This window comes from Phacochoerus africanus, chromosome 3 (genome assembly GCF_016906955.1).
Source record: "Phacochoerus africanus isolate WHEZ1 chromosome 3, ROS_Pafr_v1, whole genome shotgun sequence".
In the NCBI taxonomy this organism is placed as follows: Eukaryota; Metazoa; Chordata; class Mammalia; order Artiodactyla; family Suidae; genus Phacochoerus; species Phacochoerus africanus.
In genome coordinates, this window is record NC_062546.1 from 21,072,308 (window position 1) to 21,144,396 (window position 72,089).

The window sequence follows — 72,089 nt, forward strand, 5'->3', positions numbered from 1 at the left end:
GGTGGTGAAAAGGATCCATCAGGTCCATCGGAATCTGGTGACCAAGCTGACATTTACCTGAGCCCTGTGATCTTAGGAAACAATGAAGGTTAAGAAACAAACCCCCTCCCGGAGTTCCTATTGTGGCTCAGCGAGTTAAGAACCCAATGTCCTCTCCGTGAGGCTGCAGGTTCGATCCCTGGCCTCACTCAGTGTGTTAATCATCCAGCGTTGCCGCAAGCTGTGGCATAGACCACAGAGGCGGCTCAAATCCAGCATTGCTGTGGCTGTGGCCTAGGCCTCAGCTGCAGTTCCGATTCGACCCCTAGACCGGGAACTTCCACAGGTTGCGGGTGCAGCCAGAAAAGAAAAGAAACACCTGCCCCCATCCTTTGGTGTTCCAGGGAACAGAGTATGGCAAAGAACCACGTGTCCCCATGGGACCTAGGTAAGGGCCACGGATGCTCCCCCCTTGTTTTACCTTCGACAAGCCAGACACAAACCTTCCGCATTCCTATGTCTTGCCTCATAAATAATTGGTTGAGTAAAGTTTCTGCTTCCTGGCAAATTCAGATTTGTTTTGTATTGGATGGGGAACAACAATCCTCTGATGCCAGCTCAGCCCTCCACTCCCAGACTCATCACCTCCCCTTGGACGGCGATCCTCTCTGGTCTCACCTCCATGCCTTCATTTAGGACACCCCTCCCTTTGTCCGCTCTCAAAATCCTGCCCATTCCCCCCAGCTCATCTCTTCCCCACGTCTTCCTCAGTACACTCGGACTCAGTGGGAACTTACATTTATTGAATAAACATCACTCTACTTCTCTCCTTGGACATGACATGGGCTCAGCACATTAAGAACCTGACTAGTTTCCATGAGGATTTGGGTTCGATCCCTGGCCTGGCTCAGTGGGTTAAGGATCTGGCGTTGCCTTGAGCTGTGCTGTAGGTCACCGACATGGCTCGGATCTGGCGTCACTGTGGCTGTGGTGTAGGCCGGCAGCTACAGCTCTGATTGGACCCCTAGCCTGGGAACTTCCATATGCTATGGGTGCAGCCCTGGAAAAGACAGAAAGACAAAAAAAAAAAAAATAGAGTTGCCGTATGATCCAACAATCCCACTCCTGGGCATCTATCTGGAGAAAACTCTAATTCGAAAAGATACCTGCATCCCAGTGTTCAGAACAGCATTATTTACAATATCCAAGCCATGGAAGCAACCTACAAGTCCATCGACAGATGAATGGGTAAAGAAGATATGGTACATATTCAGCCATTAAAAAAGAATGAAATACTACCATTTGCAGCAACATGGATGGACTTAGAAATTATCATACTGAGTGACGTCAGACCGAGAAAGACAAACATCATGAGATCAGTTCTATGTGGAATCTGGGGGGGAAAAAGGAGCTTATTTACAGAACAGAAAACTCAGACTTTGAAAACAATCATATAGTTACCAAAGGGGAAGGGCGGGGGAGGAATAAATTAGGAGTTTAGGATTGACAGATACATACTACAAACAGATAAATAACAAGGGCCTGATACAGCAGGGAAAAACAACAACAACAACAACAGCAACAACAAAAAGAATAGGTCATAATAAATACCTACAAACATAAAGGAGTAATGATGAAAAGAACAATCTTTGGGGGTTTTTTGTCTTTTTGCCTTTTCTAGGGCCGCTTCCCATGGCATATGGAGGTTCCCAGGCTAGGGGTCCAATCAGAGCTGTAGCCACCAGCCTACGCCAGAGCCACAGCAACACAGGATCCGAGCCGCGTCTACAACCTACACCACAGCTCACGGCAACGCCGGATCCTTAACCCACTGAGCAAGGCCAGGGATCAAACCCACCACCTCATGGTTCCTAGTCAGATTCGTTAACCACTAAGCCATGACGGGAACTCTGAAAAGAACAGTCTTTGAAGGAAGATAAATCTATTTTCAAATCCTGGCTCTACCACCTACTGAATGTAATATATTTTGCCAAGTTACTTAATCCATCTAAGCCTTGATTTCCTCATCTATAAAGTATAATAATAACTCCTATCCCACAGAGTTACCAAGCGGATTAAAACAGATAATACAAATGAGACTTACACATAGCTGGTACTTAATAAATTGTCCCTCAATAAATTGCTATTATGATGATTCTCTCTGCTGCTACTTTAAATGTTCTGTTATGACTACTAGAGAAGAAATATGACTTCATTACCAATGATTAGGAAAATAGAAGGAAGTGGGAACTCGAAGCTGTATTAAAAAGCATGATGTCAATCTACTTGTTAATCTTTTGGAACAATCTCTAAGACACTGAGTGAGGGAAGAAAAGCCAGTTGCAGAATAGAGGATAGTAAGCTTAACATTTGTGTAAAACGGATACATGACACAATAGACACGCGTAGTTATGGATCCATCTTTCTAAGGGCATAGCGTATGACTTGAGCCATACACAAGAACCTGTTACCAGAGGCTGCCTCTGGCAAGCACGAGGAAGACAGGTGCAGCAGGTCAGGGAAGGGGGGGAGACACTCCCTGTTACGCAGTCTGAAGTTTTTACCGTGAGAGCGTGACCTGAGTGCTTATGTCACAGTTATAAGTTTTACTCTTCTTCTTAGAAGTTATAGCTGTATTTACACAGTTATAAGTTTTATAGTTTTAAGTTTTACTCTTCTTCTTCTAAATTATAACTGTATGTACACAGTTATAATTTTTATAGTTATAAGTTTTACTATTCTTCATTCTCGATAAATCAGTAGTTCCAAGTGTGGCCCCCAAACCGTCAGCCTCAACATCCCCTGGGAATTTGTTAGAAAGGCAGATTCCCAGGATCTGTCCTAGACAGTGAACCGGAAACTCTAGGATGGGGCACCGCTGTCTGTGTCTTAATCACCCCTCTAGGTGATTCCGATGCCCCTCAAGTCGAAGAACGCTACTTAAAGGACCTTGTTTTGCTAATGAGCCTCCTTTGTACTTAGTAGAAAAATCTACTCTTACTGATTCAAAACTTAGCCTCTCTGGAGCCACTACTCCATTGCCTTAAGAGTTTACTTGCTTCCCACCTCTTGCTTTCTCTCTGATTGGACCTGGGGGTGGGGGGCAGATCCGCATCCTTCTTCTGCGCTTAAGGCTATGAGGACCACTCACGTGCCTCCTCAACCTGACTCCACACTGTCTCCATAACGGTGGCCCAAACTCACCCTCTTCCATGCCCTGCAGCCCCTGCAGGGTGGTTTCCTGCCTCAGGTCAATGTGCAGAAGAGGTGATGCTGCGCCCAGGTCCTCCAGCTAGAACCCCGCGCATACACACATTGCCCCTTTCCCTCCAAGAGGTGTGTTGGCCACAGGGCTTCTTCCTGAAGTGTGTCACTTCTCAAGGTACATCCCGGAAAGCCTAAAAATGGTCTCGGCTATGTTTGGATTCTCCAAATTTCATTTGGATTATCTATGAGGAATTTGATCATTCTGGCAAGTTTTCCCAAAACCCATCCTAGGAAGTACGTTCTCAGGCATCTTCTCAGGCACCTGCCAGTATAGAAACTCCTGGTCTCACCATTAAGATCCACTCTCTCTTTGATCTCCTTTGGGTAGAAGAATGACTTTTGTGCCATTACCAGTCTCTTCCCTTCTCCTCATTTCAAAGCAAAAATTCTATGTTCCAAGTTCTTCAGATTTGGGCTCTTGGGGATTCAAAAAATTATGTTCTCTCCTGAGTTTCTGGCCTTTGCAATTGAAAGCCATGGCTAACACTATGGCCTTTGCTATAGATCTGCAAATGCATGTTAACTCAAGCAATCTTTGCCTATACTGTTCCTTTTCTCTGCTCCCCATGGTAGAGCACAATAGCCCATAAAGGAGCAGGAGAGAAAGCAGAAAACAAACTTAAAAAAAAAAAAAGGACACACTCAATGGGGAGAAAAAACATATGTCCAATAAGAGCCTAGCATCCAGAATACATAAGAATTCTCCCAACTCAATGACAAAAAAACCAACAATCCAATTTTAAAACGAGCAAAGGACTTGAATAGACACTTTTCCCGAGGAGATAAATGGCCAACAAGTGCATGAAAAGATGATCCATGTCATTAGGGAAATGCAAAACAGGTGTTCGAACAAAAACTTGTACGAAAATGTTCATAGCAGCACTACTCACAAGAGCCAAAAGGTGAAGCAACACGAATGTCCATTAGCAGATGAACAAAATGGGATATATCCTTACAATAGACTATTATTTAGCCATTAAGAAAATGAAGTGCTGACACATGCTACCATATGGATGAGTGAAAGGAGCCGGACACTAAAGGCCTGTGATTCCATTTATATGAAACATTCCAAATATTCAAATCCATGGAGACAGAAAGCAGATTAGTGGTTGTCGGACGTGAAGAAGGAAGGTGGAGTCACCGATGATGGGTAAGGGGTCTCCTTTTGGCGTAAGAGGAATGGTCTAGAACTACATGGTGGTGAGGAATATATTAAATGCCACTAGATCATATGATTTTATTTATTTTTTATTAAGTATAGATGATTTACAATGTTGCAAAGTGATTCAGTTACACATATACATTATGTACAGACCTATATTCATTTTTTCCATTCTTTTCCATTATAAGTTATTATAAGATATTGAATATAGTTGCCTGTGCTATGCAGTAAATCCCTCTTGTTTATCTAGATTGTACACTTTTTTTTTTTTTTTTTTTGTGGCATACTATAGAAGGTCCCCAGCCAGGAATTGAATCTGAGCTGCAACACCAGATCCTTAACCCACTGCACCCAGCCAGGGATTTAACCTGCTCCTCTGCAGTGACTGGAGCCACGGTAGTCAGATTCTTAAACCACTGCACCATGGTGGGAACTCCTGGACTGTACATTTTTAAAATGGCAAAAGTGGGAGTTCCCGTCGTGGCGCAGTGGTTAACGAATCCGACTAGGAACCATGAGGTTGCGGGTTCGGTCCCTGCCCTTGCTCAGTGGGTTAAGGATCCGGCGTTGCCATGAGCTGTGGTGTAGGTCGCAGACGCGGCTCGGATCCCGCGTTGCTGTGGCTCTGGCGTAGGCCGGCAGCTACAGCTCCGATTCAACCCCTAGCCTGGGAACCTCCATATGCCGTGGGAGCAGCCCGAGAAATAGCAAAAACAACAACAACAACAACAAAAGACAAAAGACAAAAAAAAAGGCAAAAGTGGTCATTTTATGTTGTGTGAATTTTACCCCAATAAAAACCCCCTAATCAAATAACTATTCTACCCTTTTATGTATTACTTTTAAAATTCTATTTAGGACACAAAACCAGTCAGTTCTAAATGAGTATCAGCAGAGGAACAGAGATAAAGCACTGTCCTCAGACAACTTCTCTCAGTGCTTGGAGTCAGAAGACTTGGCTGGAGTTCAAGCTCAGCCACTTCCTGGGGACCCTGTCTGACCGGAAGCGGTGCTATGTGTCCATCACACTTCTTCCTCTCCCTCTGAATACACAAGGACTACTTTTTCCAAACTCCCCCTTGTTCAGGATGGGGACATATGACAAAGTTCTTACCAATGGGAGTGTGAACAGAAGTGAAGTGTCACTTCCATTCCAAGGCTCTTCTTAACTCACAAGTGGGAGTTCTCCATACTCTGTCTGGTCTTTAAGGCTGGATAATGGACAAAGAAGATGTGGTACATATATACAGTAGAATATTACTCAGCCATAAAAAAGAATGAAATACTGCCATTTGCAGCAACACAGATGGACTTAGAGATTATCATATTAAGTGAAGTCCGTCAGACAAAGAAAGACAAACATCATGTAATATCATTTATATGTGGAATCTTAAAAATAAGATATAGGGAGTTCCCATTGTGGCACAGTGGAAACAAATCCAACTAGTATCCGTGAGGATACAGGTTCGATCTCTGGCCTCGCTCAGTGGGTTAAGGACCTAGCATTGCAGTGAGCTGTGGTGTAGGTTGCAGACACAGCTCAGATCCCTCGTTGCTGTGGCTGTGGTGTAGACCAGCAGCTAGAGCTCCAATTAGACCCCTTGCCTGGGAAGTTCCATATGCTGCAGGTGCAGCCCTAAAAATGAGGGGGAAAAAAGATACAAATGAACTTATTTGCAGAACAGAAACAGACCCACCCATAGACTTTGAAAACAAACTTATAGTTACCAAAGGGGATAGGTTGGGGGGATGGCTGACTGGGGGTTTGGGATTGCATAAGCACACTGTGGTGTATTGAATGACTGGCCAAAGGGGACCTGCTGTGTAGCACAGGGAACTCTGCTCAATATTCTATGATGATCTATATAGGAAAAGAATCTATAAAAGAGTAGATGTGTGTATATGTATTACTGAATCACTTTGTTGTACAGTAGAAATTATCACAACATTGTAAATTAACTAAACCTCAATAAAACTTTTTAAAATTGAAAAAAAAAAAAAAGAGCCTTGAGGAGACAGACTTACAATATAGAAACATCCAGGCGTCCCTGTCACCTTTTAAGTAGCACCACCAAGAACTATCTGAGGCACATCACACCATGACAGGAGTAAGAGGTAAAATTTTACTTGTAAGATCACTGAGATCTGGGAGTTTTGTTACCCAGCACGCTTTACCTTATACTGACTGATACATCGCTGGTATCACTTCAAGGAAACCAGGGACCACTCTCAGGAAGTTTCCTCAGGCTTATTCCCCACTGAGCACCTACCTCATAGGGTATTCATAAATTTTAGATAAGATGATCCACATAAAATGCTGAATACAATGCCAGACATGTGCTAAATGCTCAATAAAGTTTAGCTGTTTTTATTTTATTTTATTTTATTGTTTTTTTAGGGCTGCACCTGTGGCCTATGGAGGTTCCCAGGCTAGGGGTCCAATCAGAGCTGTAGCCCCTGGCCTATACCACAGCCACAGCAATGCGAGATTCAAGCCACATCTGTGACCTACACCACAGCTCACGGCAACACTGGATCCTTAACCCACTAAGCGAGGCCAGGGATCAAACCCTCGTCCTCATAGTTCATTAGCTGCTAAGCCATGACTGGAACTCCTGTTTTTATTTTTTGTCATCATGCTCATAACCATGGTCCTGCCATACTAACACAACAACCACCCACATGTTTTTGCTGGGCAGATTTTTACATAAACACAAAACATCATTTACACCTTTTCAATATTTTGCTTTGCTTTCCACTTGGTATTTAATAATAAGCATTCAGTCATATTACTGTATAGACTCCCTGACCGCCATTATCATTGATTACAAGCCTTCTATTGGGAAGCTGGAGAATGGAAGAACATTTCATGCTTTTGGGTTTCGAACGCCCAGAAACCATTTCTTAATCCTGTTAATCCTACCTTCCAGCTCCCCCCTGCACAATAAGAAATTTGGGCCTTTCCAAAAGTTACCCAGGACCCTTTGGCTGCAAGCAAATCAGATGCCATTTCATCAGTCAATTTAAATCTAATGTCAGGTTCTTTTAACAGCTAAATGCTTCTCTAGGAACTGGCCAGTCCCTGGTGAAGCGAGCATGGCATGATTCCAGAAGGTAAAATGTGCTCTAACTGCTTTGCTTGCAATATAACTTGGCTTCTGTCAAACTCCAGTTATTCTTCCAGGTTAATAAACGCCACTTGTGAGACGGCGGAAACCAAATGTCATATGCATATGTATGTATATGTATATGCAGGTACGCAACATGCATGGAATATATATATTCATTCATTCACTTATTCATTTAATAACTGTGGTAGAAATTCTCCTGTACCAAGAGCTAGAAATACACAAATATTTCATTCTCCCTAAAGAGGATGGGGAGACGGGGACCAATGACATCTCATGGATCTCAGAATAAATGCTAAAATCCTTCCATGTTTTCTAACACCCTACATGATCTGCCCCCTGCTGTCTCCTCTCAGGTTTAGCGCTGACCAGGTGATGGTTAATTTTTTTTTATTGTTTAAGTTTTTTATTGAAGTATAGTTGATTTGCAATGTTGTACGAATTCCTGCTGTATAGCACAGTGACCCAGTTGCATATATGTATATATATACCTTCCTTATATCATCTTCCAAGTGGTGGTTAATTTCAAATTGACTGTGCTCTCATATCTGGTAAAATATTATCTCTGGCTGTGTCTGTGAGGGTGTCTCCAGAAAGGATTAGCGTTTGAGGCAGTGGACTGAGTTAAGAAGACACCCCCACCAATACACGTAAAATAATATCACCATTTGCATATTTGACAGAAGCAAAAGATCTAGATGTTATAGTAGAGAGAAAAATTCCACCCCCCCCTCCGCCCCCCGGAAAAAAAAGTATCCATGCCCTAATCTTCAGAACCTGAATATGTTAAGGGTACATATCAAGGGTTGCAGATGAGATTAAGGTTGCTAACCAGCTTACTTGAAGACAAAAAAAGATTATCCTGGATTATCCAGATGGGCTCAAGGTAATCACAGGGGTCCTTAAATAGGGAAAAGGGAGGCAGAACGGTCAGAACCAAAACATAACATCAGGAGAAGTACTTGACCAGCCACTCACTGCTGGTTTTGAAGATGGAAGGGAGCCATGAGTCAAGAAACGCAAGCAGCTTCGAGAAATGGATTCTCCTTTAGAGCCTCTAGAAGGAATTCAACCTTGTCAACACCTTGCTTTTAGCCTCCTAAGACCCATTTCAGACTCTGATGTCTAGAACTATAAGGCAGTAAGTCTGTATTGTTTTCAGCAACCAAGCATGTGGTGATTTATTCCAGGAACAATGGGAAATTCATGCAGATTTTGCTACTGGAAGTTGGATGTTGCTGTAACAAATACCTAAAAGTGTAGAAGGGTCTCTTCCAAGGCAAGGATACAGAGTTTGAAGACAAGGAGATGTAGAGAGGAAGGGAGGGGAAGGAAGTACAGATTCCAGCCTGAGAGAGTGGAAGGCCACAATTAGAGCTGGTCTGGAGCAAGTTACACTCACCCCGGCTGTCATCCAGGACAAAGCTTCCCAAGAACGAGAATCCACAAAACAACCTCCCTATTCATCACAGGGGGGGTCACAGCCTCTAATTTCAGGATTTGCTGCTTCTGCACAAAGCAAGACAGTTCTGACTCTGTTTACCCCTTAAACATAACCAGGGAGGTATTTGCATAGCCTTCCTCCATGACAAGAAGAAAAGGGTTAACCTCTCTGGCTAATGCAAGAGTCCTCCTACTTCTCTGTGGGGCAGAAATCAATGAAAGCTGTTTTCATCCAAGTAAAAATAAATCTTAATCACCTTTGTAAAGAAGGAGAAGATAAATAGGCAATATTCTAAAAATGAACTCCCCTATTTAACAACTGTTAAGTGCTATTTCTTGAACGATACCAAAGATGACATCACATTCAGGTTATAGGGTGGCATCATCAGCTGCTGATTAGGGAGCAATTGAAAGGGGGAAGGAAAGTAAATGAAGATATATAAATAGATTCAAAAAAGTCTGTGCAGAGGGCTCTCTGAATGTGTAAGGCATATGGAAATGAGCCAGCCAGCAACACGTTTCTAACGTCAGGGGATAACATCAAAATGGATATCTAGGTACCCCTCCCCTTCCACTTGGTGCCTCCAGCATCATGTCCTAGGCTGAGTGGACTCTGTTACTGACCCATGAGTCCATATGAAACCATGAAAACCATCAGCCTCCATGCCTTCTCTTATCTCCCATGCTCGCATCTCCCATGCTTTCCCTCAAGATTTTATAGCAGAGCTTCCAACTTCTCTCCCTTCTTTTACTAAAGATGTCCACTTGAGGATTCTCAATGGCTCCATTTTCTGTATTGTTGGAATCATTCACTCCTTTGTGACTTGCAAAGAGAATATGCATTCTCATTGACTTTGGGCTTGACCATGTGACATGCCCTGGCAAGTGAACAGATGTGACATATGCTACATCCATGCAGAAGTTTAGGTGCCTTGCAAGTTTCTACCTGATCTCTTAATCTTCCCTTCTATCATGAGAATTCCGTGTCCTGGATTAGGATGACTCCTTGACTCCTTCTACCTGAATCCCAAAATGAAATTCATACTGAGCAGAGCTGCAGCCAAAATCACAGCTGCTAAAACGTAGCATAAGAGACCAAAAAAATTTGTGTTGTTATAAGGTGCTGATATTTGAAGAACGGTCTTACCACATCTATTAATAGCTGACTATTGCACAGGCCACCTCAACAATTTCTCCTCAATTTTTATCCTGTTCATCTCCTGCAAGAACCTTTCCCAAAGAATGGCTTCAGAGCCACAGTCATGAAAGAAGCTTAGCTGGAGTAGGGTAAAATCCTGCACAATCACTCTTGGAAATTCACAATGCCCATCAGCATACTAAAGGCTCTAAGAAGTCCTGCAGTAAAGGACAGTGGTTAAAAGAGCTCTTGGGTCATAGTGCCTCGATTTGAATCCTGGGTCTATTACTGCTTCCTGGGTGAGCAACTTTGGACATATCCCTTCACCTATCTGAGCCTCGGTATTCTCATTTGAAAAATGAAGATATGGAGTTCCCTTCACAGCTCAGTGGTAACGAACCTGACTAGTATACATGAGGACACGGGTTTGATCCCTGGCCTCTCTCAGTGGGTTAAGGATCCCGCATTGCTGTGGCTGTGGTGTAGGCTGGTGGCCACAGCTCCAATTCAACCCCTGGCCTGGGAACTTCGTATGCCATGGGTGCATCCCTAAAAAGACCAAAAAAAAAGAAAAGAAAAGAAAAAATAAAGATATAAGATTATCTTCACAAAGTTATTGTGAGGATTAACTGAAATAGTACAAGGGGACTGCCACCGTCCAGATCACAGAAAGACCTAGCCTTCTCCAAACTCATAGAAGAGGTTTTGAAGTATTAAAAATATATATGTATAATCACGCTCAGAAATAATATTCAAATCTCTTTGGACTAGGAATGCGGCAAAATTCCTCAGTGCAGTGAGGAAGGGGGAAGGGGAGGGGGAGGGTTCACCAAGCCCTGAAGTTAGAATTAGGCAGTGAGGATGAGGCACCCTCTTCCCACAGAAGAGCGGGACTGGACATCCTTCATGCCTGGCAGGGAAAAGAGACAGTTTCCCAAGTGAGGCCAGGGGCTATGACTGTGCCACCCCTGCCCTGCAAGCAGAGGTTGAAACTATCCATCAATGACCCAAGAGTTGTGACATAACTGAGATGGGAGGAGAACCTAGAACACAGGAGTGTCCAGGAGACTGGTTTATGTATTTTCTGACTCGGGGGTTGGAGCTGTTCTTTCCCCAGGGAGTAAGAGCTCTGGAGCTGCCAATGTAAGACCAGCTTCTGGGAGTTCCCATCGAGGCTCAGCAGTAACAAACCCAACTACTATCCACAAGGACGTGGGTTTGATCCCTGGCCTTGCTCAGTGGGTTAAAGATCTGACATTGCTATGAGCTATAGTGTAGGTTGCAGACCCAGCTTGGATCCTGCATTGCTGTGGTTGTGGTGTAGATCAGCAGCTGTAGCTCTGATTCGACCCCTAGCCTGGCAACTTCCATGTGCCACAGGAGAAGTCCTAAAAAGCAGAAAAAAAAAAAAAAGACTGGTTCTGATGTATGGACCATCAAGGCCAGGTAAAGACAACCATGACCCCATGATGAATGAAAGGAAAACAGGGTAGGACCGCACAATCAAGGTGGACACACAAAAACAAATAAATTACAAACCAAAGTAGTGAAATTAACATCCTGATAGGGATCCAATAAATTAAAAAATGGGAGAAGTTCATATCTGAAGAAAAAGATGTCATGTAAGGCATTTTTAAAAGATGTGTAAAATTTACCATCAGATGTATAAGCATCACGTTATCCATTTTTATCCTTGTTTGTAACACTTCTCATATTTCTAACTATGATTTCTCTTTTGAACTCCAGTTCTGTATTTTCAACTTTTAGAGATATCTGGGGAAAGCTGTTTAACTTCTTTAGGCTCCCAGTTTCCTAGTCTATAAACCTGTGCTGTTGCTGGGTTCAAAAGATAATCTATGTAAATGGTTTTGTACAATGCCTGGCACGTAATCACTGTTCAATAAATGTGAATTACCATAATTATTATTAATCTTCTAAAAACAGTAAAAACTATTGAACAAAACAAGACTCATAGCCCAGGGGGCCTCCACTGAGGTTCTGCTTCCAGGCTAGCACTGAATTATATGTCTGTGCTTGAACAAGACATTCCAATTGGGACCACTCTGTAAGAGATTTGGGAGCTCAGATACATAGTTTGTTCAAGACTGTATTGTACAGAGCTCCTGTTGTGGTGCAGCAGAAACAAGTCCAACTAGTATCCATGTGGATGCAGATTCAATCCTTGGCCTCGCTCAGTGGATTAAGGATCTGGCTTTGCCATGAGCTGTGGTGTAGGTCACAGATGCAACTCAGAGCCCGCGTTTCTGTGGATGTCACATAGGATGACAGCTACAGCTTTGATTCAACCCCTAACCTGGGAACTTCCATATGCTTCAAATGCAGCTCTAAAAAGCTAAAAAAAAAAAAAAAGACTGCATCATACAAAAACAGAATTAGACTGTTGGAGTCTGTTTTCCAAAAAGAAAAAAGAAAAAAAAAAAGACTTTCATGTTATAATATTTCTCCTGTTAACAGTTTGGGCTAATTACTGAAGTATCAGTTTACTGGACTCACAGTGCAAACCAAACACAAACTATAAACTTTTACATGGAGAAAACGCAAATAATTTGTGCAATTATACAAAACTTAAGTCAGGTTTCAAAGAAACATCAGTGAAGAAAAATGTAACCCTAGTTGCTATTCTAGACTCTAATGAGACTTTTATGAGCCCATAAAGAAGGCAAATGAGTTCCCAATATAAAGCATTTTGCATCACAATAGATTAATTTGTCCTCTTGAGAAGTCATCCTAGATCTTATTTTCTACAGAATTTTGGTTTTCCTACATCAGAGGCAAGTTCCAAGCCCCAGGGGGCCTCTTTCTTAGCATCTGAAATCTCAAGGATTTGCACAATATTTGCCACCTTCCACCCTATATTAATTATCTATTGCTATGTCATAAATTGCCCTAAAACTTTTGATTTGAAACAGCAACAGACACTTATTATCTCCCTTTGCTTCTATGGGTCAGAAGTTTGGAAGCAGCTGAGCTAGGTAGTTATGGCTCAAGTTGTCTCATAAGACAGCAGTTGAGATACTGGCCAAGACAGCAGGCTTGACTGGGATGGAGGATCAACGTCCAAGATAGCTCACTAATATAATTAAAATGCCATGCTGGCTTTGGACTTTGCCAGGTCCTTGCCTCACCGACTTCTCCATAGGCTTAGTTGAAGGTCTTTGTGATTGAGAGTTGAGTGCTCCCCAAGAGAGGAAGATGGTGGCTCTGCTCTCTTTGAGACATGACCTCAAAAGTCAGTCTCCATCACTTCTGAAATATCTATGTGTTACTGGCCAGGCCTATTCAAGTTGAGAGGGGATTGCACAAGGAATTTCCCCCAACAAGTGGATTGCACAATGAATCTTAACAGGTAAGAATCATAAGGGACCATCTTGAAGGCTGGCTGCCACAGTCCACCCTCTGGTCTCCAGTGATTTATACAACTTATGCTACTTTCTCTCTCTCTCTCTCTTTTCACTTTTTAGGGCCACACCTGCGGCACATGGAAGTTCTAGGCTAGGGGTCCAATTGGAGCTGCAGCTGCTAGCCACAGCCACAGCCACAGCCACAGCCCTGTGGGATCTGAGCCATGTATGTGACCTACACCACAGCTCACGGCAATGCCGGATCCTTAACCCACTGAGGAAGGTCAGGAATCAAACCTGTGTCCTCATGGACACTAGTTGGGTTCGTTACCACTGAGCCATGATGGGAACTCCCCTATGCTACTTTCAGGTAGCCTCCCACATGCGAAATGCCCCTAAACAGTTTTATCCCATTACAATATCAGCTGGAAATCTAGGACATCATCATGTAAATGAGATCAAGGTGCAGGTGAAAGTCTTCAGGTCTGACTCACTGCAGTTCTCAGTCTGAAGATATGTGAACTAAAAGGACAAAAACAGAAGTTAGACATGAGTCACTTGTCCACGATGGGTCTAAAATCCAACAAGGCACGTGTTGCCAGTTCCTTGCTTATGAATCAAGGCCTGGGAGAAATCCCTCGTAGCTCTTGGCTTCACCCTCTGTGCTCTTGATCATGCAAGTATCTTTCCTTTATGAAAAAACATAGCCCATGTTTGAAACTGCATAACTTTCTCAGCCTGTGTCCTACCAGGAAAAGCATAGGTGTCCAGAGATCTCTTTTCATTTTGTACTGCCTCTACCTCTTTCAGTTCCCGCCATCAGAGTTTCTGTCAGTACATTTCTCTTAAAAGCCTTGTGGTTCTCCTGTGCAACTAATTGCGGTTAACACCATTAGACAAAAGGCAGATACCTGGCTTTCCCACAATACCATGGCCTTATCATGAAGTGGAGGTGGACAGTATAGTGTCAGAGGCCAGGCAGTATGAAGGTGCACCAAAAGGAAAAGAATGTAAAACAAAGATTTCTAAGGTCACCATTCTATAGCTCATGATCAAAGTCTACTGGGACCCATTAAGGCAAAACACAAATATCCTAAGCCTTAGCCAATATTCTCTCAGAACCTATATATGGAGCATTCACACCCCACAATGCCTACTGGGGACCTGGGCCCTTTTGCTCAGAATAGTGTAGGTGAGCTGAGCTCTTAGAGTCAAACACATGAGTTCAAGTCCCATCTCTGCTTTTTATTAGCTGTGAGGCTTTGGACAAGTTGTTTCACCTCTCTGAATTTTGCTCTCTTTTAAGATAATAGAAGTTCCTGCCTCGTAGGGGTAAAGGCAGTAACATACCAACACAGAGTTTAGCCTAGTGCTTGGCATATAATAAGGACTCAATAAATAGCAGCTCTAGTTGTTCTTTTGTCTGCCTGGTCCCTAAATCTCTGGTTTGCCTGGCTTACTTCAAACAATCAAGCCTATTCTCAGTGCCATCTCAGAGGGCCCTCTGACCCCCAAGCCCTCACACCAGCAGATGTCAGAAATCCCAGCCCAGGACAGGTTATTTCATCAGCATGAAGCTCAACATCTGGCATTGATGCTTCCCCAAAACCATCTCCTCTCTCAGATATTTTCATGGCTCCCTGTGGCCCCTCAGCAGCAGGGAGACTCAAAAGGCCTGTGGGTCTTGCGGACCTGAGGGCCTTCAGTCTCCTCCATCTGTCAGGCCAGCTTAGCACTCCCAAAGCAGCCTGCAGATGTTCCACCCCTGGGCAGCTGTGGGGCAAGTTGGCCTCTCTCTACCCTAATGCACAGCAGCTGAGCCATCTGCTCACACCAAGGGACACAACAGTTCATTTCTAGGGCAGCCTCCTCTGTGCTACAGCTAAGCCACTCAATCCACACGCACTTATCAAGCACCTACTAAGTGTCAGATCCTGAACTAGGCTCTAGGAATACAAGTTGGGCCCTAAAGAAGCTCACAGTTTTTGGAGTTCCCGTTGTGGCGCAGTGGTTAACGAATCCGACTAGGAACCATGAGGTTGCGGGTTCACTCCCTGGCCTTGCTCTTGGGTTAAGGACCCAGCATTGCCGTGAACTGTGGTGTAAGCAGCTCAGATCCTGCGTTGTTGTGGCTCTGGCATAGGCTGGTGGCTACAGCTCCAATTAGACCCCTTGCCTGGAAAGTTCCATATGCTGTGGGAGTGGCCCTAGAAAAGGAAAAAAGACAAAAAAAAAAAAAAAGAAGCTAACAGTTTGGTAGCAGGGACAGATTTTGTGTGTGTGTGTCTTTTTAGGGCCATATCCAAGCCATATGGAAGTTCCCAGGCTAGGGGTTGAACTGGAGCTGCAGCTAATGACTTATACCACAGCCATAGCAACACAGGATCCTTAACCCACTGAGCAAGGCCAGGGATCGAACCTGCATCCTCTTGGATGCTAGTTGGGTTCATTACTGCTGAGCCACGATGGGAACTCTGGGACAGATCTTTTTTTTAAAAGAGTAAGAAAGATAACACCAGACATCAACTATACATCATTTTTTTTTTTAAAGAAAGAAAGAAAGAAGGAAAGGAAGGAAGGAACGAAGGAAAGAGTAGTTACGATGAGAGCCACAGGGGAAATTGAAGGAATATTGTGAATCAACTATACTTTAATAAAAAAAAATTTTTTTAAAGAAAAGATTGTGGAGTTCCCATCGTGGCACAGCAGAAACTAATCCAACTAGGAACCACGAGGTTGCGGGTTTGATCGCTGGCCCCACTAAGTAAGTTAAGGATCCAGTATTGCAGTGAGCCGTGGTGTAGGTCACAGACACAGCTTGGATCTGGTGTTGCTGTGGCTGTGGCGTAGGCAGGAGGCTACAGCTCTGATTCAACCCCTAGCCTGGGAACCTCCATATGCCATAGGTGCTTAAAAGAAAAAAAAAAGAAAAAGAAAAAGAAAAGATTGAATCAAATGTCTTTGCAGGTAAAAAAGAAGAAAGAAGTTATGAGCTAGTGTAATTAGTACTAGAATTAAGATAAGTGTAGAATGAGAGATGGAAACACTTAACCCACCTTAGGGCAAAGAGAGGTCAAGGAAGTGTTCCCTGAGATGAGAAATGAAAGACAAAGTGAGTCATCCGGGGGGAGCACGAACAGCACTCTGGGTAGAAGTCATGGCGCGAATAAATGTATGGAGGTACTAGGTACTGATCTTAGAATCACATAGTAACATTCAGGGGACTGTCTGCCTGGCATCAATCCCATTCTGCGACCTGCCACACACAACCACATAAGGGAGATGCCATGTTTCCAGGACCCACCATGCCCTTAGTCAGAGTTCACTGGGCTTGAGTCACCAGACATAAAATGAGCCTGGGGACCCCCACCCCCCACCCCAGGGGATTTTAACTTGAGGTCAAAAAGTGCCTGAAATTGTAAGGTTACAAACTCAACAAAAATTGTCACAGATCAGGTTTCCAGCAGCAAAATATGGTGATTTTCAAACCTGATGTATTTCCCATCAAGAGGTGGATGTGTGGTCCCTCCCCTTGAAGTTGGAGGAGTCTTTTTGACTAACCTGATGCATAGACTGTGGCAGAAGCAGCTCCCAAGGTTGTCAGAAAAGACTATTCATCTTCTATCAGTCTCTCTGGGGATGCAAGCCTTTGGAGCACTGAGGTGCCATGTAAGAATTCTGGCTACCCTAACGTTGTCACACTAGAAAGACCACATGGAGAGACCATAGAGAGGTAGAAAGAAATGTTGTAGAAGCCCCAACTCTCCCAGCCCCAGCGCAGGAGTCAGATATACGAGCAAGGAAGATGACTTCAACCACTGCCACCACATGAAAGAATCTGGACGTGAACCCACCAGCTGTGCCAAGGTTAACCCTTAGACCCATGAGAGATGGTAATAAATGATTGTGTTATTCCATGCCGCAAAGATTAAGATGTTTTGTTATGCAACAGTAAACAGAGCATAGAGAAAGCCCTTATGCAGTGACAAAGGACGAAACTGATGAGTTGGAATAGATGGAGAGATAGAAGGATTGCTTGACTCCTTGGTCTAGTTGTTTGGGAACTCTTGTCCCTGCCCTCCCTAAAACAGTTCCTTGGATCTCTTGAGCCAGTGAACTCTTTTTATGACCTAAGTTCGCTCAAGATGGATTTCGGTCACTTGCAACCAAATTATGACAGGTGATTTTGGAGAAGCCCAAAGAACTTGATGTGTTTAGAGCACATGTCGGGGACTACGGGGTTGGGGGAGGTAGGTCGTGAGAGATGAAGGAAGGGGATAATCCCAGGAAAGATCACTGAGGACCTGTAGGACATAGCAAGGAGTTTTGCTGCGCTTCATTTATATCTCAACCTGTCTCCACAAATAATTCTGGGAGACTACCAATGACTTTGGGCTTTATTATGAAGACAATGTGGAGCCAATGAACAATTTTCATCCAAAGGATGACAGGCTCAGACAAGTACTGTGGAAAGGTCAACCTGCCAGTTTAGATGATGTGTTGGGGAGAAGTGAACTGGTCAGGAGTCTATTGATGTGATGCAGGGAGGAAATGATGGGGGACTGATGAAGGTGGAGCAATGGGGGTAGAATGAAAAAGTATTAAGCATAAGGTAGAATGGACAGACCTGGATAGGAAGGAGGATGGGAAAAGACGACGACGATCTCCGAGTTTTGGGCTGCGTACCTAAAGAGGCAATAATGCCTTTGCCGAAATGCAAGAGGAGGATCAGATCAGGAAGCAAGAATGTTGACTCTGCTTGCATATGCAGAGCTTGAAGTGTCTGTGGGTATTAAGCGGGAAAGGTCATGCCTTAGTTCATCCATTTAACACATTTATAGAGCTTATGTTTTATGCCAGGCTCTGGCAAAGTGTTGGTAAGCAAAATGAGTATACTGCTTGACCTCATAAATTTTACAATCTAGAAGAGTAGATAGAAGTTAATTGAACATGTGAATATATAATTGAAAACTCTTGAAGAATGCTATGAAGAAAAAATATCAGAAGATATCGTGTCACATTACAAGGAAACCTGATGGAGTCTGGGGATAGATATATCCGTTACTATGATAGGCTAACAAATAACCACAACATTTAGTGGCATAAAGCTACAATTTCATTATATCTGATGGTTGCTGTGAGTCAGGGATTCCTAAGGGGGGAGTGAGAGCAACTTACCTTTGCTCCATGATCTGATACCTCAGCTGAGAGACCCCAAAACTAGGGGCTAGAACCATCTGAAGGCTCATTCGCTCACATTTTTTGATGGACAATATTGGCTTTCCAAGTGGTCTCTCTGCATGGGCTGGTTGGGCTTCCTCACAAAATGATGGCTAATTATGAGGCACAAGTAGAAAGGGGGAGAGAGACAGAGACAGAGAGTCTCCCTTTTCTAACTTAGAATTGAAAGTCACATAGCATCTCTTTTACGATGTTCTGTTGATCAAGGCAGTCACAAAAGTCCAACCAAGTTCTAGATGAGAGAACACAAACCCACCTCTTGACAGAATGACGTCAATGTCACATTGTAAGAAAAGCGTGTAGGTTGGGAGACACGTATTATTGGGACCATCATTGGAAAATACAATCTGCCACAGGAGAGGTCTGCAAAGACTACTCAAGAAGGTGACATCTGAGCTGAGATCTCAATGATGAACATGAGGCAACTAGTAAAGGGATGAAGATGGCATATTAGGCACATTATCCCTAGCAGAGAGAACAGCATGTACAGTGGCCCTGAAATGTAAAAGAGAAGGAGGTGTTCAAGAAGTCGATGGGAGTCCAGAGTAGTTGGAGTGAGTTTGAAAAATAAGTCTAACGTTCAAGGAAAAGGTCAATGCTGGAAGCAAAAATGTGGAAGCTACAGTAGACGGCAGTGACGGGGACCACATGGGAGAGCGAGCAAATGGGTAGATCAAGTCTCACAGAAGCTAGAGTTGGCTTGTATTCAATGTTCCCTGCCGACTTCCTGCTGCTAAAATAGGATCACTCTCAGAACTTGTCTTCATCCTTTCAGCCAGTAGATGCTGGCTGCCGTGTTTGGCTACCTAGTATAAGAGCCAGCCTCCAAGATGGCCCTCGAGAATCCTTGCCTCTTGCTATTCACATCTTGTGGAGTCCCCTCCCATGCTGCGTCATCTTGACTTCTGACTTCGAAGGGAAAGTGTAAGTCATAAAAGAATTGCAGCTTCTGCCTTGGATTATTCACTCTGGGAAGACAAGCCATCATGTCATGAAGCCTCAAACAGTTCTCTGGAGCATCCCCCGTGGTGAGGAACGGAGGCTTCCTGCCAATAGCCAACACCAACTTGCCAGCCCTTTGAATGAACCACCATGGAAATGGATCCTCATCCCTAGTCAAACCTTCAGACAATGCCAGCCTCCTAGCCCTCAAGACTTCAAGCTGAGGAGTTCCCACTGTGGCTCAGTGGTAACAAACTAGGATCCATGAGGATGCGAGCTTGATCCCTGGCCTTACTCCGTGGGTTAAGGATCTGGTGTTGCGGTGAGCTATGGTGTATGTTGCAGATGAAGCTTGGATCCTGCGTTGCAGTGGCTGTGGCAGCTACAGCTCCAATTCAACCCCTAGCCTGGGAACGTCCATATGCCACGGGTGTGGCCCTAAAAAGCAAAAAAAAAAAAAAAAGTCAAGCTGGGGCCTCAGACGTCACAGAGCAGAGACAAGCTGTCCGTGCTGTGCCCTGTCTGAAGTAACAATCAACAAGAGCTGTGTGAAAAAAATATTTATTTTTGTTTCGAGCCATTCAAATGCTGGGGTAATTCATGATAGAGGATAGACGACTGCTGGATTAGCCCTGACCCTTTGATTAGCCTTCTCTGCCTCACACTTGCCCTGAGTATAACCAGTTCCATGAGACCCTTTGAACTAGAAGAGGTCACCCAATCAAAGCTTGAATCCATCCATTTAAGGCTTTCCAAGCAAGTGGAAAAAAATCTCCATTTGCACACCTCTAGTGACAGAGAATTCACTACCTCCAAAGGCAGCTCTTTCCATCTACTGTCGGGCTCCCTGGAACTCAGAATCACAGGCGAGTTTTCCCTCCCCATCACCACTACTTAGGGTTCCTACTTTCCCTGGAGCTGTTCTGGACCCAGTGTTGAAACCAGACCCTCTCAACCCCTCCCCAGCAAAAAGATCGAATTACAATTCCAAAAGGCATGCTTGACTTGGACGCATCAGCAAGAAAGTTCCGTTCCCCCATATCTCTAAATGAAAAAAGACTCCTTGTCAGTTTGGAGCAATTAGCTGTGGGAGATGATGACGGAGCAGTGAGAGTTGTTGCGAGGGGGCAGAGTGGCAGCGGAAGCCCCAACGCAGACAGACATGCCGCAGATGGCACGACGAGATAACGCCTTTCACGTTTCAGAAATCACATTGTCAACAATGTTTCCAGACTCAGAAATTAGCTGAAGTCATCAGGAGTGCCTGGCAGCAAGCAGCAGGCGCCGGGGGGCGGGGGGGGGGGGGGGGGGGGGGGGGGTGGCGCCCTCCTTTGACATTATGCATTGGTGCAAAGAGAAATGGGCAAGGTTCACAGAAAAAAAGGTTGGTGGGCTTCCTGTCTCCTGGGACTGGAGAAAGGGCAAGTCTGGAGCAGCTTAAGGCATTTACTTGGGGGTCAACATTCAAGAGCCCCAATCTTCTATCTCCCATCTCAATAGTAGGGGGTTCACTCCAAGTCTCAGAATGTGACCTGCTTTTACTGCACACCTTCTGGATGGACGTTTCCTCTTTGGAAGATGACAGCACGCGGCACGTCTTAAATAGGAATTACAGTATTTTTAACAAAACCATCCTTGCCAAAATCTTAAAATACTACCTTTGGGAGTTCCGGTTGTGGCGCAGTGGAAACATATCCGACTAGTATCCATGAAGACACAGGTTTGAGCCCTGGCCTCACTCAGTGGGTTAAGGATCCCGTCATTGCCATGAGCTGTGGTGTAGGTCGCAAATGCAGCTGGGATCTGGTGTTGCTGTGGCTGTGGCGTAGGCCAGCAGCTTCAGCTCCAATTGGACCCCTAGCCTGGGAACCTCCATATGCCATGGGTACAGCCCTAAAAAGACAAAAAAAAAACCCAAAACGAACAAACAAATTTCCAGTTACTTAGATAAATACATTCTGGGAATTTCATGTACAGCAGGATGTATGAAAAAATGCAAATGCTTGAGCCCCACCCTAGGCCTAGTGAATCAGAATTTCTAAGGGTGGGGCCCAGCAGTCTGCTTTTTAACAAAATGATTATGACACATGGACATGTTTAAGAACCACGGCTCTAAACCTGGAAGCTCAGGTTCATAGCACCTAGATCCCGGGGAATGGGTGTAGGGCCCTGGAGCTGGAATGGCAAGAGCCGTTTGAATGCAGGCAGACCCCCTCCCACCTCCGCTCCCACACTAACTCACACACCGGTCTGGCTGGGTCACACCCAGCCCTGCCTGGCCCTCCAGCCTCATCTCAGGGGAGATATGTGGGGACACCCTGGTCTCTGGAACTTTGGGGGAGGACACTGAGGATGGTTGTTTTCTTGGGGGTTCTTGCTCCTCTTGGGAGCTCACAGTGGGAAGACAGGGGCTCGTTCAAGAGGTGCCAGGATGCCAGCCTGGGGTTTCCCCAAGAACCCACCCCCCCTCCCCCGCCTCACCTTCCCCAAGAGTGAATGCCTCAATCAAGCAGGTTCTCACTACCGCTGAAAGCGCTGCAGGAGGCAGACACACAGGCCCAGCCCAGAGGCTCTGAGCCGGGTGCACCGTCACACCTGAGGAGGCCCAGAGGTGCCAGCTCTGCAGTTGAGCCTGAATGGCGGTGCGCCGCCAGCTGATGGATGGCTTTCCGATGAGGGCGCTGTGCAGGCTGCCAGCTGTGCCAGTACCAGCTCCGATCAGCATGGCTGCACTGCTCCCCTCTCCTCCCACCCAGGCATCATACTTCCAGCGAGCAGCAATGAATCCATGTGGGAGACAGGCTGGGGATGGGCCAGGGGAGCCTGTCTGCCTGCTGCGGGGTCGGCTGGGCCCTTTGGACACGCACTCTACCAGCCAAAGGAGCACCAGCGCACCTTCACCAGCAGCCCTGGAGGAAGGCGAATGTGGGGTCTCTGGCGTATAGTGAAGGAAGAGCATTGGGCTGAGGACCAGTAGATACAGGTTCAAATCCCAGATCTGCCACTGACAACCTGTGAGCCCTTCAGCAAGTTTTCTTACTTCTCTGGTCTTTGTTTTCCACACTGAAAACCTGCAGCCTCTCAGAGTTGGGGTGAGAAGAGAATGAATGAATTGACTCGTGTCCAGGCCTGGCAGACAGAGCGATTTCTCTCCCCTGCCCTCAGCTGTCCACCTAGAGCCTGGGGGTCTCCCAGGAAAACCTCACATATGATTAGTAAACAGGCACAGAGTACCTCCTCCAGGACATTGAGGTCCCCTCAGAAAGGCAGCGGGGGGCGGCGGTGGGGAGCATGAATCATCCAGTCTGGGAACAGCCTAATGGGGGCAAAGAACCCCATGCAGACAACTCGGGCCCAGCTGTTCGCCTGTCCCCGGCACCCTCCTGTTCAGCCACAGACTCTGGAACCCCGGGAGGTGACCTCTAGAAGAAATTTCAGATCCCATCCACGTCCTATTTTTAAAGCCCCAGGTGATTCCTTAATGCTGACAGAGCAAAGTAAAAATGCCTCTGCGTGGCATTCAACGTCCGTTTCAAAATTTGCCGAGTCTCACCCCTCACCATGACCCTCCCTCTTCCAGCCGCCCAGAAAAGCATGCCATTCCCAGAATGCACCAGGACGTTACAAGACTGAGCCTTTTTCCCACACTGCCCCTCTACCTGGAAAGCCCATCCTGGGCTTTTATCCATTTAAAAGCACTGACCCTCTCTGGACCCAACTTGAGAAAGACATCCCTCGATGCCCCTGCCCCAGGCACAGGTAGTTACATGAATTTTCTTGCCCCCGACATAACCGCCTATCACGGTCTTCCACCCATAAACATCTGTTTGATTTTTGGTCCTTTCCATCACTGAGGCTGTGAGCCCCTCCAGCCCAGGGACCATATTTGATTTCTCTCCATCTCTTTGGCTCCTGCAGAATGCCTGGCACATGACGGATGTCCTACGAATGTTTAGGTAACTTCATAGAAGGGTTCACTTATACCCCTCTAGTCATACCCAACACACCGTGGACTAATGAGTAATGAAGCCAGAGATGACTGACCCATCATGAAATAAACCAAAGGGTCCTGACCACACTTGGTCATCTCCAACCCTGAGCCTGTTCCTCCCAAGACTCAAGGTGCTTTGAGGTTAGAGGGTAGTCTGTTCACCCCTCATTCCCCCTACTGTGTTAGATAAGGGCCAAATCTGACTCAATTTACCTTCCAGTATCCAAATCTTAAGACTACTTGGAAAAAGTACATTTCATCCTGGGGGCTTAAGTCAGTGCTTCGGCCCCTCCTGGGATATTGCAGAGCTTTATCAGCTTCCTGATAGCCTTAAGCTAGCAGCTCTTCTACCTCCAGGACCAGCCCTTGCCCTGATTCAGATGGCCCCAGGGGTCAGCTGGAAATTTGAAGAATCAAAGGGCCCCATGAATGAAAGGAGTGTCTGTGAGGGTGCAACTTGTCCATTTACCCACTCGATGTTTAATTTATCTCTACAGCCTCCTTCCTCCTCTTGAATGCTCCTAGTGACAGGGAACTCCTTATCTCCAATGACATCTTACTCCATCCTTGGTCAGTCAGACTCTTGGATGTCTCCAAATCCTACAGTTTTCCACAATTTTCCATAGGTCAATGGCTCCAATCTCCTCAGCCCTCCTTTCATAAAATGAAGAGCCAGGAGTTCCCATCGTGGCTCAGTGGTAACAACCCCAACTGGTACCATGAGGATACGGGTTCGATCCCTGGCCTCACTCAGTGAGCTAAGGATCCAGCGGTGCCGTGAGCTGTGGTGTAGGTCACAGATGCTCCTCAGATCCAACGTTGAGGTGGCTCTGATATAGGCCAGCAGCTGCTGCTCCGATTCAGCCCCTAGCCTGGAAACTTCCATATGCCAAAGGTGCAGCCCTAAAAAAAATTAATCTAATTTAATTTAATCTAATGAGGAACCAAACATCCTTCCCCAAATCTTGAAATATTTTTCTTTTCTTTTCTTTTCTTTTCTTTTCTTTTTTTTTTTTTTTTTTTTTTGCCTTTTCAGGGCCACACCTGCAAATTCCCAGGCTAGGGGTCAAATTGGAGATGTAGCTGCCAGTCTACACCACAACGACAGCAACAGGAGATCCGAGCCATGTCTGCCACCTACACCACAGCTCACAGCAACTCCAGATCACTGACCCACCGAGAAAGGCCAGGGATCGAACCCACATCCTCATGGATACTAGTCAGATTTGTTTTCGCTGCATCGTGATGGGAACTCTGAAATATTTTTGCAAGAGGTAAAGAGGCTTATGTCTCCCCTGGATGCTACTGGGTCTGACACTGTCCACTACATTCTCATTCTCTGCCCTGCTCTCAGCTCCTATGCTATTTCTATTAAAACCACCTGAGGGTGAATTGGTTTGAAGGTCCATATCGCCTTGATTATTTGTATGGTCAGGCATCAGTTAAAAGCTCTGAAACATTAAAGACTAGCTGGGCTAAGCCAGAGCTTCCCTATCCAGGATTTGAGTCATTGTTTCTGCATCTCAACACAGGATACTCCATTATTCCTCTGCTGATTCACTTTATAAGATGTTGGCCCCACACAGGTAGCCAAGATCTTTTCAGATACTGACTCTTTCAGCCACCCTCTTCACACTTTTTCATCTTTAGTTCATCTGTGAATCTCATCAGTGGATTTTCTGTCTCTGCATCCAAATCATTGTTAAAAACGCTAAATGGATCAGGGCTGACATCCATAGAGACCTCTCTACAGGATATCAAATCATTAGTCTGCTCTAAATAGGAAGCTAGTTATTAGCCTACTGGGATCCTCTGAAATCCAGTCCATAATCTCAGTCTTCCTGCCTAAGAAGAGCTAATTCTTTCACAAGTTCTTCTGAAACTCTGCCAAAACCCAGATCAACAATCTGCCTCATGGAACAGGTATTACAAGAGATTACTGGTTTGCCACTCAGTACCCATTCTTCCTGACTTTGGGGCAGGGGGGAAATGGGCCAAGATACTAACTGCTTTTTTCAGGTTTCCTTGAAAATAGACCTGGCCAGGTGACATATTCTGGCAATGAAATCAAGCTAGAAATTATTGGGTGGAACTTCCAGGAAAGCCACTTAAAAAGGGAGGCAGACTCAGATGACACAAGCCCTTTGCTCTCTGCCCTTCCTGCCTGGAACACTGGGGTGATGCTGGAGATGGAGCAGCCATCTTGCCACCATGAGGGGAAAGCCAAGACAATCACAAACTCACTTCAGCTCTAAACGTCATGCGTCTCTGAAACCAGTGCTAAGGACCACCTGCCTCAACTAAAACAAGTTGGGTTTCATGTGTCATCTTGAGTGGGAAGCCCAAATAATTGATTAGACACCATTTCTGCGTATTCCTAGGTAAGCACATTTTCTGGATGAGATTAACATTTGAATTGGCAGACTGAGTAAAGAAGATTGAACCATAAAAGATGAAAGCAATGAATTAGCAGAGAGAGAAAACATTAGTAGGATTTTTTTAATCCAAGAGCTTGTTCTTAAAGGAAAGGTAACAGTGGAATAGATAAAATCATTGGCTATCGCAAATTTTAAATAATCCCCAAACAGAACACAGATACTCTGAAACAGTATGAGGAAGGGGATAGAACTACAGGTTTTTAAAGAAGTCCAAAGAAAATTATAAGTCAAAGAGATGTCAAGTACCTCATCTAGGTAGTGCTGCCTGGGGAGATCTTGCCAGAAGGGTGACATTTGACCTGAGCCTTGAATGGGGAGAAGAAAGCAGTCCTTCAAAGACCTTGGAGAAGGTTTTTTTTTTCAGGTGCAAACAAATTTATATACCTGAGGCACAGAAAAAGGCCACTTCCAGATGAGAAACCGAGATGCAGGGTATTAAACATCTTGCCTGATATCGCTCTGCTTATAAATGGTAAAACGGGGGCCTCAACCCAGAAGTTCTAGTTCAAGAGGCCCCACTTGCCATCATCACACTACAGGGTTCTTCTTACCTGCTTCCGCGTGCATCTTGAGAATTACAGTGGCACTGCCCAATTGCTATTCGCTGTTCTCTCCTGAATGAAGTTTGGACCCCCAGAAGAGATTCTAGGTCAGCTCCCAAAGAACCAAGGACCAGGAAGCAGTATCCACTGACCCTCCCAGACCCTAAGGGAGGATATCAACGAGGAGTCATCATCTGGCCCTTCTGGTACAGCCACCCGACTGGGATGGGCTGAGCTAAGGAAGCACTCAGGGCATAAAAACCTAAGAGATGTCCATTCTTTTTTTCTTTCCTTTTTTTTTAAATTTTTTTATTTTTTTGGTCTTTTTAGAGCCATATTCACGGCATATGGAAGTTCCCAGGCCAGGGGTAGAATCAGAGCTGTAGCCACTAGCCTACACCACAGCCACAGCAATGCAGGATCTGAGCCACGTCTGTGACCTACACCACAACTCATGGCAATGCCAGATCCTCAACCCACTGAGCAAGGCCAGGGATCAAGCCTGCATCTTCATGGATACTATTCGGGTTCTTAACCCACTGAGCCACAATGGGAACTCCCTGCTCTATAGTTTCTTGACTGCCTTTCCTTTGTTCCTACATTCTCTCACTTGTTTAACTAGTAACTGTTTGAACTTGCCCTTTGGAACTCAGGGAAGGGCTTGTGTGTAGGAAACCTCTTTCCTATGAACAAGAAATGGGAGACCCAGAAAGGCTTTTGTACCAGGAGGACTCCTTGGGCTTCTGCTTGGGTTCATTTACACAGCCTGAGAGTGGGGCCCCCATCAGTTCTGCACCCTGGGTACCTCCTGCGCTTCATCCTAGCCCCAGCCCTGCACTCGTGCCAAAAGCGGAACATTACCCAGAGCCCTTCAAGGGGCAGGAGGTTGTCATTTTGGTGGCCTCCTGCTGGTTTCCACTCCATCTCTAGGCTGCAGCTTAAGCCCAGCTCCCCCGGGCCCAGTCAGATCTGTTCCCAATACTCTGGGGCTGAGATCACAGCACACACATCCCAGATCATCTTCACCAAGACCATGTGCCAACTCAGCAACTCCTCCATCAAGGTGGGTCTCCCAGCCATGCGTTCGCAAGGATTTCATGTGCCTCTCAGTGTGACAGCTCTTTTATCATCAGATGTCACAGCAAGAGCCAGGGCAGGAGGCAGGTGATAAGACTGTAAAGTCCTGTTTCCAGAAATGCCAACCAAGTTTCTCTGACACCACACCTGGACCTCCAGCCCCTCTGCCAACTTCCCCATTGTTTTATTATAATGAGCAACAAGCTCATTAATAACCCCTCCCCGCTCCCTGAATCCCAGCCACAAGGGGAACCAGCAGGTGCAAGGGACTCTCAATTAGCCCTTTATAATGCGTGGTTGGCAATAAACCCACTCTGAGGCTGGAACAGCAAGGACCTGGCTCCACGAAGTGTCTGCAGCCACTGGAGTAATTAATGGCAGAGGCACAGGATGGAGAGAGACTATGTTAACCCTTGAGAAGCCACGGAGCCCATCATTCCTGGAAAATCGGGAACCTCAGGAAGGGGAAGCATTTCACATACATTAGAAGAAAATGTCCAACTTGTGTCTCAGGCTCCCTGCCTGTGTCCCTGGGGTTTCTCCCCAGTCAATCATGCCCCTATCATTCCCTCTGAGAAGATGCCCCAAAACTTTGCACTCTACCCTATCTTCACATGCCTACTCTTCCAGTGGGTCCTAGGACATTCTATTGGCATCAGTCCAGAATGGAGACATCTGCATGTAGGCACTGGGACCTTCCCCAAGAAAGAGCAGCCTGGGACTCAAGGGGCAGCCATGAGGTTAGGAGCAGCTACTATGGGGGAAAAGGATGTTCTCAAACTACAGCTGAGCAGAGGGGGCTCTCCAAGGGCATTAACCAGGTATGGAAATTATGAATGTATCAGGAACCCAACCTCCACAGTTGCATGGTTTTCTTGAGCAAAGCATGCCGAAGGTCAAGAAGGACTGGCCAGGGAGCGTAGCATGGAGCGCATAGAGCAGTATGTGACCATGGGACCTGGATTGGGCACAGAGATAAGTAGATCCAGGAAGAGCTGGTGGACTGATAAGAAGTTGAACATAAATATTCATGAGGTCAGAGTGAGGGAAAGGAGAACAGAGAAGGAACTCTTAGAAGCTAAGATTCTAGAAGCCAAGCGTTCAGGTATAATGACCAGATCCAGACTAGAGTCATGGGTGTGGTTAGCTGTCAACAGAGCCAGCACATTGCATAACTCCAGGAACACGGATCACATAGAATTCAAGGAAGCTGTGCACTATGGTGGCCCTGGTGGGAGCAGAGGAGTTAAGTGAAGGTCATTGGCGATGAAGAGGCCAAGGAACTATGAGGCAAGGGCACTGGATGGGTGGCCCTCCTGAGCATTGAAGATGCCCTGGATGATGGTGGGATTCAGGGCAGAGAAGAAGACTGTGGTGTAGGTGCAGCCCCAAGCAAGCCTGACCTCAAATACGATTCCACTATTATGTCCTTGTGAATCTCTTAGCTTCTCAGGGTTTCTGATGCCTCATATTTAAGATGGAATTAAGTGCTTAACTTCAGGATAGTAAGGAGAATTTTAAAAGATGTTCTATATGCACTAGGGAGCTTTTCTTAGACTTGTCTGCTATCATGCTGGTTCCTCTCTCTCTCTCTCTCTCTCTTTTTTTTTTTTTTTTTTTTGGCCATGCCAGATGAATGCAGAAATTCCCAGGCCAGGGACTGAACCTGTGCCACAGCAGTGATAACACCAGATCCTTACATGCTGAAGCCACTAGGGAACTCTTAAAGAGAGCTGACTTCTGACTCAGATCTAAGGTCAGCTGGTTTCCAGCAGGGTTGGGGCAATGGGCAGTATAGGTGAGAGACGAAAAGGCAGAAGGAAGGTGAAATCTGGGGTGTGTCTTCACCACCTCCTTCCTCTCTCTTCAGGCAACATCTCCAGCGACAACTGCATCTTCTCTATAGTTTTAGCTCCCATGAAACACATCACTTTAGGTTCCCAACTTCTGCCCTCCTCTCCCCAGGCTCTAATAAGCCCATCTCCTTCGTTTGTCTCTCCAGCCCTGGTAGGCGTAGTGGCTTTCTGCTATTGCATAAACTCCGAGTGGCCTCGCCAAAACGGCATCCCCAAGATTCAAGCCAGGTATTTCTGAGTCCAGAGGTTTACCTCTGGTGAATCAAATGACGGTCACACCCCCAGAGAGTTGGTCAAGTTTTGCGGCCATTGCAAAATATGGTCAGTCTAGAAGGGACGCCTAGATATGCATGTTAAGTCCGCTCTATCAAGCAAGGCAATTCAAACTGAAGAATCAGAGGCGGACTCTAAGCTATCTCTCTTTGACAGTCACATCCTCGGGGTTTGAAAGTCGAGTTTGGCTTCTCAACTTTCCCATCACCTGTGTAATCAACTCCCTACTTAAATTCCATCTGCTTGAAATGTTTAGTTTCTGTTTTTCTTCCTGAACCTAACAATTACCAGTGCCTGGTGTCACGCTTGGCACATAGTGGGTACTTAAATAGCTTGCACTTATTATAATTATGTTTCTATTGTTCTTAAGACTTAGTTGTCCAAGACCTTTGTATGTATTTTATCCACCAAAGATGGCAGCCCGGATGGGGAAAAAGATGGTGTAATGAGCCACCAGGTCTTCTAAGAACAAGGGTGGTTAATGGATAAAAACAGGGCATATTATTTACTTGGACTTCTGACTCTCACCTCTGGAACAGTGACTGGGTGTTTTGACTTTATATCCCTGGTGCCTAACACAGGGGCCGGTGCAGAGAGCCATTGCTCAAAATGATGGTTATTAAACGGACTTGCTATCTTCCTGGTTATGCAGTCAGAACAGCGTCTAGCTATAAGTCAGTAGGCCCCTGCGTTCAGGCAGCAGGATCTCACCTATGTGTGCACTGAAATTTTTTAAATTAGGGATATATCAGGAGGTCCAGGATGAAAAGTATAAGATGAATGAGGCATTCATCTCTAGAGTAAAATATAAAGATATGCCAAGAAAACTCAGCAATCAAGGTACCTACCTACTATCATAATACAGTATTTTTCTTAAAATCATCATTAATGCAAAAAGCCATGATGAACAACAGCAAAATCTGAATAAAGACAGGATTAGTGGTTTTGATTTTTCCTTTTGCAACCGGCTCCAGTACAGCTCAGGGCAGCACTGACTGTAACTGACTCCCTGCTTCTTGTGGCTCCTTCACTACTGCTTCAGGCACCTGATATCCCTAGAGCTAAGGTCCAAGTCTCCCCTCACCAACAATACCCCTCCACCAGACACACACACAGCTGTTTGTGGGCTCTGGAACACAAACCATGTCTGTCCTATTCCTGCTGTAACTTCAGCACCTGAAACACTACATGGCACGTACTAGATGCAAAAACACATATGCCTAAGGAATGAATGCACAGATCCTCTCCTCGGTGTCGTGGAGATACCATTTGGGGTCACCACTAAGATCTTTGAACAATGCACCTCTAAAAAGAAATCCAAACTCACTAGGAATCCAAGAAATGTAACTTGAAACAATAAAACACAATTTTTCACTGCTCAAAATAGCAAAGATTTAAGAGATTGACGATATCCAGTATTGATGGGGAAATCAAGAAAAAGTATGTCTATGCATTACTACTAAGACTGCAAGTTAACGCAGTGGCTCTGGAAAGCAATTTGGCAATATGTAACAAAAGCCCTTCAAAAGTACCTTTCTTTTGACCTAGCAATTCCACTTCAAAGAATTTATTCTAAGGAAATAATTAGGCAAGTGTCAGAGGCTGTATCTTCCAGGATGTTTCATCACAGTATTATTAATAACAGTAAGAGCTTGCAAGCCGCCTAAAGATCCAGAAGTACTGGACTTACTATTATTATTAAGAATTCAATAAATAAATATGATGGAATACTAAGCAGCCAGTTCATTCTACAGAAGGGATGGGAGACCTTCCTGGGGTTGGCACACACAAAGGCTCTGGGAGATGGGGCTGCAAGTACTGTCCAACTTCTGGTCAAAAATGGTGCCTGGACATGTCAAGATGCTCACCAGCACTAATTACCAGAGAAATGCCAATCAAATCCCCAATGAGATATCTATCAGCTCACAGTTGCCAGAATGGCCTTCATCAAAACGACCGCAAACACCAAATACTAGTGAGAATGTGAAGAAAAGGGGCCCCACATACACTGTTGGTGGAAATGTAAATTGGTGGAGCCACTGTGGAAAGCAGTGTGGAGGTTCCTCAAAAAACTAAAAATAGAACTACTGTATGACCCAGCAATTCCGTTCCTGAGTATATAGCCAACAAAAATGAAAATACACATTTGAAAAGATACATATACCCCAATGTTCATAGCAGTCTTATTTATGATGGCCGAGATATGGTATTCACCTAAGTGTCCATCAAGAGATGAATGGATAAAGAAGATATAGTATATATACACAATGGAATACTACACAGCCATAAAAATAACAAAATTTTGTCATCTGCAAACACATGGATAGATTTGGAGGGTATCATGCTAAGTCAGACAAAGAAGGACAAATACTGTATGTTATTTATATGTGGAATCTAAAAAAATAAAACAAACTAATGAATATTTTAAAAAGAAACAGATACACAAATAGAGAAAACAAGCTCGTGGTTAGCATTGGGGAAGGGGGAGGGGCAATACAGGGGTAAGAGATTAAGATGTACAAATTACCATGTATAAAATAAATAAGTTCCAAGGATATATTGTACAACACAGGGAATGTAGACAATATTTTATAATAACTATGAATGGAGTATAATCTTTAAAAATTGTGAATCACTACATTGTACACCTAAAACATATAATACTATAAATCAACTGTATTTCAATTTTTAAAAAGGCAGGGAAGCTGCTGTGTACATAATAGATACTAACTTAATTGCCATTGAGGTTTTTGTTTTTGGCCAAGCCCACAGCATGAGAAACTTCCTGGGCCAGGGATCAAACAGCAGTGACAGTGTCAGAATCTTAACCCACTGAGCCACCAGGGAGCTCCTGCCTTTGAGCTTAAAGATTGTAGAAATTCAAGAAAGTCATTAAAACTTTCTGAATCTAAAAGAAAATCATGGACTTGGAGAATAGACTTGTGGTTGCCCGGGGAGAAGGAGAGTGGATTGGGAAATTGGGGTTAACAGATACAAACTATTGCTTTTGGAATGGACTACCAATGAGATCCTGCTCTGTAGCACTGAGAACTATGTCTAGATACTTACAGTGAAACACGACAATGGGAGAAAAAATTATGTATACATGTATGTGTAACTGCGTCCCCATGCTGTACAGTGGGGGGAAAAAAAAGAAAATGTAACAAAAAAAATAAAATAAAATAAAAACCTTTCTGAATCTCATTTAACTTGTCTTTAGTAAATGGAAAAAAACAATACAAATCTTATTACAGGTCACTGCAAGGAAAATAAAAAACAAAATATATTAAAATGCTTTTAAATTTTTTTTTAATTTTTGCCATTTCTAGGGCCGCACCAAATGGAGGTTCCCAGGCTAAGGGTCCAGTCGGAGCTGTAGGCACCGGCCTACACCTCGGCCACAGCAACGCGGGATCCAAGCCGAGTCTGCGACCTACACCACAGCTCACAGCAACGCCGGATCCTGAACCCACTGAGCAAGGGCAGGGATCGAACCCGCAACCTCATGGTTCCTAGTCAGACTCGTTAACCACTGAGCCACGATGGGAACTCCTGAAATATTTTTTAAATGATGCCTGAGTTCACACATGGGGGTGGAGGTGGGGTGGTGAGAGAGAGGATGTCCCGTGTGTTTGGCAGGACATAGCTGATCCCTGGAGCACTCAGTTATGTACATGTCGTGATCTGAGCAGCAGACAAGTCCTGACACGTGAAGCCGGCTCTCCTCATCTCACACACACACACGTGCGCACAGTCACCTGTAGCCATCTCATGCTCCCTTGCACTCACATCATAAACACCATACTGAGTCTATGCCACACACAGCGTGAGCTTGTCCACTATCCATGGACACTTAACCCCTTAACCTGATTTATTGCCACCCATTGGTGTGTGTACCCCATGGAACCTATGGAATTGTTTCAGCAATTTCCTTTGGTTCAACCTAATGCACACACAACTATGGAAAGTCACACATGTGCGCACAACCACACATGCACCCATACCAGCCCATACCTGTAACACACATGTATGCAAGCACATATGCACATGCACCCACACACATCCACATACACCGTGTACGCATGCGCCATGTATGCATACGCCACCACGCACACAGCTTGCTCCCAGTCCCCCGCCCATTGCCTGACCCAGGCCATAGGCTTCATAGCTGGGAATTCAATCACTGTCACCGCCAAGGCTGCTATTAAAGCTCAGCTCTAACCATCCAGGAAATCAGTCACCAGGGCTTGGCCCCTGTGGCCCTGGCTGCACCCCAGCAGCTGTGCTCAATGTCTGCCACACGCCCACTCCATCCATCTGCTTAGCTCTTTCACCCCAAACACCCTGCTTTTCCACTGCCCTTGTCCTCCTGCATGGCCTGCTGCTCAGCAGCTGCAACGCTACCTAGAAGTCACTAAGCCCTGCTCTCTGCTTTCGCTTCTACCCCACCGTAAATTTGGTATGCAGAGGAATGGCTATGGAGTGGGTGGAGAGGGGCAGGCCTCAAAGACAGGACAGGTCTCTGGGGCTCAGAGCTGCCAACGAAGTCCTTGAAAATATTTATTAAGCACCAACTGCATCAGGCCCTATGCTAGGACTAAGGCTATGATGACAAAACAAATGCAGTCCCTGAGCATATGTGTTTCATGTTCGGGGCTGGGGGACCTTTTTTTAAAGCACAAATAAACAGAAAAGTCCAGCTCTGTGAAGAAGTATAAACCAGAAGCACATGGGGATGTAACACAGGCTCCTCATCTGTGAGAAAACCAAACTCACAGGGTTGATGTGAGGGTTCAACGAAGTAATACATATGCAAGAGTTACTTACAATGGTTCTTGGCACAAAGTACTAGGTATTGTTAGCTCTTTTATTATAGTTATATCTGCCATCTAGAAGGAATTAACATAATCCCATAACTTGAAAGTGGCAGCTGAGATGATATCTGAAGAATGAGTGGGAGTAAAGGAGGAGGAGAAAGGACGATATGAATGTCATGTGCAAAGGCCCTGTGGCAGGTCATTCCAGTAGGGTAGAGGCTCAAGTGGAGACAGTTATCCAGCCTGGGTCAGGAGGGGCTGACAGAAACAAACCTATTATCCATGAGGATGCGGTTCCATCCCTGGCCTCGCTCAGTGGGTTAAGGATCCAGCATTGCCATGAGCTGTGGTGTAGGTTGCAGATGTGGCTCAGATCCGGCTTGCTGTGGCTGTGGTGTAGACCAGCAGCTGCAGTTCCCATTCAACCCCTAACCTGGGAACTTCCATATGCTATACCTGCAGCCCTAAGAAACAAAACAAAAAATAAAACAAAACAAAAAAAAAAACAAATAAAAAAAGAGGCTCTTCAGAAAAGAGAACCCAAGCAGGTCACCAAACTAAGGAGACCAGCGGCAAGAATGGGAAGTCCAGCTTGAAAGAGGCAGCAAAGAAAAGAAAGCACAGGCCAGGAGACCAAAGGAGGGCAGAGGTGGGCAGGCCTGGGGCCTCCTGAGAGAGGCAAGGCTGGTTTTACCTCCTATCCCTCCTCGTGATTGAGACCAGGCTCATTCTCATCCCTGGAATTCTGTCTGTCTCTTGCGGCCTCTCCAAGGTACTATTCCACAAGTCCACCCATTTCTCAGGACCCCAAGCTCTCCCAACACACTGGCTCCCTTCTCTCTACCTACGAAACAGACTTCGGTCTCTCTCATTCTAAAAAAACAAAGTTAGAGTTCCCATCGTAGCTCAGTGGAAATGAATCTGACTAGTATCCCCAAGGATGCAGGTTCAACCCCTGGCCTCACACAATGGGTTAATGATCTGGTGTTGCCGTGAGCTGTGGTGTAGGTCACAGATGAGGCTCAGATCCTGCATTGCTGTGGCTGTGGTGTAGGCCAGCGGCTACAGCTTTGATTCAAGCCCTAGCCTGGGAACCTCCATATGCTGTGAGTGCAGCACTAAAAAGACAAAAATAAATAAATAAATAAAATTAAAATAAGAGAATAAAATAAAATGCTTCTCCCCACCTCTGCATATCTTTTCACCTACAGTAGCATCTCCTGTGATGTGTGAAGTAAGTGAGGAGTATTCTAGAACATTACTGCTCAAATTCTGGTCCACGGATTAAGTGCTATCCAAAAACTGGTTATGATCTGTAATTGGGAAGAACAGAAATTGCAAGCAAACATTTAAAAACCTTAATAACAATTTGGCAGAGTAACTCCATGCTCATTGACTCTAATAAAAAGCATATCTTTTATTTCATTTTCCCAGTAATTCATTTTTATTGTATTTTACAAAAGCATCCATGTGCCGCAGGTTGAAAATTAAAAAGGAAAAAATTACTTTTCCTCTTACATAGGTGGTTTGAGAAGCGCCAGTCTATAGAGTCCTTATTCTATGATCTATTCAATGTAAAAATAAAATGAGAAAGGGGTTACTTAAGAGTAAGTAAGGGAATCAAGGGGGTACAGAGGAAAAATTGTTGAAGTTTCATAACCCCAAAGAATCAATGTATTCTCTCTGAGGCTGACAAAGGCATTCTCTGCAGCATTATCTTAGAACCCTAAGGTTTTGGGGGGTGTTTGTCTTATTTGTTTGTTTGTTTTACGGCCACACCTGCAGGACATGGAAGTTCCCAGGCTAGGAGTCGAATTAGAGATGCAGCTGCCAGACTACACCACAGCCACAGCAACACTAGATCCGTATCTGTGACCTACACCACAGCCCATGGCAACACCAGATCCTCAACCCACTGAGCAAGGCCAGGGATCAAACTCGCATCCTCACGGACACTGTGTTGGGTTCTTAACCTGCTGAGTCACAACAGGAACTCCGAACCCTAAGATGTGAAAGGAAACATGCTGGATTTCAAGACATTTGCATTCAGCATTCTCTAGCTTATGCTCCCAGCATAGCTCTTGATATTCAGAAGGTATTTAGAAACTTGATCTGAATAATCCCATTATACAGATTGGCTCCTACTCCAGTTATCTATTGCTACATAAGAAACTGCCTCAAAATTTAGTGGCTTAAAATAACAATGTTTCCTTCTCTCTCTCGTTTCCATGGATTGACTGGACTCAGTGGAGTGGGTCTCACTTGGGGTCTTTTGTGCAGATGCAGTTACATGGTGGTATAGCTGGTGCTATAATCACCTGAAGGCTCCACTGGGCTGAACATCCAAGGTGACTTCCTCCCCTGTATATTTGGCATCCCAGCTGGGATGGCTGGGAGAAACGGCGGCTGGCTGGGCATCTCTCTCCACATGGCCTCTCCAGATAGGTAACTTGAGCTTCCTCCCAGCATGGCAGTCTCAAGGCACTTGGGCATCTTGCAGGGCAGTTGGCTCACCCAATGCACATGTTCCAAGAAAAAGGAAGTCAAGGGTCTAATTCTTTGAAAGGCTCGCTAGGTACCGAACTGGCCCAGCATCCCTTCTTGCATATTCTATTGGCTGAAGCAGTCATGAGGCTGGTCAAGCCACTGCTCAGTGGGGGAGTAACAATTATACCACTGCCTCTCTGGCAATACTACAACCTCTAAGGAGCAAAGAGCAGGGAGAAGAGTTTTGGGGTTTTCAATTATAACTATTCTTATCAGCACCATCATCATCACTTACTCTGTACCAGGCTTCCTATGCTTGACACTGACAGAGAGAGAGCGATTCCCATTTAATCATCACAACCATTATTCTCCGTGTATAGAAAATGAAACTGAGGTTCAGAGAGGTCGAAGGATTTGCCCAAGGTCACACAGTCTGCAAGTGACAGATATAGGACACAACCCCAAGTCCTCGTGACTGCGGACCTCACAGTCTTGACCACTGACTGATCTACTGGCCCAGCATCTCCGATCCATCTCGGTTATTTCTCACCCCACCATTGCTTGGTTCACACGTCACTCATCCCCAGAAGACTCACCCAGTCTGCTTGGCTTTGCATCATGAAGCAAATCTGCGAATAGCTCCTCCTTAAATTTTTTTTTTCTTCAAAATAATGCCCCATTTATCAGCTTTGAGTTGAGAATGACCTGATGGCTCAAAAACTGCAAGTCCTATTTCTGCAGGAGCCCTAGAGGGGCTGCCAAAGTACCTCTCAGCCCAGCCAGTGGATTCAATTAGATGGAATCCACTCTTTGGCTCGGTTTCCTTCCCAAGAAGACTGGCTTTTGAGCCATCCATTCTCCAGGCACTAATACATCACCAGGGAGCGCCAGGCCATGATGGATGAGCTGGGCCATCAGCGGAGCCCAGGATGGATGGGTGTCATTCATCACTGTGGGTAGCCGATGGAGCTCTGAGTTACTCAGACCGGGGCACCTTCCACTCCCATTGGGGCCGCCGCCAGGAGGTCTGGGGCTGGAGGAGGGAGGAACGGAGCTCAGAGAGCTTCTCTGGGAGATGTGCCAGCAACCACGGGTACATTCTGTCTGAACCGCTTCAAAGCAGGGGGATGTTTAATGGAGTTTGCAGCCAGGACAAGGAGATATAAGGGTGGGAGAATGTAATAGATAAGATCAAGGGTTTTGAAAATCATACTTGCCTGGTCTGTGTCCATGTTCTGTCTTTTCCTTGCTCTGTAAGCTTGAGCCGGGCACTCACTGCTCTGAAACTCAGTTTCCCCATCTCTTTCCAGGTGCCTCACAGTTCTCAGTCTCTCGTGGTCAAGCAGGGCCATGTGACAAGTTCCAGCTAGTGAAATATATGTGTTAAGTAGCAAGAGCCACATCCGACTGAAACAATGAAAGGCTCCCATGAGATGCTCTGCCTCTGTCCCCAGCCATTAACAACTAAGGGGGCTTGTGTTAAGATACCCGAGACGTGGAGTTCCTGTTGTGGCTCAGTGGTAACAAAATCAATGAACTCGACTAGTAGCCATAAGGACTCAAGTTCAGTTCCTGGCCTCGCTCAGTGGGTTAAGGATCTGGCGTTGCCATGAGCTGTGGTGTAGGTTGCAGATGCGGCTCGGACCTGGCATTGCTGTGGCTGTGGCATAAGCTGGCAGCTGCAGCTCCAATTCAACTCCTAGCCTGGGAACTTCCACATGCCACAGGAGTGGGCTTAAAAAGACAAAAAAAAAAAAAAAAGAAAAGAAAAGAAAAAAAAGATATCAGAACCTTAGGATGAGAAGAAACCAGAAGGCTGATTACCTGGAAAATTGACACCCTGGAGGGTTGCACAGACCCATGCCGGCTTGAGTCAGCAAGAGATAAATCTTCATTAGGCCAAATCACCTAAGGTCTGGAGCTGTTTGTTACCAAAGCATAACCCAGTCTAGCCTGACAAATACTCTACAGCAGAGATTGGCAGAGAACAAGATGGTAAATACTCTAGGCCTTATGGGTCAGATAGTTTCTTATAGTCTTCTTTGGGTTTTTTGTTTGTTTGTTTACAATTCTTTCTTTTCTTTTTTTTTTTTTTTTTGCTTTTTAGGGCCGCACCTGTGTCATGTGGGGTTCCCAGGCTAGAAGTCTGATCGAAACTACAGCTGCTGGCCTACGCCAGAGCTACAGCAATGCCAGATCCAAGCCATGTGTCTGCCACCTACACTACAGCTCACGGCAACACCAGATCCTTAACCCACTGAGCGAGGCCAAGGATTGAACCCGCAACCTCACGGTTCCTAGTCCGATTGGTTTCCACTGCGCCACGGAGATAACCCCTACAATTCTTAAAAAAAATTTTTAAAAAAATGAAAAAAACATTGTTAGCTTGTGGGTCTACAAAATAGCCACAGGCTGGATTTGGCATATGGGTTATAGTTTGCCCACCCTTTGTCTTAAATCATAAGGTTGCTGTGACGATTAAAAGATGTGAATAGAAACATTATGTAAATGCGATCTGCTACTTCTTTAACAGTGGCAGTTGTAACCTATCTATAAATAGTAGATATTTATGCCCGACACTGCTCTTGACAGGGAGAATCTCAATGAACAAAATATTGTGGCGCTTCCTTTGGGGGTCCTGTTGTTAGGGCAGGGGCAGTGGTAGTAACTGGAGGCTGGAGGGTGTAAAAATTTGAACCCAATCTACAAGACCTAAGTCCTTGTTTCCGTAACTATTTGAGACAACTGTCAGGGCAGAGGCCTGAAAGATGCCTGCTCTTGTTCAAATCCTGCAGCTTCTAGGGACAAAATCTCCCGGCCATTCCAGGTGACTCCTGTACCACCAAAAACATTTACTTAGTCCAAATCCACACTGTGCCCTGCTCGTGTTAACTCCCTCCTCACCACACCCAGCCCAAACCCATGTCCCTAGGGCCCCTGTAGGTGCAGGAGGCTCAAAGCTGCCTTGCTCACCCTGGTGCAAACAGGTGTAGACCCCTGGGCTAAACAATGTTCACGCCCAGGTTTGATTCGAGTCTGGATAAAATCCTCCTTCATGTCTATGGCTTCAGATGCCACTTGATTTTTTTCTATAGTGGTCTGGAACCTGCATTCAAAGGGCCTATTCTGGGACAGAAACAATCTCATGTAATCCTTGTGACTCCATCAGCCAGGGGTTGCATTATTCCCACTTTTCAGATGAGGAAACTGAAGCTCAGGGACGTAAAGAAACTTGAGCAAGGCTACCTGGTATGTAAGCAGTGACTGGGGCATGAGAACACAAAGCAGCATTTACTGGCGTTCCCGTCGTGGCGCAGTGGTGAACGAATCTGACTAGGAACCATGAGGTGACGAGTTCGATCCCTGGCCTTGCTCAGTGGTTAAGGATCCGGCGTTGCTGTGACCTGTGGTGTAGGTTGCAGACACATGGCTCTGGCGTAGGCTGATGGCTACCGCTCTGATTAGACCCCTAGGCTGGGAACCTCCATATGTCGCAGGAGCTGCCCTAGAAAAGGCAAAAAGACCAAAAAAAAAAAAAAAAAGCAGCATTTACTGCTTCCAGAGTCCATGTGTTCTGCCCACATCACCACGCTGCCTCTACAGAGAAACCTGCCCCAAGGAGGCACTGATTCTGAGACTTACGCCCACTTTGTGTGGGTATGGAAATTTGCCTTAAGACCCTAGCTGGCCAGCCGTGGCGATCCATACCCCCTCCACCCTGTGACCATGGCAGACGTTGCTCATGGACCCTAACACTCTTGCCCATGAAGGCCAGGCTCAAGTTTCTTCTCAACACAGAGCACCAATCTTCACCAGTGGATCAGGGTTAGGATACAAAGCTGAGCTACACTGTGAGCTTCTCAAAAGTCGGGAGGTTTGGTTCATTTCGGAAGCACCAACACCTGTGCAAAGCCAGGTCACAATAGCTACTCACCCAGCATGGGGCTGGGCAGGCGCTAGGTGCTTCCTTATTGCACAATCAAGGCAGATAGGCTTCTCTTCGGGATTCGGGTGATGAGAGGATGTGGTCACCTCCGTGGTGACTTGGAAGGTTAATAACTCATGACTCGCTGCTAAGAGCATCATGGATAAGCGTGTTCCTCCTATAAATGCCACCACAATCCATCCAGATGCTCAAACGGGCAACTAGAATCGTCCCTGCCTCCTCCCTACCCCCAGCCCGCATCCAATCCATCAACAAGTCCTGTTGACCCAAACTCCCTGACACACCTGAGATCCAGCCCTTTCTCTGCATCTCATCTGCCTCATCACAGCCCAGGCCACCATGCCTTCTTCCAGAACAGCCTCAACAGCTCCCCCCTCTGCTCTCCCTGTGTTTCCTCTTATCCCTCTTTAGTCTGTCCTCCATGTTGCAGCCATAGGGAGATTTGCAAAATGAAAATTAAACCATGCTCTCCCCCAAAATTCTTCTCATTTCTCTTAACAGAAATCCCAATGCCTGCTCATCATCTATGAAGCCCTTGTAAGGTCTGAGCCCTGCCTACCCCGCCCATCCCATGGGGTACCCCTCTCCCACCTTCCCACCCGATACCCGGTCTCCTCTCAGTTTCTGTAACACACCAAGCCCTTCCCACCTTGGGGCCTCTGCTAGTGCCTGAAATGACCTTTCTTCATTCTCCACGGCTCCTTGGAGGTCTTTGGAGAGGCCTTCACTGACCTTTCCCATCTACATAATTCTTTTAACCTCACCTTGAATGTCATCACCAAGTTCATTTCCTTCTCGGCACTTATCCCAAGCAAAATATTCTTTTCATCACTTTGTTTGCTTGTACATGTGTTATGCCTACTAGGCTTGGAGCTCGCTAAGGACAGAATCTGTGTCTGCATCACGGCAGTGTCCCCAGGGCTCAGCCCAGTGCCTGCCACATAGCAGAAGCTCAATACATATTTGTTGATACTTTATAACCCACAGCAAGAAAACCTCCCACCAGGGTCCACAAGTTCCCCCTGCCCCCCGCCCCGACACATGCCCATCCCACCACGCTCACAGCCCTCCCCGTCCCCTGCTCTCACCAGCCACTGTCACTCTACCTGCAGCTCTGTCCTCACACAGATTTCTGAGAAAGCTCCAGAAGCTGAGAAATCATCCTTTGTGCCTTTGTGTCCTCAAGGCCCAGGACAGTGGGCAGGTGCACAGGAAAGGTTGATGATGAGGCAAAAACTCTGCTTCGAAGCAGCATCGCAGACCAAGTGGAGGGAGGAGGGGAAGCCGCAGAAGCTCAGGGCTGTCATCTGAGAGTCACATGAACGATCTTTGAGAAATCAAGAAGAATGTTAGCGAGGCCGGAGATAAATAACGTATCGATTTTCCAAGAGAAGGAAAACGTCAGATTCAATCCCCAGAAAAATTTTAGATCTTCTTATTAACTGCTCCGTTGGCAACTAATTTACCAAAATGAGGCAATTACCACGATCTAAGATCTATCCCCGAAGAATGTCAAGTGAAATTATTCTAATTTCCTTTTTGACAAGGTGCCCATGCTTGGCACTGATGATATCTGTATTTTAGACAAGTATTCACTCCACACATATTTATGGAGGGGCCACCATATGTAGGTTCTGGGCTTGCACTGAGGATGCAGCGTGAAGGAGGCAGGCAGAATCCAGGTCGGAGTGGGGGCTGCAGGAAACACCAGCACAGAGTCAGGTATTGTATATGATCTGACCCATAATAGCAATGAGCTTATGTAGCAAAACCAGGTGAGTGAAAGGGAAAGACTGATGGGAAGGGAGGCCAGAGCATCACGGAGGGTGGTGGGAGAAAGCTTCACAAAGGGCACGTCGTGGCTGAGAATAAAAAAGGCGGGAGAGGGGGCCAGGCAGATACCGAGGGCTTGAGCATCTCAAGCAGAGGAAACCGCCTAGGCCAAGGCCCAAGGTGTGTGTGCTCTAGGCTGTGTGAGAAACAGCAGACCGGCTGGTGTGGCTGGAGCAGAGGGAGCAAAAGGGGAGGAGAGGGGAGAGGATGGCAGGGGACGGGGGCGGAGCGGCTGCAAAATGAGGGCTTTGAGAGGACTGGGGTTCAACTGAGAGGATACAAGGCATGTAGCTGGTTCTCCCTCAGCACAGCAACTCAGACTCAAGCGAGATGGGGGAATACGTCCTTTAAATGTTTCTGGGAAACATAAATGAAATAAACAAGAGAATACGAGAATATGGTCCAAGTCGGGTCCAAGACACAACCCCTAGGACCCAACAGTGTCACTCCTGGGTATACAGCCAACAGAAAAAGGAACCAGGTTCACTAAAGGCTTGTTCCAAAAGGGTTGCAGCAGCACAATTGTCAGAAATGCCCATCAGAAGAAGAACAGAGAAGTTCGTCACGGAGACACAATCTCATGCCGTCATACGTGTGAGTCTCACAAAGATGATGTGAAGGAAAGAAGCCAGAAACAAGAGTTTCACACAGTACGATTCCATCTATAAAAAGTTCAAAAATGGTCAAAACCAATCTATACTTTTAGAAGTAGGACAGGGAGGACTATTTTGTTTTGTTTTGTTTTGAGCCATACCCACAACCTGCAGAAGTTCCCAGGCCAGGGATAGAACCAGTGCCACAGCTGTGACCCAAACCACAGCAGTGACAACACCTGATCTTTTACCACTAGGCCCCCTAGGAACTCCAGAATTAGTTCTTTTTTTTTTTTTTTTTTGCCTTTTTGCTATTTCTTGGGCTGCTCCCGCGGCATATGGAGGTTCCCAGGCTAGGGGTCAAATCGGAGCTGTAGCTGCCGGCCTACGCCAGAGCCACAGCAACTCGGGATCTGAGCCGCATCTTCAACCTACACCACAGCTCACGGCAACGCCGGATCCTTAACCCACTGAGCAAGGGCAGGGACCGAACCCGCAACCTCATGGTTCCTAGTCGGATTTGTTAACAACTGCGCCACGATGGGAACTCCCAGAATTTAGTTCTTGATCTGGGTACTGGTTATACAAGGTTTGGTTTGTGAAAATCCACCAAGCTCTATGTGTATGATCTGCATACTTTTCTGTTTTATGCTACACTTCCAAAAAATTACTAATGAAAATAAGTAGTTTCAGCAAAACCAATAAATTAGGAAGACTGACTTTAAAAAAAAAAAAAAAGATTTAAGTTCATTCAAGATTTATTTGTTATTAGCAGAGCATATTACTTATTAGCATAGTAACTGGGCAAATCACATAGCCTCAGTTTTCTTATCTCAAAAAGGCATGCCCCGGGAGTTCCCTAGTGGCTCAGCCGGTTAAGGATCTGGTATTGTCAATTGTTGTGGGTCAAGTCACTGCTAAGGCATGGGTTGGATCCCTAGCCTGGAAACGTCCACATACCACAAGTTCAGCTAAATTAATTAATTAATTAAAAGGAAAGCCTCAAATAAAACCTACAGAGTCTGCCAAAGAAGTTTTGTGAAGGTCAAGTGAAAAATGCACATAAAAGAGAAAATAACTCTCACGATGTTTATTTTCACGATGTTAACTGTCCCAGGAACTTCCACATGCCATGGGCGCAAAAAACAAAAGAAAAGTCCAGGAGTTCCCGTTGTGGTTCAGTGGGTTAAGACCCCAACGTAGTGTCTGTGAAGATGCAGGTTCAATCCCTGACCTCGCTCAGGGGCTAAAGATCCGGCATTGCCACAAGCTGCAGCGTAGAGGAGGTGGCTCAGATCTGGCGTTGCCATGGCTGCGGTATAGACCTCAGCTCTAGCTCCAATTCAACCCCTAGCCCGAGAACTTTCGTATGCCAAGAGCACAGCCATAAAAAGAAAACATCCAGAGACTCAGGACCAATTCAGGGGCAAGCAGGAGACATTGGTGGCCAATACCCGGAACAACTGGGCACAATCCAGACCCCCTCCCTGGGCCCTCACCTTCTGCCAGTTTCTCTCACCGCCACGTTTTTAGGGAAAGCTGAGTCCAGAGCCTTTGGGACACACCTGCTGGAGGTCATCCCTTCAACCTAAGAAATGACACAAAAGTCACAGCTGGGGCAGGTCCAGGCTTGTGGCTCACTGAACCTTGGCAGGAGGCATAGAGAAGAAGAGGAAGTGGGGACTGGGCACTAGAGACTCACCACTTGATTGGGGGCCTGGCCCCGAGACCAGGAGGTCAACAGTCCTGCCTCCAATGTCCAAAAGGAGATACAGCAAATTCAGCTCCATTCAACCCAGATTAACACCAGATGGGTCTGACCCATAGCCTGACACAAGGCGTCGGCTAGGGGTAGAGTAACAGGGTCCAGTGGGACAGGGAAGGGTGGCGAGAGGGCCGGGAGTCAGGGCCTCGGCCAAGCCAAGTGGAATTGGAGCAGAACTACCAGACTTGAGAGGCCATGAGAGTTGGTCGCCTTGTCAGTTGGTAAGTTTGGTCTAAAGCCACACGACCAGCGCCAGAGAGAGCACACTGTCTCAGGCAGCTGAGGGGGTTGAGGACTCGATGGCCACTGGGTCACCACCAGCAGGCTTAAGGCCCCAGGGCAGAGGCAGGGGCTTTCCTGCCAGCCCTGTCTACATGGAGCAGAGACACCTGCTCAGTATGGCAAGGCTTCTGGAAATGGCTGTGACCCATCTCAGGCCAGGGACCCAGTCTTGCCCCACAAAACCTGTCACCAGCTGTGCACACCGCCCTCCACCTGGTTATCGAAAGCTCCCTCCGGGAAGCTGGCCACTGGAGAAGAAGCCAAGTCGCATCCGTGTGCCAAGAGGAGGAATTCCTTCAGCAGAGATCTCGGGAAAGCCATTCTTGGAGGCGTAGGTCCTGCAGGCTTTCCACCCTCCTTCAGGCCCAGCATCTTCTCCTTCCGTCCAGGTCCAGCGCTCTGTCCCCTCAGCAAATGGTCACCTTACAGAGGATCCCAGAGAAGCCAGAATTTCCCCACTCCTTTTGTTAGTGTCGCTGTTTCACGCCGACTCCTGAGCATTTCCTAAACTTGGACTTGGCCACGTCGGCTGCTTTGACCATGCTTTCCAGCACATTCCAAAGGGAAAACTCAAGACTCACGATTCTGCACTCCACCCCACCCCCAGCCCTCAGGAACTGGGTTCCAGGTCGCTCTCCTCCACGGTGGCGGATGTGGCTGCTGCGTTACTTTTGTGCATGTTAAAAATTTTTAAAAATCATAACAAAGGTTGGCTTCTGGAGTTTCACAAGCTGAGGCCTCACAATGCTTGCTGTCGTAGTGGGGCTGATTACCCAACTCCATTTATCAAAGTGTCACTTCTCTGACAGGCCCTAATAAATATCCTGCCAGAGACCCCGCACCTGGCAGCCGTGCCACTCCGCAACACGCCGCTAACCTAATTTGCTAATTGCTGCTTTCCCCATTAATTTTAGTCCTGTCTTGTTTGGTGTTGACATGGAGGAAAAAGAAATAGGGTGGAAAAAACAGACAAGAAAGAAAATATCTCGGGGTCCCCCAGCCTCCACCCCGCCCTCCCACTCCTTCACACAACCACTCACTTGCACTCACACCTAAATACCAACTTCCTTCCCCTCTCTTTTCCTCACCAAGGCTGGTGGAGATTGAAGATTTAAAGGGGCAGGGGCCAGATTTCCCAAAGGAGAAATCAAGTCCTGTGCCTGATGGCGGGATTTAGCGCTTGACAACAGGGGAGTTGTAGAAATACACCGGACCAGTGGTTACAGTCGCTCAGGTCATTCTCATCAACATCGCTGCCTTTTGATACAGAAGCGATCGAATAGGGCATTAAGGGGTTAACAAGTCCATGGAGTTCCTGTGGTGGCTCCATGGTAACAAACACAACTAGTATCCGTGAGGATGCAGGTTCGGTCCCTGGCCCTGCTCGGTGGGTTAAGGATCCGGCGTTGCCGTGAGCTGTGGTGTAGGTCGCAGACGCAGCTGGGATCTGGCGTTGCTGTGGCTGTGGCTGTGGTGTAGGCCGGCAGCTACAGCTCCAATTTGGCCCCTAGCCTGGGAACCTCCATATACCATAGGTGAGGCCCTATAAAAATTAAAAAAAAAAAAAAAGTCCAGCCCATAGTCATCAAATATGGCCAATTCCCAGAGCCCTCTGTCCCCAGGTCCTTCATCTCAGGCCCTCTCTGTGTTGCAAGGAGGAATCTGCCTCCCTTTTTTGTCTCACTCTAAGCATTGATGTCCAAGATAGTGGCCCAGGACAATGGCTCAGGGCAGACTTTCTCAGCCAAGATTGACTCTTCCTCCGGTCACTTGGACTAGTCACCATCCTATTCCTTCATCTCTTCAACTCCCACCAAAAGCCCCCATGCTGGAGAGCTTTCACTGTGGCTTGTTGGATTATAGATTGCAAATGAGCCCAATGGGTTCAAAGTCCTGTTGGAGAGGCAAAGGCACGAGTGGGGAGGACTCCAGCCTCAAGCAAAGAGGAAGGAAGGCGCCCTTCTCAGAGATGAGCAAAAGATCCCATGTGAGAGAGGTTGTCTCACTCACTCAGGGGTCCAAAGGTGACCTTCTTCTCCATCTTGGTCCATGTGAGCCTTAAGTCATGGCAGGTGTCCCACAATGGAGAGACCGAATATGTCTGCAGACTCCATTTCTCATTAAATATTTCACTATGGGCAAACCAGCAACAGCAATCAAGACAGGCTATGGCACAGCAATTTTTTATTTCTTATTTATTTATTTATTTATTTATTTTGTCTTTTTGCCTTTTCTAGGGCTGCTCCCGTGGCATATGGAGATTCCCAGGCTAGGGGTCTAATCAGAGCCATAGCCGCCAGCCTACGCCAGAGCCACAGCAACACGAGATCCGAGCTGCGTCTGCAAGCTACACCACAGCTTGGGGCAACACAGGATCCTTAACCCACTGAGCAAGGTCAGGGATCGAACCCGCAACCTCATGGTTTCTAGTCAGATTCGTTAACCACTGAGCCACGACGGGAACTCCAGCAATTTTTTATTTCTAAGTTGACAAGGATAATGCATATGCTTGTTGTAGAAAAATTCAGCACCCTCGGAAAGGTCCAAAGAAGAAACCAAAAATTCCTCAGTGCAAGTTCCCACTGTGGCTCAGAGGGTTAAGGACCCAATGTTGTGTCTGTCTCTGAGGTTGTGGGTTCATTCCCTGGCTTCACTCAGTGGGCTAAGGATCCAGCATTGCCGCAAGCTGCAGCCTAGGTCACAGATGCGGCTCGGATCCGGCGTTGCCATGGCTGTGGCGTGGGCCAGCCGCTGCAGCTCAGATTCAACCCCTGGCCTGGAAACTTCCATATACTGCGGGTGTGGCCCTAAAAAGAAAAAAAAATTAAAAAATAAAAAATTCCTTGGCATCCCGCACTCAGAGATAACCAGCCATCAACAGCCAGCCATTTGAGGACTCGCGTGCACACATGCAAATGTGTGTTATTTTACGCATGGAACACGCTTTTCCACCACCTGTCTTGCTTTTGTATTCACATATCAAGGAGCTATTTCTGTTTCACTGAAAATCTCTCTCCATCCTCCTTCCTAGTCGTTTATCATAATTTCTTTAGCTAGTCCCGTGTAGATGAACATGTAAGTTAATTTCTTTTTTTTCCCATCCACAGCGCTATGGTGAATCTCCTTACATGTACAGCTTTGTGCATTTACCCTGTTACTACCTTCGGATAAATGGCTAGAGGTAGAAGCACAGTTTAAATGGTGCCTACATTTAAAGTTCAGATAAACTTTCTCACGTTGTATCTCCAGAAGAGCTGTAGGAATTTACATTGACGGCCCCACATCGTGCATGAGAATTTCACATCCCGACAACCTTGAAGAAATCAGTTATTTTTAATTTTTGATCACTGCCGACCTTCCAAGGAACCCAGGATTTGTTTCTTTTTGCATTTCTTGGATTCTTTGTGAAGTTTGGTGTGTCCTTATGTTTGTAGGACATTCAGTTTTATTTTGCGAATTACCTGTTCTTAGCCTTTGCTTATTTCTGTATTAGAGTATTTGTCTTTTTCTTATTCATTTACAGGAGTTTCTTTAGCTATTAGGGCTGCTCTTCCTCTGCCATGTATACAATTTTTCATGTTTTTTTCCTAATGTGCAGCTTATTATTTCGAGTTCTATAGTGCTTATTATATGATAGTGGAAAATATCAACACGCTCAGCATAACGAAATCTACAATAAGGAAGTACACAAGATAAAGAGTATCTGTGGACATATTCACTCTGTCCAATATGGGACACCAGCTGTCCCCCGAAGGCTCACAGGGAAGAGATCATCTTCAAATATATGGGCAAGACAGCCTTAAAATCTGTCCTCTCCCTGTCTCTGGCTTCATGATCACCTACACCTTCTCTAGATGGATTAGATGTTTCCTGGTGACTTCCTGGGAATAGCTGCTGGAGCCAAGGACAGAACTGGGCTCAGAGGCAAAGCTCTGTGAATAACCCAGCCTCCGGGATTCTCAGCTCAACAAGAGTGAGCTCTCTGAGAGTTCATGTCTGGCTCCAGCCTGGACAGAGCCCCCAATTCTTTGTCCACAGATCACAGCACAGACCGTGTATCCTCACCAAGAAGGGGGATTTGACTAGGAGAGGGGAATGGAGCAGGAAGTAACGAGGGGGCTACGGCGTTTGAGTAAGTCTTTTATGGATGGTGCAAAATGAACTATACAGGTGGTCACATACATTGGAGGCAGAAGACCAAGGACATTGGCCTCCCATGCGGTGTGTGTGTGCGCGCGCGCGCGCTCCAGTCTCAGAGTGTACACAGATGTGTGCACAAAGCTCTGTACCAGGCACGTAGGGGAATGATTGAGACTGATGTGAACAAGTCCCAGAATACCTCGGTCCGAGCATGCCCTGTAACTCTCTACGTAACGACAAGCGGGTCTGGACAGACAATAGAGACATATGTCTTCATCTCTGGAGGCCCTTGGGGGCTTTTATTTACTATTTTCATCCAGCAAACCCAGGCATATATACCTCTTTTCTTGCTGTCACAGACTTAGTAGGACTGTAAAAACAGACATTAGGGAGTTCCCGTTGTGGCTCAGTGGGTTACGAACCTGACTAGTACCCATGAGCATGTGGGTTCCATCCCTGGCCTCACTCAGTGGATTAAGGATCCACTGTTGCTATGGTGGTGGCATAGGCCAGCAGCTGTGGCTCCAATTCAACCCCTAGCCTGGGAACTTCCATGGGCCGCAAGTGCAGCTTTAAAAAGCAAAAAAAGGAAAAGAAAAAAATCAACCACTAGACTCAAGGCAATAACGTTTATAAATGTCTTCCAGGTTCCCATGCTCATTCCCAGAGGGACTGAGACTACATCAGGACTGGGACCTTCCACCTTTATATACCTAGAAAACTTCTATTCATACTTCAAGGCCCAAATCATTTGTCCTCCTCTTCCCCTACTAGCCTCTGTGAAAGAGTCCACCACAGGACCTCTGTTCTGTGATACCTGCCAGAACATATTCCAGTTACCCGAGTGTGCCTATATTTCCCCCTTCCTGACCCATGACATTCTCCAGGTCAGGGCCTGTGGGCCGGGTTTTATTTCTCTCTGTACCACAGTATCTGGCTTCTGGCACTCAGCAGGTAGAATAAACATTTGCAGAAGGAACTCCTTTTTTTTTTTTTTTTCTCTTGCTTTTGAGGGCCGCACTTGTGGCATATGTAAGTTCCCAGGCTAGGAGTCTAGTCGGAGCTACAGCGGCCAGCCTATACCACAGCCACAACAACGTGGGATCCAACCCGCATCTGTGACCTACACCACAGTTCATGGCAACGCCAGATCCTTAACCCACTGAGCGAGGCCAGGGATCGAGCTCATAACCTCGTGGATCCTAGCTGGGTTTGTTAACCGCTGAGCCACGGAGGGAACTCCTGTAGAAGGAACTCTTGAATACTGGCTCTCATAACTACAGAGAGTGCAGGAGTCACAAGTTCTTGAATCAGATGCCACCTACAGTGCAAAACAAAGGTATTCGGACAGTCCTACTAAGTCTGTGACAGCAAGAAAAGAGGCATATATGCCTGGGTTTGCTGGATGAAAATAGTAAATAAAAGCCCCCAAGAGCCTCCAGAGATGTCAAGGAGGGAAGCGCTGAGAAGATCTCTTTTCTTTCACCACAGTCTTTTTTTTCGGGGGGGAGGGAAGGCCATACCCACAGCATATGAAAATTCCCAGGCTAGGGAGCCAGTGGAAGCTGCAGCTTCCGGCCTACGCCACAACCACAGCCACAGCCACAGCCATGCAGGATCCGAGCCATGTCTGCAACCTACGCCACAGCTCACGGCAACACGAGATCCTTAACCCACTGAGCAAGGCCTAGGATCAAACACTCATCCTCATGGATACTAATCAGGTTTGTTACCCCTGAGCCACAACGGGAACTCCTTTCACCACAGTCTAAAATGGGGGTGGCAAGCTATCTCTTAAAAAAACAGACAGCAAATAATTTGGGCTTGGAGGGTCATATAATCTCTGTGGCTTCTCCTCAACTCCTCCATTTGAAAGCAGTCATAGACAATATGTGAACAAATGGGCATGGCTGCAGTCCAATATAACTCCCTAGCCTTTCAACCTCTGGTCTAGAATTTTGAAGAAGAGAGAAGAGCATCTCAGACCTACACCAGTGAGAGCAATAGCGCTGGATAACAAGACGGCCTAACCCATCAGCACCCTTTCTGAGAACCACACAGTTAGACCCCATCAGCATTCAACATCCTGCCAAAGTGGAGACCTGCTGGAGCCTGAGGACAGGGCTGTGCCATGCGGTTGCTCAGGCTGCACACTGCACAAATCCAGGAGGTGCTGTTCACTTAAACTCTGATATGAATGGTGCCCTTCTTGGGTTGGACAATGTGGCAACCCTGCCTGAGGGTCATGGAGGAGTCCCATATTTGTGAGGGAAATTGATTGGTAGGTGGGGGCTGGACCACATGGGCCACTGGCTCTTTCATGAGTTCAGATACATAAAGGCAAGGGTGTCTCTGCCAGGATAGGGGCTGTGAGCTACTGCTTCTTTGGAAATAGTTCGATGGGGACTTTCACATTGCATAGATAGTTGCAGCCAGAGCTAGAGGGTCCCTAAAAGGAGTGAATCAGAGACTGTGTGTGATGGCAGGGGCAGGGGTGGGGGTGGGGGACAAAAGAAAAGCTATTCCTCTTGAAGCCATGAGAGCACATGACTTGGGGACAGAGGGCTGGCCGGCCCCATTGTGTCTCTGCTGTGGTCCTTCTGCTCTCAGCCCCAGGTAGCTCAAGATCCAGGGGTCAGTAGAGGTCTCTGGAATAAATTTCCAGCCCCTCACCCCACTTAATGATCCTGGGACAACCCTGGAGTGGAGGTGGGATCCACCTGCATCCTCAGAGGTTGCAGGGCCCAGCCCCTCAGAGCCAGCACAGGAACCACCCCAGAACTCACCCACCCCAAAAGTCCCCAGAGCCTGCGACAGCTGGCCCCACATCCCCCTCGGGTTAAGCCTACCGCCTGGCTCTCCATTACACTCCACTGAGCTTCTTTCCAATAGCTACAGATGAACAAAATATTGCCCTGTTCCCAGTTACGTTAAAAGGGCCTAGTAAAGAATAATGGCAAAGATGCTCGCAGCCAAAAGCTGCTCTTGATGGCCCTTTAAGCGAGATTTACAGCAGGCATTTAGCCGTGTCCCTGGAACGTTTGCTGGCTCTGATCGGTAGGAAGGCTGTGCAGGGCACCTCCCCGGACCAGCAGCCAGGGCCATCCTTCATTCCCGGCAGCTCTGCCTGCCCCCTGCTCGGTGCCCGCTCCCCCACGGGCCCTGCCCAAGTCCATTAGGCCCCTCTCTGGGCTTCCTACTAATAATCCCAGCTGTCAGGTGCCTCAGGACGTGGCTAACTAAGAGCCCATCCTGAAAGCAGGGCTAGGAGGCTGGGAGATGCATTGGGATCAAAGAGGTGAAGGCAGGGATGGAATGTAAGCATAGGAGACAGAAGTAGTAGGGGGTCCCTGGAGAAGAGAGGGCCCTGTTCATTTGTTCATTCAGTAAGGGTTTTGTTTTGGGTTGGGTTGGGTTTTGGCTGCATCCGTGTCATGCCAAAGTTCCCGGGCCGAGAATAGAACCTGCGCTACAGCAGTGGCCCAAACCACAGCCATGACCATGCCAGATCCTTAACCCACAGCAACGCCAGATCCAAGCCACATTTGGCCACAGCTTATGGCAGTGCCAGATCCTTAACCCACTTGAGCGAAGCCAGGGGTCAAACCCACATCCTCCCAGACACAATGTCAGGTTCTTAGGACACTGAGCCACAACAGCAACTCCTCATATTAATTTTTATGTTGATTACATGCTGAAATGATATGATTTGGGATCCATTGGGTTAAGTAAAATGGATTATCGAAATTAATTGTCACCTTTTGCTTTTAATCTTTTTTTTTTTTTTTTTTGCTTTTTAGGTCTGCATCCACAGCATATGGAAGGTCCCCGGCCAGTAGTTGAACCAGAGCCGCAGACACTGGCCTATACCACAGCCACAGCAACTCAGTATCTGAGCCACATCTGTGACCTACACCACAGCTCATGGCAATGCTGGATTCCCAACCCACTGAGCGAAGCCAGGGATTGAAGTCACATCCTCATATATCCTAGTCAGGATTGTTAACCACTGGGCCACAATATCTTTTTTAATATCCCTCCTATAATATTCGAAAGTGCGTGGCTGACTCCCATTTTTGGCTGGCATTATGTTTCCATTGGACAGCACAATATAAATGAGGAAGAGGGGGTAAGCCGAGTGAAGGGGGTGGTGTGCAGACCAGCAACTGAAGGTTTAGTAAGAAAATCTACCCAGGAGTTCCCTTCATGGCTCAGCAGTTAACGAACCCGACTAGGATCCATGAGGATGCACGTTCGATCCCTGGCCTCACTCAGTGGGTTAAGGATCCGGCGTTGCCAGGAGCTGTGGTGTAGGTGGCAGACACGGCTCGGAACCATGTATCTGAGAGGGATGGAGTAGGATACTTAGGTAGTTGTAGAAGTCCCAGTGGGCAACCATAGATAGGGAGGGAAACCTAGGGAATTTCGGGAGACCACTATAAGTTAATGATCGCTCAGGAAAGCCATCAAAATATCTTGGAATGAAGCAGACTCGCTTACCTATAAAACCATAAACAAAAGCACAAGCTATGCCTCAGGTCATAGAGTGAAAAATAAAATGAGGTCTCCTCCTCTGCCTCGGCATCCAGCCTTCAGCCAGCCTCCTGGGGCAGCCTCGGGGCCTCCCACCAAGCCTGCCAGCCCTGAGTGGTGCTTCTCAAACTCTGCTATGTATCAGGATCACCTGCGAAGCTCTGAAAATTCCCGCTTCCTCATCCCATTCCAGAGCAATCCCAGGAGGACGTCAGGGGACCCTGCACCAACAATTCTAAAGCTCCTCCAGGAGTTCCCACTGTGCTGCAGGGCAGTGGGATCGGTGCCATCTTGGGAGTGCTGGAACGACGGTTCGATCCCCAGCCCAGAACGGTGGGTTAAGGATCCGGTGGGGCCGCAGCTGCAGCTCGGATCTGATCCCGGTCCGGGAAATTTATATGCCTCGGGGCAGCCAAAAACAAATAAAGTTCCTCCAGTGACTGACTCTCTGCAGTCAGGCTGAGACTGCTGTCCTAGAGAGCAGGGCTCTAGACATCTCCCCTCCCTGGGCCCTGAGAGTACAGATCTGGCAGCAACTTGCTTGGAGTCGAGTCAGCTCTGCTCACTCGAGGTGATGTCCGAGGTGGAGACAGGCAGTCAGCCGGCCAGCTGCTCACCCTCCAAACCGCACCCCCTGCCGGGCTCAGGGCCCAGCCTTGCCAGGCCTGCTCCCCAAGGCGCCGGGTCCTCCACATCAAAACAGGCGGCCAGAGTTCAGGGCCCGCTGGCGTTCTCCCGGTAAGCACCTTTGGTTCCAGGCTCAGAGCTGTTAATTAAAGAGCTGTGATTAATGAGGAAGGGCTCTCGGTCCCCATCTAGGAGGAGAGGTCCTGGGGATGCTGACTTTGCTGGAGGAATCTGCCGTCAGATTCCAACTAGAGCTATTTATAGCCGGCTCAGGCTTGGGAGGATGGTGCCTCTCCTCCTTCTGGCCGTGCCTCCTTCCTCCCTTCCCTCCCCGCCACACGCCATGAGGAAACACAGAGGTGGAAATATTTACGGAGGAAGAATTTTCAAAGGAGTAAATCTTAGCGCAGACGCATCCATATTAATCCACCCGAACACACATCCCGTCAACATACACGTATGAATGCCTACTAAGCGCCAGGCTGCAGGTCAGTTGATTAAGGTTGCAGCTCTGGTTAAGAAGCACATTGAGGAGTTCCTGTCGTGGCTCAGTGGTTAACGGATCCGACTAGGAACCATGAGGTTGCGGGTTCGATCCCTGCCCTTCCTCAGTGGGTTAAGGATCCGGTGTTGCCGTGAGCTGTGGCGTAGGTTGCAGACGCAGCTCGGATCCCAAGTTGCTGTGGCTCTGGCGTAGGCCGGCGGCTACAGCTCCAATTTGACCCCTAGCCTGGAACCTCCACATGCCGCGGAAGCGGCCCTAAAAATGGCAAAAAGACAAAAAAAAAAAAAGAAGCGCTTTGAAACCTGGAAGGACCCTGTGGGGTTCCTGGGCACAAGCTTTTCTGTGTCCCCCATTTCTTGTTTGTAGGGAATAAGCTTCAGCCTCCAGGACCTTCCCTGAGTTCCAAAGGGCAGGTTCAGACGGGCGCTAATCAGGGAAGGAGGGGATGCAGAGACCAGGGAGGAGCCGCCCAGAGACAATATAGAGCAGCCCTGGGGCGGGGTCCTGGTTCTTCTTCAAGGAAGATACATAACAACATCTTCGAGTCTTTCTGTAGAACTAAAACCCCCAGCAAACTTGAACTGCTTGATGACGCCTTCTTCATTCTGGGAAGGAGGAGGACCACCAGCCAGTCCTGGGGCCACTCATCACCAGCCTTGAAAGACAATGCAAGCTTTCCTCTGATCCTTATCTATGGCCGTGATCCATATTCAACTCCCCAAACTATAAAACCTCCTTCTAACCCCTTCTGAGGGGGGCACAATCTTTAAGGCATTAGCCTGCTGTGGCCCCCTTTGCCAGGCAAAGCTATAATGTTATCTTTTTTCTCCTTTACCCAAAACTCTGTCCCAGTGTTTCCATTCAGCACCGGCAGACAGAGGCCACATTTCAGCAGCATTATTCTGTCCCGAGGGAGGGCATGGTCTTTAGGGCATTAGCCTGCTGTGGCCTCCTTTGGCAAAGCAATGAAGCTATTTTTTCCTCCTTCGCCCAAAATTCTGTCTCGTGTTTCTATGTAGCACCAGTGGACAGAGGCCAAGTTTCTGCCATAGCATGGCCCGTGTTCTGGTGGAATTTTCACTCCAGGGGACAAGTCATTATCAAGGGTGTCTACCAGTACAAGGTCAATGGTAAATAGATGCAAACACTCTACAGGAGAGGACACAGGGAGTCAAGGTCCTACAGATAATGTGCAGCAGGGTTCACAGTCAAAACCGAGGGCGGTCTCCCAAACCTATGAACTCTTCTTCCCAGGCACAGAGCTGGATGATGCTCGGTATCTCCAGTCTCTGTAACTTCCGTCTCCCTCGGGGTAACACAGAGCCCTGTGTCTGAATCCTGGCCCACGGGGCAAAAGTGACAGGGGCCACTCCCAGGATGCCCCAAACCAGACTCCAATGTGCCACCTCCAGGCTCTGGCTTATGAAATCCAGAGTGACCTTGGAAGCCATGTATTGAAGGCATGGAGGCTCCCCCAGCCTGGATTCGCAAATGGCTTTGTAGAGCAGACCCTGCTCCCAACCCTCCCACCAAGTGGACTTTAGGTGAGCAAGAAAGAAACATCATTGTTCTGAGGCCCTGAGATGGCAGGGTGTTGCTGAAACTCTGCCCCTGTCCACCGGTGCCAAGTGGAAACATGAAGACAGAGCTTTGGAAGGCAGCTCTGCTCACTACTGCACCAAGAGTTTTGGACAAATGAGAAAAAAAAAAGAATAGCTTTATTGTTTTGCCAGGCAAAGGAGGCTACCGCAGGCTAATGCCTCCCTCCTTTGAGAGAGAATGGAAAGTAGTTTTATAGTTTGGGGTTGGAAAATAGGGCCACAAGTACATATCAGAAAAGATGCATGCTTTCATTCTTCCTCAAAGTTGGAATTTAGTGGCCCTGGCACTGGGTCTGGTGGTCCTGGAATGAAGATGCTTTCATAAGTACTCAATATCTTCCATTTGTTGGAGGTTTCAGTTCTGCAGAAGAGCTCAAAGATACTGCTGTGCGTATTCCTGGAGGAGGAACCAGGACCTTCCCCAAGGCTGCATTGTTGTTTCTTGTCTGTTCTTCTCTGATCTCTGCATTCCCCCCTCTTCCCTGATTAGCAGCTGTTAGAACCTGCCCTTTGGAACTCAGGGAAGCTCGTGGAGGCTGAACGAGGCCTGTTTCCTACAGACCAGAAGTGGGGGAGAAGGTCTTTTGTTCCCAGAAGCCCCACGGAGCCCTGCTTAATCTCATCACGTGTAGCAAAAGGCAGTCTGACTCATCTGTAAGACAAAGCACATAACCTCTCTGTGATTCTGTCTCCTCATCTGCAAAATGGGATCATTCATTTTTTTCGAGAAAGATTTCTAGCAGGACAATCATAATAATCATACCCACTTCGCCAGACTTGAGTGGGGGTTCCATGAGCCTTCCCTTTAAAGAGCTATTCACAGCAGTTCCCTTGTGACTCAGTGAGTTAAGGATTCAGCTTTGTCACTGCTGTGGCAAGGGTTCGATTTCTGGCCGAGGAATTTCCACACACGTCGCAGGGGCTGCCAAAAAAATTAAAATGTGAGTTTCCATTGTGGCTCAGCAGGTTAAGAACCCAACATTGTATCCGTGGGGATATGGGTTTGATCCCTGACCTTACTCAGTGGGTTAAGGATCTGACGTTGCTGTGGCTGTGGCTCCAATTTGACCCCTAGCCTGGGAAACTTTCGTGCTGCAGGTGTGGCCATAAAAAAAGCAAAAATCAAAATTAAAAAAATAAAAATAAAGAGCTATTCACATTTTAGAGTGGTTTGTAAAGTTACTTCTGTCCTGACAGAACCATACAATTTATTTTACTCAAGGGTTTTCATATCTTTTATAGACTCCAAACTCTCAGTTTAGGTGAAACATTACTCAAAAGCCCAGCAGTCCACGTGGACAGGACATGATGAGAGTTTTGCTCCTTCTAAGCCCAGCAATTTCTAAGGAGGCTGGTCCAGAGGCAGGCCTCTCCGGCTCTGCTCTGCTTGCTCTAAGAGAGGTTAGTTATCTGAGCCTATGAGAGCAAACAGCTCATCCAGTCCAAGGAGAGGAATTGATGAGACTTGAGACCAGAGAGGTCCTGTGTTCAGTCAAAAGCTGTGATATGAGTGTAACATGTCTTTTTTTGTGTGCAGGGTTTTTTGTTTGTTTTGTTTTGTTTTTGCTTTTTAGGGCCACACCCTGGGCATATGGAAGTTCCCAGGCTAGGAGTCAAATCAGAGCTGTATCTGCCAGCCTACACCACACCCATAGCAACGCGAGATCTGAGCGCATCTGTGACCCACACCACAGCTTACAGCAATGCCGGATCCTTAACCCACTGAGCAAGGTCTGGGATCAAACCCGCATCCTCAAGGATACTAGTTGGATTCCTTACTGCTGAGCCATAACGGGAACTCCTGAATTTAACATGTCAACTTGACTCTTGACTGAGCTAAAGGATGCCACATAGCTGATAAAACAGAATGTCTAAGGGGTGTCTGTGAGAGTGTTTTTGGAAAAGATTAGCACTTGAATCAGTAGACTGAATAACAAATCACTTCTCCAAGCAGGCATCACCCCATCTATGGAAGGCCCTTGAATAGAACAAAAGGGCCGAGGAAGGACAAATTCGCCCTCTGCTGGCACTGGGACATCCATCTCCTGCCCCCGGACATCGTGAGCCTGGGTCTCGGGTCTTCTGACTCAGACCAGGATTTACACCCCTGGCTCCCTTGGTGCTCGGCTCCCCTGGATCTCAGGCATGGGTACAGCAGAACGTGGGACTTCTCAGCCTCCGTAGTCCTGTGAGCCAATCCCTTATAAGAAATCTCCTCTTGGAGTTCCTGTCCTGGCGCAGTGGTTAACGAATCCAACTAGGAACCATGAGGTGGCGGGTTCGGTCCCTGGCCTTGCTCAGTGGGTTAAGGATCTGGCGTTGCTGTGAGCTGTGGTGTGGGTTGCAGACGTGGCTCGGATCCCACGTTGCTGTGGCTGTGGTGTAGGCCAGTGGCTACAGCTCTGATTCGACCCCTAGCCTGGGAACCTCCATATGCCGCGGGAGCGGCTCAAGAAAATGCAAAAAAAAAAGACCAAAAAAAAAATTTCCCCTTATCTATCCATCTATCTATATACATATTGATATATATAGATGGATACATAGCTAGATGGACAGATACGTAGATAATAACACAGATACATACAATAGATAGATGGATGGATAGACAGACTGCCTTAGATAGATAGCTATAGATAGATGATAGATAGCCAGATTGATAGATTGATAGATAGACAGATATCCTATGGGTTCTACTTCTCTAGAGAAACCTAATCCATCAGTACCCCCAAAAAACTTAAGTAAAACGCACCTATCCCCTCAATTCTTGGTATGAGTGCCAAAGAAGGGGCTGACTTTCTGTCATGACAAGGAGGTCATGTGTAAAGGCAACTGCAAAATCCAAAGGGGCCAGAGTTTCAGAGGCAGGGGAAGCCCAGAGAGGAACAGTAATTTCCCCAAGATCACACAGCACTTACGGGCAGAGCTGGAATGCAAATGCAGGTGTGCTTGCTCAAAGAGATGCTTTTGATGCACCACACCGGCCGTGTCCTCAGTCACCCTGACACTCCTGTCACCCGGTCTCCTTCCCCATGTCCCAGCCTTGTCCCCAGGGAGGCATCTTATGCAAGTGTTTGGGAATGAAGTGTCCACAGGACCATGAGACTAGGTGAGGCCGAGCCCAACTTGGTGTTGGACACTGTACTTACTGTGTGCACAGTGTACTTGCTGCACACACACAAACATGCACACTCACTCTTAGACTGCTCTTCCCCGACCCCCTGGAACCTGCAGAGGTGCAAGTCCAGCCCTGGGAACCTCTGCTGAGATAAGCTGAGCTGACCACATGGCTCAGAAACAAAGATTTCCCATGACCACGCTCTTTGCCCCAGAAGCAGCTCCAGGTCCTGTTTCCTGAGCATCCAAGGCTGGCTATGGGCTTGAGAAAGTCGGTCACAGGACCCCTGTCTTAGTCCAGGATGCCCCAAGGCAGACTCTGAGACCAGGATCTGGGAACAAGTGGCTTGTCTGTAAGGTGGGCACAGGTAAGGTGCCGGCATGGGAGAGAGAAACAGAGAGGGGAAAACAGTACCCATCCATGAGCCAGAGATCCCCTAGTGACCAGAGGGTTCCATCCACCTGGAACCTCTAGGAGATGGGGTAGGACAAGCCTCAGAGCTGTCCCAGGTGTGTTGGCGGGGGTGCAGGGGAACAGGGGCTGGGGCATTTATCCACCAGCTCCCAACCTCATTGGCCTGGGGCTGCTTCCCGGGATATTAACCATCAACATTCCAGCCTGCCTTGCGTGCAGTTGGAAGAAAGGCCTCGGCTGCGTGGAGAATAAGACTCCATGGACAGAACCAGGGCTGGGGGAGAACGCACCGACCAACAGCCTCCCCTGAGCTCCCATCCTCCACACCAGCCATTGTAGACGTCTGAGAGATAGCCCACCCCATCGTCTCACCCACGGCTAAGACCCTGGACCCGGAGTCACAGAGCCTGGGTTTAAGCATGGCACGTAAAGGCCATGGAACTTCCCGAAGCCTCCGTTTCCTGCTCTGTCGAATGGGTTAACGGTGCGCAGTCGTAAAGCTGCTGAGAGGCTGGGATAACAGTGCCCAGCACCCAGGGAACACCTGGAAAAAGTTTCCTGTCACCCATGCACACTGCAGAGAGTGACCCCGGTACCTGGACACCTCGCTGACAGGGTATCAAGTAAGTGCAGCTGGGGTCAGGCCTGGGCCCCTGCCCTCAGCTACACACCTCAAAGGGGCTGCCTCTGCTCAGTCGGAGGATGGCCTTTCCTCACTGCCCACCCAGCGAGTGGGCATCTGCCTTGAGATGGTGCCTTTTTCTAACTCTCACAAAGATGCCCTACAGGCTACCAGTGGCCCTAGTTATTGCTGTTGTGATTATTATTGCTGCCGTTATGAGCTAATTAATTCATAGGAGGTATCCCTTTAAAGTGCAGAGAATGGGAGTTCCCACTGTGGAGCAGCGGGATTACCCTTTTCCTTTTTGCCAGACTGAGGCCCCCTGCTCATCTGGAGCTTAAAACTTATCAATTCTGTTTTGCACTTGAAAGAGATCTTTTCAATCCCCCCCCAACTCCCCCCCAAAAGTCTTCATAGAGCCCTCTCTTGAAATCCCATCCGGAGAGCTTTCTGGAGTTTCCCTCCCTGTTTACGCGTGGAGATGCTCACCCCTCCCCCTCCAGCACCCAGCCCTGGCTCTTCATCCCCAAGGAGACAGAGCACAAAGCAGGAAACTCAGGGCTCACCCTGGGAGGATATACACTGTACGCAGGGAACCACCTGACCGCCCCTGTCCTAAGCCAAACCTCCCGCTCTGTCCCTGGCAGCCTGGCCAGAAGAGTCTCCCCTTCCCCACTGCTGTCCAGCACAAATAAATAGGGCACCAGGGCAGGGCTGAGCCCCTCATTGCTGACCACCCACCCCCTGAGGTCTTTACATTCCCCCCCCCGCCCCTTGGACAAAACCCACGAGAGCCCAATTCAAACACAGATGCTACCTGGCTGGAACCCTGCTTACACACATGCTCACACACACTGTACATATGCACAATGACCAGGAACACACACACACACGGAATCATCGAGGCTCTGATGATAAATAAAGAAAAAGAATGATCTGAGCTTGCGCACGTGGGTATGTCCCCCCCTTACTCACACACATACATGACCGTGACTACATCCGTCGGTGCCTGGTCCCAGGTACCCACCAGCACACACAGAGATGCACAAGAACCAATGTGCGCCACACACACATGATAACTCATCTATGTGCACGCACGCACGCACTGGGCTGCACACACATCCACACAGTGCGCGTGTGCTAATGCAGGGACGCGCACCCAAGTGCACACATGGGCACATGTCCTGGGCACGCACATACCCAGCCACCCTCAAGTGCTGCTCTCAGCCCGGATGAAGAGACTCCTGCTCCAGAGTGGCTGGGAGGCTTGGATGTTCCAGTGAAGGCGCAGTCATTAGCTCTCTAATTAAAGTCCTCTCACCACTCCCTGGCCACGAGAACCCGCACACCAATACCTGGCATGGATCCTGGGCATCTCCGAGGCTGCAGATGGGCCAGGCAGACCCCGCCCAGAGGCTGGGTCTCGGTGGTGTAATTAAGGATGGGGACTCAGCAGAAGAAGTCACAGCCAACCAGTCCTTTCTTCTTTCTCTTCCAGGAGAGATGGTCCTGCCAGCTACGTGGCATTTCGTCTCATGTTCTAATTATACCTCTGGATCTGGCTCCCCTCCGAACCCTGCTACACCCCACATCTTCAACACACGCAGATAGACACAGGGCAGGTGGTGAGGGCCCCAGGCCAGCACAAGCCTGCAGCTTCCATCAGCCCCACCCTCAACCCCCTCCCCAGCCCCAGTCCACTCCCCACCCAAACCGAGCCCCTCACAGCCCCCCAGGCAGGTCTTTTGTCTCCAGCCCATCTGCATTGGCATCTATGGCTACTGCAGCAAAGTATCCCGCTGGACGGCTTAAGCCACAGAAATTCATTGAAAGCCAAGGTCAAGGTGTCAGCAGGGGAGGCCTCTGAGGGAGCACCTGGTCCAGGCCCTTCCCCTAGCTGCTGGGGGTTGGTCAGCAATGTTTGACGGTTCTTAGTTTCCTAGTAGATGAATCACGCCCAGCTCTGCCTTGATCTTCACGTGGCGTTCTCCGCGTGTGCCCGTCTGTCTCCGAATCCCTCCTTTTTATAATAAGGACACAGTCATTTTGGATTAGGGCCCATGCTAATGACTTTAACTTGATTGTCTGGAAAGACCCTTTCAATAAGATCACCCTCTCTGGTGCCGGGGGGTAGGACCTCAACATATGAGTGGGGGAAGGGGACACCGATCAGCCCACAACACCGCCCCAGTGTTGGTCACACACGCTCACACCTTGTGACCCAGCCGCAGGGCCTTCCTGCTTCTCGCTATTGCTCTGATCCAGGTAGGAGGGGTTCTGGCCAGCCATGGGTTAACACACTTTTCATCACTTTTCACCTGTTCACTCAACCCAAGCAGTCAGGGTGTATTTAGTGAGTATCTTCTAGGTGCCAGGCACCATCCTGGGTGACCGTAACGACAAGGACAATAAACAAGTAGATGGAGAAGTGTCCCAACAGGGTCGAATGCCCTGTAGAGGAGGGAGGTGGGAGAGTAACAGGGTGAGGGGGGTGATGTGGGGTGGGGGGGTTGGAGTTTTTCCCATGGAGATGTTTCAGCAGAGGCCTAGAAGGATGGACGAAAGCCCACATGCAAAAATGGAAGGCCGTTCCAGGCCACGGGGACAGCCAGCCTGAAGATGCCAAGTCCAAAGGGAGCTCATCATGTCCTGGGAAGAGAAAGGAGGCCATGTGGCTGCTTTGTCCTGGGAACCAGAAGGAGCCCTGCTCTGATGCAGGAGGGTAGGAGTGACCCCAGAGGTCCCCGGAGCCCAATATGTAAAGCACGTTCCAGGGGAATGCCAAGTCCCCAGGGCTTTGTATTTGTCAGCACCGGCCACGCCAATGCCATGTAACAGCTGCCCCCAAAAGCAAAGGCTTCCGGCAACCAGCCTTTGTTCTCATATGCCCAGATCCACAGGTCGGCTGGGTTCAGCTTTTCTAGGCTCTGCCTCCAGCGTCAGGTTGTCTGCACTTGGCTTTGGGCTGCAAATTGGGCTCAGGTCTGCTCCAGGCATGTTCATGCTGGGACTACTTGTCTTTACAACAGTGGATCTCCAGCAACGCCGAGGGCAGGAGCCAGAACACGGGAGCCTGAACACAGGAGCCTGTTCCCAGCTTCTTGTGTCTTGGTGTCACCTGAGCAAGACTAACATCAATAGGGCAGAGAAATAGGACTCCACCCCCTGAGGGAGGTGAGTGAATATTTGCCAAACCAAAATCCATCTCTTCTAAGCTTAAGAACATGCTGACCCAGAGACTCGATCTCAGGAACAAGCCCAAGCCAGAGGTCTGCACTGACTTCTCCCCAGGACCACTGCCTCCCTGAGCCTGTGCTCAGGGTTCCCCAAACCATTGCAGGCCTCCCAGCCCAGGCACAGTCCACCAGCTCCCAGCTCCAAGTCCCAAGACGGCATGCTTGACCACACTCCACGCCCTGGGCTTCCTGAACACTTGCAAGCATGGCTTTCCTTCAGCCAGTATTTTTCCAGGGTCTCCTCTATGCTGGATGCTGACCAAGACCCTGGGGATCCAGTGGGCCTGGATCACACAGCCAAGTGGGGTGAGGGCCCACTGCCCCGGGGGCAGCCCCAACTTCCACACCAAGGGTGCCATAGTGAGCCACCATCTCTTCCAGGGAACACTCCCGGCGTCAATCTTTTCTGAATCTGCCTCTGGGGCCCAGAAGGGTCCTTCTCCTGTCACAACTCCGGCCTCTCCAACAGGGATCCTTTCGATAGGGTGACTTGTCTTGTCAAGATATCATCATGTCTAAATCGAGGCTGTGTCAGCAGCCCCATGAAAATGAATAATGGCCACAATTATGACCCATATAACAGCCCAATAAAACCTAATTAAAATGATCCACATCCCATCTGCCAAGTGCAGGGCAAAGCAGCCAGGGAAGGATGGAGGCCCAGCCAGTTCAAGGAGAGCAAGAAACGTGAAAAAGAAGAACAATATTTATATTATAGTAAATACACTGTATAGTATTAGCATATGTTAATACACTGTAATTATGATAATAATATGATTGTTGCCACTAATATTTATTATGTGCTTACAGAGTGCTAATAGAGGCTGTCCCTGGTATGTTGACCATATACCATCCCATTCAGTTATCACTAATTTGCCATAAATGAGTGCTGGTATTATCCCTATTTACAGATGGAGAAACTGAGGCCCCAAGAGGTTAAGATCTTGCTCAAATTTCCATTGCCACTACATAGTGGAACTAAAAGGTCAGGCTCTAGCAGTGCCTGGCATGTAACAGGTGTTTAGTACTTATGTGCTGAATGTAGGAATGGATTTGGTCAAGATTCATGTCAAGGAACTCAAGATGCCACACAAACAGCCAACATTTATTTAGCACCAACTCAGTCTGGGAGAAACACAGTAGGCAAAAAGACAAGTCAATGATTGAATCCCATATGATCATGGCTATAATGGAGATTAGGTACCAACACAGCGAGTGCATGGACATAAAGGCCAAGAGGACTTAATTCTGCTCAAGAAATCAAGGAAGACTTCCCAGAGGAGGCAGAGTCAAAGCCAGGTCTTAAAAAGGGTGGGAAGTTGCCAGACAGACCAGTAGAGGAAGGTGTTCGAGGCTGAAGGAGCCAAGCGTGCAGATGTCTAAAAGGAGCCCAGCGAATTTGGGGAGTTGCAAAGTTACACAGCATGAAAGATGCAGTGGCCGGGTCTGGCTGGCATGCGGCACGAGAGCCAGGTGTGTAGCAAGAGGGCTGGCGAGGCCAGCAGGGCAGGATCATCATTCACCCTTTATAAAGGGCAGGTGCAGGGACTTAGGTTTTGCCCCGGAAGCAATGGGGAACCATGGAAGACCTCAAAGCAGAGGACCCACGTGGTCAGATATGCCTGCTAGAAGGAATCCTTGGGCTGCTGAACTGGGAATGTCTTGGGAATGTCAGAAAAGCACAAATCCTGGGATTTTGGGACGTGGCACCTCATGCAGGAGCACAAGTTGCCAAACCCCGCCCCCTTCCTTTTTTTTTTTTTTTTTTTGACTGCACCTGCAGCATGCAGAAGTTCCCAGGCCAGGGATGGAACCCAGGCTACAGCAGTGACAATACCAGGTCCTGGGTGCCATCAGGGAATTCCTGCCAAATCTTTTTTATTAGCGATGAACCTGAAAACAAGCCCAGCATGGGCATCTGAACAGCTCCAGTGCCTACCCCAACTTGCCGTGACAACCAGAACTGGACCAAAGCCTGCATCGGGAGTGAAACGCTCAGGTCATCTCTAAGTGGTTTTCCACGAGCCTCCCCTCTCCCCACCCCCAGGGGAAGATGACTCTTGTATTCTGGGTACCATTGCAGGCCCCCACTGACCAAAAGAATGGTGGGAGATGAAACCCACTGTCTCCTGCTGGAGGCCGGAAGTTCAGGAAGGGGCTGACTCCTCCAAACAGACGGGTCTTTAAAAAACCTGACAGGTCCAAGGTCGCAGGCGCATGAGACAGACAGGTTGAAAAAAACGATTTCTGTCGTTGCCTTTGTCATTTCAGATGATTCTGCCCTTTGACCCAGGAAGAGGTTCCAAATGCATAAATAAGGCAATCATCTTCAGCATCAATGTTTTGATAAAATGAAAGCAGGGGGTGGGGGAATGCATATTATAAACACCACCTCCGGGAAGTACAGTCAGAAAAAGTTATTAAACATTCCATCACAAGCTCGGAAGACAGCACTGTCCACCCCACCCGACACCGAGTTCCTAATAAAGACGGCATCTTGGAATTTGTCACTCTTCAATGCATAATTCACTCGTCAAAAAGCAGCGGTAATACATTGCATTTTCATAAGGAGCTCTGAAGCTGTCTAATTTCCCTGAGCCGCAGGACGGCGGGAGGCTGTGGCCACTCGCCGAGGCCCCTTAATGCATTATGGATATAGAAACTTTGCAATTCAAAGTGACACCCTCCCCGTCATGGGCCCCCAAAACCCCACATCATCAGAAGGCCTAGAAGTAAAGGACAGGTCTGTTCCCCAAACCTAAAGCTATTTGGTACCTAAGCGTATGTGTATCTGTGTGTGTCTGCGTGTCTGTGGCTGTGCGTGTGTCTGTTTGAGTTAACGTAGGGACAAAAGCAAAGATCGTTGCCTGGGTCTCACCAAATGTAATCAGAAACCCAGGCGGGCATTCCCATTGTGGCGCAGCAGTAATGAACCCGACTAGCATCCATGAGGATGCAGGTTTGATCCCTGGCCTCTCTCAGTGGGTTAAGGATCCAGCATTGCTATGAGCTGTGGTGTACATCAGAGGTGCAGCTCAGATCTCACATTGCTGTGGCTGTGGTGTAGGCCTGCAGCTGTAGCTCTGACTGGACCCCTAGCCTGGGAACGTCCATTTGCCACAGGTGCAGCCCTAAAAAGCAAAAAAAAAAGAAAAGAAAAGAAGAAGAAAAAAAAAAAAAGCCGGACCTGTTACTTGATAGATAACAAGTGGGAGGAGGCAGAGAATACGTGGGCGAGGAGTGGATGGGACCCCCCAGCCCTGTGCCCTCCTGTGCCCTGAAATCTGGGTCAGAGAGCCCACAGGTATACAAGGCCATCAGGCCACTGGAACCAGAAGGGAGGGTCCTGGTGTGTGTTCACCCGGCTGCCTCACCGAGGAAGCAGAGGCAGAGAAGGAAAATCAGGCTGAGAGAGGGACAGTCTTGGGGAGCACAGCTCAGGGTGGTAAAAAGAGCACTCGGTCAGGCTGCAGAAGGCCTCGGATAGGATCCCACTTCTCACGATAAAATCAGGAGATCCAGGTCACTCAGCCTCACCCGGGACAAAAAGGGAAACACAGCACGAGTAGAGAAAATTGGGCTCAGACGCTGTTTCTACCACTAACGCACCTGCTGCGTGGCCCGGAACACCTGGGTCATCCTCTGCTCACACACACGTGGCCCCAGGGGGTCAGTGTGGACAACCGAGCCTTCTTGGGCAAGGCCAAGGCTCTGGCCCATCTTTTTTTTTTTTTTCTTTTTACGGCCACACCCTCAGCATATGGAAGTTCCCAGGCCAGGGGTCAAATCGGAGCTGCAGCTGAGACCTATGCCACCGCCACAGCAACACTGGATCTGAGACACATCTGCAACCTATGCACAGCTTGCAGCAATGCCAGATCCTTAACCCACCGAGTGGGGCCAGGGATCGAACCTGCATCCTCATGGACACGAGGTCAGGTTCTTAACCCAATGAGCCACAAAGGGAACTCCTCCAGCCCATCTTATGACACCCTGTCCTACCTTTTATGCAGAAGATGCAGAGCTGAACTTCTTGGATTTCTGTTCTGCCCTAACATCTCTAGGCCTCAATTTCTCCATCTCTAAAATGAGAATAAAAATAATACCCACCTCACGGGAGATCCCACTGTGGCTCAGCGGATTATGAACCCAACTTGTATCCCTGGCCCTGCTCCGTGGGTTAAGGATCCGGTGTTGCCCTGAGCTGTAGTGTAGGCCAGCAGCTATATCTCCAATCAGACCCCTAGCCTGGGAACTTCCATATGCTATAGGTGCAGCCCCCCAAAAGCAATAATAATAATAATAATAATAATACCCACCCCAAAGAGATGCCATCTAGAGCAGAGGTGCAAGAGAAAAAAAAAAATTCGACACAGAGAAGAGCTCAGAAATGCCAGGTAAAGGAAGAGAGTGAGGATTGTGCCACGTATGGGCTGGATCAGGTCAGGGCAAAACAGCTCCTGGGAGGGTGCCTTGGTTGGCAAGGGGCTGGCCAAACCCTGCACTGCCCAAGAGTGCCATGTCCAGCTTCTGCTCCCAAACACACTGACATCTAGGCCCTCTGATCCCTTTATTTAAGGATCAGTTGTTGATGAACAAGGTACGAGAGCCAAAGAAGCATTCAGACACACAGGCAGCTGGGTCTACACAATGGCCAGTGTGAAATATCAATAACAAGGCTTAGTAGGAAGAAGGCGGGAAACACCGCATTTCATCCTCCTAACCATCCCTGCAACAATGAAGCTAGTTCTTCTCATCGCCCATGTCCTCAAGGGGTCCCCAGGGCCTTGGTGATGATAAACAAGCATCCAAAAGTAACAAGAGGTGACCTCCTACCAACCAGCTTGTCTTGGTGAAAAGGCCTTGGAGTTCCCCTGGTGGCTCAGTGGTAATGAACCTGACTAGGAGACATGAGGATTCAGGTTCAATCTCAGGCCTCGCTCAGTGGGTTAAAGATCTGGCATTGCCGTGAGCTGTGGTATAGGTCACAGACATGCCTCAGATCTGGCGTTGCTGTGGCTATGGCCATGGCTGGCAGCTGTAGCTCCAATTCAACCGTAGCCTGGGAACCTTCCATATGCCACGGGTGTGGCCCTAAAAAAGAAAAGAAAGAAAGAAAGAAAGAAAGAAAGAAAGAAAGAAAGAAAGAAAAAGAAAGAAAAAGAAGGGAAAGAAAGGGAGAAAGGAAGGGAGAAAGGAAGAAAGAGGGAAGGAAGGAAGGAAGGAAGGAAGGAAGGAAGGAAGGAAGGAAGTAAGGAAGGAAGGAAGGAAGCCTTCGACAGCCACTTGAGGACCCAAAGGCCTGGCAGGGAGTTAGCAAAGGGAGATAACTGAACTTTCCTGCATGTGACAAGGAAGAGTATTTTTTACTGCCAAGAAGAAAGGGCGGGGGAGAGTAACAAAGGGAAATGGTTGAGAAGGGAGGGGAGAGAAAGTTGGAGAAACAGACGTGGCGTGGAGCCCTGGTGATGGAGGGGCTTGACATTATTTAAGGAGAGGATATTTTCCATCACCCCCAAAATACAGCCTAAGTTCTACTACACTTGGCACCCCGGGACCACTGGGAAGGAGGGGCGTTTGGGCTGAGTTTTCCAGTTGGGTTTGCAAATGTGCATCTAAGACTTAAATTGTGAAGACAAGAAGTCCAAGCAGAGGAGTCACTGAGAATGTAAGACCTAGAGGGAAAGGCAGAACTTGGGAGGGTTTTGAATAAATTTTGGACACAAGATGGGAACTCCAATCAATCTCATCTGCAATTCCAAGGGCCAGGAGAGGCCAGCGGATATCAGGGGTCCACAATTACTCTCCTCCAGAGGGTATATTATGATATATGCAAGCTTATAGAACCATATTGACACCTTACTATTATCTGCAGCCTGTATTTAAATTGCACCAATTGCCTTAATCATGCTCTTTATAACTATAACCATATATATGTGTGTGTGTGTGTGTGCAATATACCCTCCTCCAGAGGGTATATTATGATATATGCAAGCTTCAGCGGGATCACCAAGGAAGGACAGGTAACTGTGGACCTCGGCAGATGAATGCAAGTTTTTCAGTCCATAAGGCTATTCTTTCCAAGACAGAAATGGCGAAAGCAAGAGCGTGTTTAGCAACTTTATCAAACTTGTTGAACGTTTGCAGACCCTTTGATGTGTCAATTCCACAGCTGGGAATTTTTCACCAGGAAGTTAGCATGGACATGCCAGAATCAAGCTTTACAAGAGAAAAATTAAGACAATATAAATGTACAGTAATACTCTACAGCCATTGGAGATGCTGTGGAAAGACACTGAATGACATGGAGGGATAGAAATGATATGTTTGTTTGTTTGTTTGTTTTGTCGTTTTGCCTTTTTTGAGCCGCTCCCTCAGCATACAGAGGTTCCCAGGCTAGGGGTCTAATTGGAGCTGTAGCCACCAGCCTACACCACAGCCACAGCAAGGCCCGATCTGAGTTACATCTGTGACCCACACCACAGCTCATGGCCACACCGGATCCTTAACCCACTGAGCGAGGCCAGGGATAGAACCCACAACCTCATGGTTCCTAGTTGGATTCGTTAACCACTGTGCCGTGACGGGAACTCCTATACATTATATGTTAATTAATAAAAGAAAAGCTTGACATGTCAGTATGTTTTTGAAAAAAACCAGTAAGTACAGACAGTAGATACAATACTGGGCAAGGTGAAACTGTTGGGGGAGGGAAGAATTAGGAGGGTAGAAATAACGTGTACACACTACTGCATAAAATAGATGCTTAGCAAGAACCTGATGCTTAGCACAGCAAAATCTACTCAATAGTTTGTAATAACCTATATGGGAAAAAAGAATGGATATATTGATATGTATGACTGATTCATTTTGCTGTATGACTGAAACCAATACAACATTTAAGTCAATTATACTCCAATAAAATTAAACATTAAAAAAAAAGACGCTGGGAAGATAACTTAGTGAAATGTCAAGAGTGGTCCTTTCTGGGTGGGGTAATCATGAATGATAGCTATTGTCTTATTACACTTATCTCTCCTTATATGAGTTAAATTTTTTTTTAAAATGTATAGGAGTTCCCAGTGTGGCTCAGTGGTAACAAACCCAACTAACGTCCATGAGGATTCGGGTTCAATCCCTGGCCTCACTTAGTGGGTTAAGGATCCAGGGTTGCCTAAGCAGTGGTGTAGGTGGAAGATGCAGCTCAGATCGGGCCTTGCTGGGGCTGTGATGTAGGCCGGCACCTGCAGCTCTTATTCGATCCCTAGACTGGGAACTTCCATATGTTGCAGGTGTAGCCCTAAAAAGCAAACAACAACAACAACAACAAAAAAAAACTATATAAAGTAGTATATGTCTTTATCACTTTTTTTTTTTTTTGGCTTTTTAAGGACACACCCTTGGCATATGGACCTTCCAGGATAGGCGTTGAATCAGAGCTATGGCTGCCAGCCTACACCACAGCCACAGCAATGCAAAGTAATTCCAGGTTAAAGGAGTGACAAAGAAATACAACATGTGATCTTGGATCAGAAATACACACACACACACACATATATATGGTTATAGTTATAAAGAGCATGATTAAGGCAATTGGTGCAATTTAAATACAGGCTGCAGATAATAGTAAGGTGTCAATATGGTTCTATAAGATAAGGGTCCTCGATGATAAAGATGAAGTACTTAGGAATAAAGGGTCATGTGCTCAAATCTTACATTGAAATGGGTCAGCCA